This window comes from Vicia villosa, linkage group LG3 (genome assembly GCF_029867415.1).
Source record: "Vicia villosa cultivar HV-30 ecotype Madison, WI linkage group LG3, Vvil1.0, whole genome shotgun sequence".
Classification (NCBI taxonomy): Eukaryota; Viridiplantae; Streptophyta; class Magnoliopsida; order Fabales; family Fabaceae; genus Vicia; species Vicia villosa.
The window spans coordinates 12,605,900-12,677,988 of NC_081182.1; the positions used below are offsets into that span (position 1 = coordinate 12,605,900).

A 72,089-nucleotide genomic window follows, 5' to 3' on the forward strand; every position below is an offset into this window, starting at 1 on the left:
ATTTTACTAATAATCTTTGACCAAAACATTTTAATGTCTCAATTCATCAAAGAGATGATTCCTTGGAGATAAAATGTTTGGAGAATACCAAAACATTTTACTAAATTCATTTTATGGTATCATTAGAGGGAAATTTGTATGCTATATCATTTTATATTATTGAATTTTAAATCTCTTATAAGCATTTTGGTCATTAACACACCACTCTTTTGTTTTATTTCTCTTTTATTATTATAAATCTGTTGGAAAAATAATAAATACAAAGAAAAAAGAGGAACATAATCCCAACACAAAAATAATGTGTAAAATTTAAAATCGGAGAAAAAACTATGGCTGTTGTTAATAGACAACCACATGATAAGTTTATGTGAAAATTGTTACAACACATAATATACTCTCAATTAGCTCAGACCCCTGTACACTAACATCCTTCAAAAATAAATATTTAATTATGTCTCACAACACTCTAATTATGGGTGGCAAACTGGCATGTCCGCCCCGTTCAGACCCCCTGCAAAAACCCGTGACAAAACGTAACCCGCAAAAAAAAAAACGGGGCAGTGGGGCATATTTGAGAATGCGGGTCTAAAACCTTGCCCCGTCCCGCAAAAAATGAGGGAGGGGCGGGGAAGGTCCAAGCCTGTAAAAAAATGGGGCGAGGTGGACACATTAAAAGAAACGGGCCTAAAACCTTGTACTGCTCCACGAAAGTGCGGGCAAAACGGATATGCTTGACGGGTCGAGTCCGTTTTGTCACCCCTAACTCTATTACAAGAGTATAAGAGAACAAACAAAGTCAGATACAAGCTTAAAGTGTTTTTAATTGGTGCGTCTTGTAAAGAAAAACTTGAATCATATGTATAGTCTTGGACTCTCTCTCTTCCTTCACAAAACTTAGCAATGTGAGGCTTCTTCAACATATATATTTTCAACTAAATCCAACAATCTCCACCTTGATTGAAAATAATATGTAAGCTTTCATAGTCTTCACCGATAATTACTCTACTATAAAAAATATCAACATGTATATTTTCAATCAATCTCATCAAAATTTTCATTTTCATCTAAATATAAACTCGATCGACCTTCTTTAAGTCTACCACATCTAAATTTGACACAATATCAATTACCTTAACTCCAAGAAAAACTAAATTGATTAATTCCTTGACTTATCTTACACCATAACCTTTGTTTTGACTTAATTATATATATACATATATATATATATATATATATATATATATATATATATATATATATATATATATATATATAGACTAAACTTGTTTATTAAAAAAGGAACTTTAATTAAAGTTAACTTATTACGGTAGAGAAACAATTATTCTGATTTATTATATATGGAGAGTCATAAATAAATAAATAAATAAAGAAAAGAAAAGAGTAACCCTAAAACAACAAAATTTTATTCCACCCATAAATTTATTCATTTTAATAAATTGAAATGTTTCAAAAACAAACAATACAAGTCCATAATAATATTTATTAACCATCAATATGTAAATCACTAATCTACAAAACTAGAAACAATGAAGTTTGGGTGGTGATTTAGTGCACTAGCATCTCAGATCATTTGAGATAATTGGAGTTGAAACTCATATTGTTTATCATTTGAGATATAGATTTTCCAGCATTGAGCGAGCCAGTATCACTTTTAATCACATTTCTGGGCTCATGTTCTATCAGATTATTGGTCACCAAAGAAAATTTTTCAGATGCAATGTTTGCAAAAGAAGCAGCCATCAAAGAAATTGAACTTGATGCCATTAGAGGAGGCATGACAGTCCCCCCAATCACCTGCCCTGACGTTCCCATTAAATGAATTACCAATTCTCCTGCACTTGATGGTGTTCCCGAAGGAAAAATTGTCCCTGATATCGAAAGTATCTCAAAATTTCCTTGAAGCATTACAACATTTCCCGTGGGCTGAAGAAGTCTAACATTAGCCACTATTCCATTTCCACAGAGGATATTGATGCCCCTCCCTTGACGACAAGCGTAATCAAAGAGACTCTGTGAGATGTCAGATCCGCAAGTGATCTCTAGGACATGAGAATTTAGTGCATTAGGATTGTCATGTTTTTCTATGATAGGCATCTTAGGTTTGTTTTTGGAGCCAAGTGGACGCCCTGGAGGACGACGGCCGGGAGTGGAGGATGATGCTTGGTGGTTGTTGTATGACATGGTATCACTATCTAGTGTTTGGAGTTGTAATTTTAGTATCTTGTTTTGCCAAACCTTTCCACCTTTTAAAATAGTGTTGAATGACCTAAATTATTATTTTATTAATATTTTAATTTTAATGTTTTAAAACTAAAAATTATGTAAAGTTTTGGGAAAACTATGGAAAAAAAGAACATTGACCAAAAGAAAATATGTTATTTATATTAGTTTCTTTTATAAATTTACAACCGTCCACATAATTCACTCACTTACCCCCAAACAATACTTGTTACCTTATTCGATAATATTTATTACTCTCTTTGACCAATGTATCTCACTTCCTAAAAATACAACTAAATCAGTTAATCCATTTATTGCATATATAAATTAGTTTAATTTTGTTAATTATTGTATTTATTTATTTAATAAAAGATGAAAATTTTGTATAAAAAATAAAATTGTTAGTATCGTGAATAATATTTTTTATTTTTTACTAAATATTTAATATATCAATTGTTGAATTATAAAATATTAGTATTTCATAACATAACACAGTCATTAACTTATTTGATAATTTGTTAAAACCCTTGCATGAAAGTAATAAGAATTTATTTATAAAAATTTAATATAATATTATAAAAAAATTGACTTGTGTTTAATATTGTGAGGGACTAAGCCCATTTTGTACAATATTTTGTGTTAAAAAAATTAAAATAAAATAATCATCTTTATAAGTTTTTTTATAATAAAAGTAATACAATATAATTTGTTTTAAAAATAATTTTTAACACAAGTTATATACAATGGGATTTATATGTCATTATATTAAACACAGATCAATTTTTTTTGTAATATTGTATTACTTTTTTTAGAAAGAAAATTCTTACTACTTTCATACAATTGCTTAAAAATACATTCTATGTAAAACAGGTTTTAACAAGTTATATTAAATAATTCAACAATTGTATTACCTTATCAAATACTAATAGTTTATAATTTAGCAATTGATATATTTAATATTTAATAAAAATTAATTAATTAATTTTTAAGCCTACAATAAATGGATGAAATGGTTTAGTTTAATATTATAGGGAATGAAATATATTGGTCAAAAAGAGTGATTAAATATAATGGAATAAGATGACAAGTATTGTTTGAGAGTAATTGAGTAAATCTTCTGGACGGTGTAAAGATATTAAAGAAAGTAATATGCATAACACTTTTTTTTTTTTGTCAATGTTCTATTTTTCCCATAATCTTTTCCTAAAATATTACATAATTTTTAAATTGAAACATAAATATTAAGATATCAATATAATAATAATTTAGATAATTCAACACTATTTTAAATGGTTAAATATACAACACCCCCTTTAATATTAACGAGATTTGAATTTAGTCTCCGGTAAAGTTTTTTTTTAAAAACCTCCATACAATTTCTAGATTCCGTCTATAACACACCTGAACGCCAGATTCCTCCAAACATGGCATTTTTATATTGACAGCATGACTTTTATTTTTATTTTTGAAGTCCACGTAGACTTTTTTTAACCTTTTTAACTATATTTGACTTTTTTATTTTTAATTATTTATGTTTTTTTTTTAATTTTCAGTAACTATTAAATATTAGCTAAGGCAACTATATGACAAAAACGAAGCTGCAACCTAGTGGTAAGGATGTTTTCTGGGCCTAAATTCCACTTTTTCGAGATAGCTAGCCCAATCTATTGCAAACCATGTAATCCATTTCAATTTAACAATTCTTGGGTCTGTTAGCTATATCTATAACTATATATAAAGAGAATACAAGATTTTGGGCTGGCTCTTTTTCCATTTCTAAAATATCCTTTATCATTTAATTAATTACAATAAATAAACAATTATTTAATTTATTTTTATTAAAAAAATAAAAAATTAATAACTAGCACAAAAACCTGCTTCATAGTGGATATTTTTTTTTCATCACATAAGTAGTTATAATTTTTATGTGTAAAATTGCAACCATAATTCATTTATTAACGGCATCGATTCAAATTTTTGTATCATTTCACTTTGAACTTTATATAAAAATAAGAGTGCTGTTTGTGGCAGTTAATTTCTTTTACTCTTAATTAAAACATCCCGTTTGTGTTTAATTCGAGAATACTACATATGATACTCAAAATTAAATATTCATTAGAATACATACAACATGTTTCCTCATACAAATAGTTTATATTAAAATCAAACTTACTTTAAAAAAACATGTTAATATTTTTACACGTTAGTGCATAAAAAAATGAACTGATAAATACATGAATGTTCGTTTAAGCGTTAGTTTATATTAAATCAAACTTACACGAAGACACCGTTATTATTTTCACACGTTAGCGAAATAAAAAAAGCGGACAGAAGAGATGGAAAAGGTGAAATTTGTAAGGAACAAACTACCAGAAGTTTATTTATCAGTTCACTCAAAGCGGAAAGTGAGTTTAGACGAGAGAGAGAGGGGGGGAAAGAGAGGGGGGAGATGTTGGTGATTTTAGTATCATCAATGCATTTTGGTAGTAATGTGATTTACTATAGGCCAATGCAATTATGCGTTAAGTTTGAAACGAGTTAGGGTTGTGCGGAGTGCACGCTCGTTGAGCCAAACACGTAATTGAATATGAATAATAGAAAGGGCATAACGTTTCGTTTGAATAGTTGCACCCGTTCCCAACAGACATAACGATTCGTTTGAATAGTTGCACCCGTTCCAACAGACATAACTGTTTTCCGAAAAGGTGTGTCTGTTCGTTTCTATTATTGGTCTCCTATATAAGGAGTCTTTTGGTCTCGATTTGATATACGAAATTACAGACTTCCTCTCTACATTTTGATCTGTTCTCCATTGTCAGAAACAGATTGTTCTTCAAGAATTATCCCCGCAAAGATTTCGTGAACCCAGACAAGAATAGGGTCGAAATACTTTGTTCGGAAAGTGAACGAACACGATTCTTGAAGATATCCAGGATTATCATACCGATTTATCTAACAAACGAACAAAGTATTCTTTCTGATAATCATGGCTGGAGGAGGAAGCACCGTCAAGAAGATGACTAAAAGTTTCGAAAAATTGGACAAGTTTCAAGGACAATTTACATACGATGAACACAAGAAAAATTTATATCATGAATTCGAGTTTTGAATTTGCAAACTAGTGAAAAGTTAGCAGAATTTGGAACTTTATCACATGTTATGATCCTCAAGAAGCACATACGGCGAGAACCAGTTCCACCAAACCAGTGTACCGTTTCATACATAATTTGAACGAAAAGGTATGTGTTATTTTGAAAAGTTATACGAAAAGGTATGTTGCTTCTACTTGATTTGATTTGTGTCTATAGTAAAAGGAGGACACATCACATTTAGTATTATATCATAATTGGTGCCTTTGTGTTTCACAAAACATTAAGATGCTAGATAATGAAATATTCAAATAATTCTTTTGAGTGCAAAACATAAATGACATTAAGAAAAATAGGAACATTAAACAAACATATAATGGTATGGATATTGTTTATTTTTCATGTTCTTTTATTTTAAATGATTATTGTTATTTGTTAGGAGATACACCTGCTGGTGAAATTTCAAGTGGTTTAATAGAAGTTAACCAGTTTATTATACTTTGTAAATTGATTCACTAGAAAAAAAAAGTAAGTAAATGTATAGTAAATTGAAGTTTAGAACTTCAATATATTATTTAATTTTGAAGTGAAAAGTATGTGATTTAATTTAAAGTTAATTTCTTAAAAATTTGTTAATCATGGTCAAATTATTTAAAATTTATAATTTAAATTATTCAATTGAAATTTGATCAATATGCTATGTGAATGTTTGAATTCAATGAAATTTATTATTATAAGACATATAAAGATCATTCAAAGGTGAATCATAACAAGATGTATATATTTGAGAACCTTATCGCGGAGGATAAGGATATTGAGATTTTGATGAGGTTGTTTTGTCTAATGGTTTCATTCTAAACCAAGCTGACAAATGTGTATATAGCAAATTTGATACATCCGGTAAAGGAGTTTTCATTTGTCTATATGTTGATGACATGTTGATCTTTGGCACCGACCAAAATCAAGTTGATAAAACAAAGAATTTCTTGTCATCAAAGTTCTCCATGAAAGATATGGGAGAAGAGGACGTTATTCTTGGTATTAAGATTAAACGGGAGAATAAGGGGATTGTAATTACGCAATCTCATTACATTGAGAAAATACTCAAGAAGTTCAATTATGAAAATTGTTCTCCAGTAAGTACTCCCATGGATCCAGGAGAAAAGCTTATGCCAAATACAGGTAAACCTGTGGATCAACTCGAATACTCAAGAGCTATAGGCTCTTTGATGTATGCTATGATTAGCACTAGACCGGATATTGCTTATGCGGTTGGAAAGTTGAGCAGATTTACTAGTAATCCTAATAGACATCATTGGCATGTGATAACTAGGGTATTCAAGTACTTGAAGGGTACTATGAATTATGGATTGTCATATATGGGATTTCCTTCGGTGTTAGAGGGTTATTCGGATGCTAGTTGGATAAATAATGTTGAAGATTCATCCTCTACAAGTGGATGGATGTTCTTGCTTGGGGGAGGTGCCATCTCATGGGCTTCCAAGAAGCAAACATGTATAACTAGTTCCACAATGGAATCTGAGTTTGTAGCATTAGCTGCTGCTGGTAAAGAAGCAGAATGGCTAAGGAACTTGGTATATGAGATTCCGATATGGCCTAAACCGATATCACCAATTTCTATCCGTTGTGATAGTAGTGCCACACTGGCTAAAGCATATAGTCAAATATACAATGGAAAGTCTAGACATTTGGGTATTAGACATAGTATGATTAGGGAATTAATCATGAATGGGGTGATATCTATTGAGTTTGTTCGGTCGCAACAAAACTTAGCTGACCACTTGACGAAGGGGTTAGCAAGAGACTTAGTGAAGAAGTCGGTAATTGGGATGGGATTAAAGTCCATTTAAATCTATTAGTTATGGTATACCCAATTCCCTTCTAATACAATGTTAGAAGCAGAATTCAATGTGGAAAGATCATAGTTAAAGATTGGAGCAATTGTATTTATCTTCCCAAGGTATATGCTCAGACCTGCAAGTGATGGCTAGGTTGAAGTATATCTTCTTAATGGTTCTTTTGAAAAATTGCTAATGCAGGTGCAAGATTAAAAGGATCACCTATGTGAGCATGAAGTTTTGCCGCTTCAAGAAGCTTGGACTTGGCTTCCTATATGCTTATTAATGGATAAGGACACATGGCTTGTAAAGTGTCAAGTATGAATAGTAGAGTATTGTAAGAAACATATGTGTACTATATCTTTAGATATTCAAATGGATTGACGGGTTCAATCATTATGACACCCCGATTTTCGAATATTTAGAATGTGTATTTGTACTAAGATGAAAATTCAATCGTAAGACATTTTCTTCTATGCATTTGTTTGATCGTTATACCTGTAAAGTAAATCAAGGATTATACTAAAATGGGGGGAGTTTGTTGGTGATTTTAGTATCATCAATGCATTTTGGTAGTAATGTGATTTACTATAGGCCAATGCAATTATGCGTTAAGTTTGAAACGAGTTAGGGTAGTGCGGAGTTCACGCTCGTTGAGCCAAACACGTAATTGAATATGAATAATAGAAAGGGCATAACGTTTCGTTTGAATAGTTGCACCCGTTCCCAACGGACATAACGATTCGTTTGAATAGTTGCACCCGTTCCAACAGACATAACTGTTTTCCGAAAAGGTGTGTCTGTTCGTTTCTATTATTGGTCTCCTATATAAGGAGTCTTTTGGTCTCGATTTGATATACGAAATTACAGACTTCCTCTCTACATTCTGATTTGTTCTCCATTGTCAGAAACAGATTGTTCTTCAAGAATTATCCCCGCAAAGATTTCGTGAACCCAGACAAGAATAGGGTCGAAATACTTTGTTCGGAAAGTGAACGAACACGATTCTTGAAGATATCCAGGATTATCATACCGATTTATCTAACAGGAGAGAGGGAAAGGGAAATGGATTAGAAGTTAAGATATGTTGAAAGTAAACATTATATTTTATTTTTATTTTTTAATAACTATGTTCAAATAATATTTTTTTTAAGAGACGTGTGGGAAAAACATAAGAAAATACATATACGAATTTGTGAAATAAAAAAACAGAACATACAGACAAACGAGTTAAGTGAGTTTGGACTAATATATCTTAGTTTAAATATATTTGGTAATTAAAAATAAATACATGTAATTAATTTCTATTTAATACCTATTTATTTAGTTCATTTTCAGGTGGTCCATCCACATGAGAATGGTGGCATTCCAACTGAAGGAATGCTCTCTGCAAAGAGGAAAAAATAGAGTAATGAATTTCAACACTTTCTCTATAAAGAGTTTGAAACCAAAGAGAGTGAAGTAAAAGTAACTAAATAGGCGCAATTATTAAGTTTTTGTGTAAGGAGGATCCAGATTCCCTAAAGCGTAAAATTGTTAACAAATTGCTAATGTTCAGCGATGTACAATTTAGTATAAAGTCTTATCATCCAACAAGAAACTAAATATTGCAATAGTTACGAAACTACCTCTGGCTAGTGCTCTAACAATTTAAAGATTGAGAGTAGTTACCTGAAATTAGAATAAAATGGAATGCTAAGCATGCTATTACACTTAGATACCAAAATATAAGGATTGAGAGTGATGAAAATAAAATAGAACATTTTGACAAAGTGAACACTAGACTTGGCAATGATTACTTATAGATATTCATGTAGCAACAAAGCCGCCTTTTACAAGAGGTTTATCCAGTTGTCCCTTGTGAACACTAGACTAGCTAGCTTGAAAATTCCCAGAAGAATTGGCTAGACTTCGTTTGGAATTTAGAATCCCGCGTCGAAAATGTATCAACACCTAAAGGTGTTTATATAACTCTTTTACTCGCTACATTTCAAAACAGTAGTTAGTGGCCTTTTTAAATAGTTGATGGACTAAACCCTTTGAAAAAACTCTTAATAATGTAAGTGCGCGTTCAGGGTGCTATAATATTATTATTATTATTATATATATAAAATATTTGTTATAGAAATTATAAGGCGGTTGACCCATAATATTATTATTATTATTATTATATATATAAAATATTTTAAATTTCAAAATTTTAGATTATTGATTTGTATGTGGAATTATTTTAAATGATTATATTTAAGTAATTATTATATGTAGTTTTATAAACAGATATTTGAGAGAAAATTAAATTTTAAGAATAATATAGAGGATCATTTTATTATGTTTATAGGATTTTTTTTCTAATGAGTTTATTCAAATATTATTTGATATATGAGTTTATTATAATATTCAAATATTATTATAGAGAGTTTCATTGATTGATAATTTCATTAGTATAGTAAAATGGAGTTTTTATTTTTTTAGAGTTACAATTTGAAATGATAAATAATCATAAATAGTGAGAAAAATATTTTAATATTTTAAATAAGTCATTAGTGGTTTAATAGGAATGTAGATTAGTATTACAATTAGAAAGAAATAAGAAACAAAGCTTCATAAAAATCAAAATAATAATAAAATATTGTTAATATGTACTAATTATAGTGTAAGAATCATGATATTTAGAAATAGTTTGTCATAAGAGAAAATAATTTGTTTATAAAGAAAAATAACATCAACCATTCGATGTTGCTATACCACAAACACATTTTGAAATTAAGATTAAGGAAATTAATCCAAAGAAAAATGATAAGTGGAAGAAGTCATAATCTATTTGGTATGGTTATATTCGAAAGAAATAATAAGTGGAAGACAAAAATTAAACAAAAATAATAATTTAATTGGTATGGTTATATGCGGACGAAATCATGTGTATTCATTAAAAAATTGTTATTCATAGAAGGCTACAGATTTTTAAATTGGAAGGCTGATATGTTTATGTGCATCTTTATTATAAGAATATTAAACAACATATATTTATATTCTAAAGAAAATATAAGTAATACTACCATTCTAGAATTTTGAAGAAAGATGAAGGAAATTAAATTAAAAAATAATTAAAAATTAATACAAAAAATAAAAACATCTTAATATATGCATATATATATATATATATATATATATATATATATATATATATATATATATATATATATATATATATATATATATATATATATATACGTCTCTTACAATTATCTAGAGAATCTTAATTCTAGAAACAAGATTCTAGAATTATTATTGTTTCTAGAATTAAGATTCTCTAGATAATTGTAAGAGACGTATATATATATATATATATATATATATATATATATATATATATATATATATATATATATATATATATATATATATATATATATATATATATATATATATATATATATATATATATATATATATATATATATTATTGTTTCTAGAATTAAGATTCTCTATATAATTGTAAGAGACGTATATTTTAATATTGATTCTAAGATTGTTGTTTGTATGAGCTTGTGCCGATTAGGCTCTCATTCAAATTGTAAAACCTGCAAAATTATAATTAGAAATTATATTAATATAAGCGTATGTATTATTGTTTCTAGAATTTAAATAAAAATAAACGAAAGAAATTAAATTTAAAAAATAAAAAATCAATACAAAAAATAAAAACATCTTAACATAAGCATATATATTATTGTTTCTAGAATTTAGATTCTCTAGATGATTGCAAGAGACGTATATTTTAAAATTGATGCTAAGATTGTTGTTTGTAGGAGCTTGTACCGATTAGACTTTCATTCAAATTGCAAAACCTGCAAAAATATAATTTTAAATTATATTACAAAATATGAATGAGTATAAATTAATTTGAATATGATCAAAGTAATATATATGAAATAAATTTAAATATGATCAAAATGATAAAGTAAAATTTATTCGAAAAAACATGGACACGAAATAGATTTGAGTAGTTGTAAAAAAAATGAAACCATCCAAGAGATTTTGGATTAGAATATTAGATAACGATACCAAAATCAATTCTTTTTTTAATCGGTGTAGAACAGTAGATGATGGCAAGAGACGTATATTCCATGTTTTGTCAGGTTATGCATGGAATTCTAAAATATAAGTGTGAGGAAGAAAATGACAAAAGTTTATCTATTTAAGGTAGAAAGTAAGACAAATTTATCGGTTTCAGAATAATAAAATGATATTATTATTGGCCGTTTTATAAAACTATTCATTTTATAAATATTAATTTTTGCAATAATTATAATGATTGTAACTGATTTTTGTTCCCAAAATAAATTGTAATTAAAATACAATGTTGATAACATTAAAAACTAAAAAGAAAAAAAATTATATAAGTTAGTAATTATTATTGGAATACATTTTTCAATAAAATAAATCAATAAGAATATAATGATTTGTTAATTTATATAAATTTTGAATTACTACATTTTTCTAAAAATATGTGTAAATTGGTTATTAAAAAATTTATTGATATTAACAAAAAAAAATTATTTGTAGATTTTAAAAATAATATTAGATCAAAATATACCTTTAAACATTTTTTTTATCACTTCAAAATTCGGTATCTCTAAATTAATTTACTAATAAAACTTATATTTAAATACAATGATTAAAAAAAATTTATATCATATTATAAAGTATTAAAATAAAATATTAATAAATTTTAAACTATTATATCAGTTAATCTTTAGTTATTTTTTAAATTATTACTTTTATAATATTTTTTCTACTTCAATTCTTTAATATATATATATATATATATATATATATATATATATATATATATATATATATATATATATATATATATATATATTTGTTATATTGTTATATAATTGTTTCATTTATTCTTCATAAGCTTCTAATAATTAAAATGATTTGTTACTTTATATAAATTCTAAATTACTACTTTTTTCTAAAAATATGTGTAAAATAGTTATTAAAAACTTTATTGATATTAACCATATATGTAAATTTTAAAAATAAAATTAGATCAAAATATTCCTTTTAAGATTTATAGTTATTATTATTATTATTATTTATTTTTAATGTAGGGACAAAATAGTAAAAATACAATTAGGATTTGTGTTTAGAGTTGATACCAAGGTGACATGTGGCTAAAATTTGTGTTTAAAGTTACTACCAAGGTGACATGTGGTTAGGGTTGCCATCATGACAACCTTGAATTTATATATATTAAGATTAAGATTTTAAGAGGTCAAAAGATTTGGTAATATAAGACACTAAAACTATAACTCAAAACACTAGAAAGTGATACCATGTCATACAACAACCACCAAGCATCATCATCTACTCCTTGTCGTCGTCCTCCAGGGCGTCCATCTCGTACATATTTAGAATTTCATGTTAATTGATAATCTTGTATTTCATCTTAATTTCATGTTTACTAAAATTTGTCAATATCACCACCATCATCGCCAACACTCGGGAAAAAATCTTTACAGATCAATTGGTTTAAACAAGTTAAATAGAAAATGCAGAAATAATAATTTTTTTGTTAATAAAATATATTGGGTGTGTTTGTTTCAAGGATAGGAATTGTATTCCTAAGAATCTGACATTGGAAATACAACAATTCCACGTTGTTTCAAATTTTTTTAAAATTATTTTTTGTCATAATTATTTTCATGCTTAAAAAGTGGGAATCCAACATTCTCATGAGAATAAAATTTAACTAACTTCAACTTCTCACTCCTACTCATATATATTTTATTTTTAATTTTTATAATTTTTAAATTAAATAAATATTATAAACATTCCTGAAAATAATAATTTTGAAATAAGGTTCCAAAAAATAATATTTTATAACTTACCACAAATGCCGCATTTGATTTTTGACAATGCCCAATAAATAATCATTAGAAAGAGAAGTAACTTTTCCCAAAAGATACGTGTCTCAAATTAATAGAAAATAATATTTGAATATGCTACGTCCCTTCCATTTTAGGGCTATTATATTTCGAGAAAATTCTCACCCCATCGCATAACATTTAATCGCATCACCGAAATGATAATTTTATTCTCATGCTTACGTAGATGGATCTCCGAAAACATCTCTTTTTTGTTCAAGTTTACTTTGTTCCGTAGATGCACTTACGGAAGCATTTCGTGGATCCATCTACGAAAGAGTTTGATCTTATACTTCGCACCAGGCCCTTCCCCTCCATCTACGGAAGCACCACTTTTTTTGTTATACTTAGGGCACTTATGTAGATGCATCTACGAAAACACCCAAAGTTTTTGAAAGAAATGTGCTTCCGTAGATTCATCTACGAAAACACCCAGAATTTTTGGAAGAATGGTGCTTTGTTGATGGATCTACGGAGGAGTATTTTTATGTTTTTATTTTTATGTTTATCTATAAATACGCACTCTCTAACCCGATCATTATTTATATATGGTATTTTTATTGGTCGACGCATTGTTGTCTTTATATCTAATTCTTAATTCAAAAAATAGTTGTTTCGGAACACTCACTATCTTCCGTAGATGCATCTACAGAATTATTTTTAAATTGAAAAAAACGGGTGTTTGAACATGATTTCTTTGATTTAGTACGCTTCCGTAGATGAATCTACGGAAGAAATCAATTTTTTTTTTCCAAAATATAGGGTGTTTTCGGAGATCCATCTACAAAAGCTGGGGACAAAAATGGAAATTCATGTGATGTGTAAAAAATCCATGGGTTTGGATGATAAATTTTCTATTTTGAAACCTATAAAAATATATAAAATAAAATAAACAACAGATGAAAGTTAGAAACAAATATATACACGGGCATATTTAGGGGTGGCAAAACGGGCCGAGGCCCGCCGGGCCGCCCGCGCACCCGCCAAAAAATGGCGGGTTGGGTTGGGATTTTAGGCTCGCCGCTCGTCAAAGCCCGCCCCGCCAAAACCCGCCGCCCGCCATACCCGCCCCGCCAAAGCCCGCCGCTCGCCAAAGCCCGCTCCTCCTCCAAAACTCACTCTTTTTTTTAGTTAATTCTAGTAATTGCAATTCCTGATGGTTTATTTTATACATTTATTTATAAATATATGTAATATTTTTTAAGTAAATTTGTTAAAAAATTACTTTTATAAAAAATTGTTTTAAAAAATAAGTGAAAAGTTTAATTAAAAGGTAAAAAAAGTCTATTAATCTATTAAAAAAAATATAAATAAAAATAGGCGGGTAAGCCCGCCGCCCGCCAACCCGCCATCTTGGCGGGGCGGGCATGAATTTTATGCCCATTTTACTTGGCGGGCAAGCCCGCCCCGCTCGTTTTTTGGCGGGCATAAGGCGGGGCGGGCGGCGGGCGGGGCGGGCGGCCCGTTTTGCCACCCCTAGGCATATTGTATAAAAAAATTGGTGTTAAAATAACACAACTCCAGAATAATTGATTCAATTGATAAATTTACACATTAAAAAATATTTTTGTCAAAATAATATTTGTTTCAATGTATTTAACTTTAGAATAAATCTAAAATGTAAGATATTGAATAAAAAGTTAAGCAAATAATATCAATTAGATGAGTTAATTGAAAAATATAATAATTTTAAATAAATTTATTTTTAAATGAGACATTTATTTTTAGAATAGGAGTTATAAATAGAATTCTAAATTACTTTTTGTTGTAGTTTATTTTTCACTTTTCATTTTAAAATATAATAGCCTATTCTAAATCTAATTAATTTAGAAAATTTCTTCACCCACCTCCTAACCTTCTTGGCCACCTCCGGTGAATTTACCACAATACCCCTATTTTCGGAAGTTCATTTCCGAAAACGTACTTTTTTTGAAAAAAAAGGTATTTTCGGAAATGTATCTCCGAAAAAGTGTTTTTTTAATATAAAATATTGATTTCGGAGATGCATCTCCGAAATAAAGTTATTTTTCAGAAAATGTGGTGTTTTCGGAAGTTCATCTCCGAATTCACCCCCTTGGAGGAATTCGGAAATGTACTTCCGAAATATTGTCTGGACAGAAGAAAGATGAAAAACAAGAACGATTCGCTTTATTTAATCGGGTGAAGATTACATCGATCACATTACATAAGATTAAAGTTACATATTATTAAACACGGGTAGGTGGGGATGAGTCAACATTTTGATAACGTCGTCCGCCGATCTTTGAAGTTTCGCGTCCAACTCGATCGGGCCCTTCGAAGAAAATCGGTCGAACGTTGTCCACATAACCGCTAAATCTTCGTCGTTCTTGATCTCAAAAGGTGTGAATTCAATGGCTCCCTCGTCGTTAAGCGATGGCGAGCGGTACTCAAGCTTGACAACCTTTCGATTCTCGGATAGCGCAAAAGCGTGTTGAGCGACGTTATCAACTCCGCAAACTGCGTGTCGCGCGAGAAGCGAAATTGGAACGGCATCGGGTAGCCGGTGGTGAAGTAGACGAATGCTAGGTGGGGGTAGGTTTGTGTCATTTGTGTTTCTAGGTGTGAAGAGGATGAAGAAGAGTGTGTTGTATTTATAGACTTATTGGAGCAATGATGGCCCAACAAAACTTATCCTGCCTCAGGGGACTTTTCGGAAATGAACTTCCGAAAATAGGAGGCAGACAAGCATATTTCGGAATTTCATTTCCGAATTATGCAGAAACAGACATAAATTTTGCATTTTGTTGATTGCTTAGTGTGTTGTGTAAATTGGACAAATGGAATTCAAAATAGACTTAAATTATACAATGATGACATAAAACATACTTATATTATATATGTATTGAATCGGTCCGATTTTACATGATAAACAACAATACATACAAAAATGATCATTACAAACAAAAACGATCCGGAATAAACTAAAATTCACCGAACCAATCGGTGGATCCTAAGTCCAAAATAGGTACGTTCTTCGACCGCTCTCTATTTTGCTCGCGCTCTTTGCTCATCATTTCTTCAAACTCCGCCATTCTCGAAATGAACGGATCTGGTCAAGTCTCCGCCTCATTTGAACGATGTGCCGTCCATTGACAAGAAGTAGCCGGTATAGGACAACCCGGTTTCAAAAACACTTGAACGAAGTGCCGCGATCGTAGATACCCGATGCATATGATGCGGCCCGACGCGTCCAACGGCGGTCGACTATGAAGTGGAAAGAAAGTCACACTTAGTCCAAACCTCGTCAAATTGACGCACACCATATCATATGCACTTGCTATTAGATGACCCATCTCGGGGAATGACATCCACTTCGAAACCGGAGCGATACCGGTAAGTGATGGAACAAGTGCATCATGAATTTTCGCAAACTTTTCTTGATTTTCATATAGTCGGCCGTAGATGTCCTGATACGAAGTCAACTCCGCAATGAGTTCCCGTCGGACTAAAGTGTGATTATTTTCCCCTTTACCGAGCAAACCCGCAACGGCCCGATATCCACAATTGTCGTCGCCTCCAACATCAACGATGTTATCGATATATTTGTGCATAAAAAGTGGCATCTCATCAATGTAGACAATCGGTGATTTTTTGATCGGCGGTGTGCGAGGTGGCTTCGAAATACGGGCTCCTTTGTTACCACTACACTTGAACTTCGGTGTCGGTGAATCCGGAAATGATGCATCAACATGTTCAAAGTAGGATAGAGATCGTTTTGTTGATGTGTCTTCTTGTGTAACTTTGGACTTTTTCGGTGCACCTTTCGTTTTAACCGGTTGAGATGGCGGTTTCAAATCGGTGGTCTCCGGAAATGCAATTTTCCGCAATTGTTCTTTTATGTGCATTTTGGTGGTGTCATCCGCTTTAGCAAACTTCTCCATTATCACTTCCAACTCGTCGGAGATGGTGATTTTGGAGTCATTTTCCTTCGGCGGGTCAAAATCATCAAAACGAAGTTTCTTCCAATGGTCGGCTACCTCATCCATGCGTATTGGTGAATTCAACTTCTTCTTTTTTGAAAGTATACAAGCACATGGAAGGCCGTATGTAGTTCTAATGGTACACCCACATAAAAAACTATTCGGGCCCATGGTCTCCGACCGTTTCGCTTCATGAAACAAAAAATTCAAACCCGTCCGGGATATGTTGTAAATCAATTAGGAGAATAGAATTTGGCCCTTATACCGGTGTTCCATAACCGTCTTGCTCCGACCGAACGATGTTTGAATTTCATTGTGTTGATTTTGGAGCATTTGGTTGACGGTGTCCCATCCCCGACACAAATCTCCCTTGCTATCACCCAACCACCTCTTGAAGACCGCATGTGCGGATTCAACTCGGTTAGTCGTGGTGCAACCAAGATGTCTAACTCGATTTGTCCAAGCGCACACGACTTTTTCTCTAACTTTGTCAAGAATGGTGGATTCGACGTAATGACAAAATGTCTTAATGGAACCACACAAAGACCTAAAGTGTACCAATTTCTCGGTATACACCTCTTCGGAGTGTGCATCCAAAATTTCCCTCCATGCCGCCATTATCCTCTCAACCACAACACCAGCTTTGATAACTTTACCGTTTTCATCCGGCCTATCTTTTGTCCCAACCGCGGATTTCAACTTACTTCTCACGTTGCAAGTTATGTGATACCGACAAAGTAACGCGGTCGATGTCGGGAATACGGTATCAACCGCATTCATCAAAGTATTGTCCCGGTCGGTGACAATGACGTTTGGCATAACCTCTTGATCAACTAACAAAGACTTGCAAATTCCCAAGGCCCATGTAAAGTTGTCTTCTTTTTCACACTCCAAAAAAGCAAACCGACCGAATAAGTCTTGTCCGTCGAGGTCACACCGACTATCTCTAGAAGAGGAAGCCTATATTTGTTTGTCTTGTACGTCGAATCCATGACTAGAACGGTTGGAAATGTGTTGAATAATTTGATACTTTCGGGATGAGTCCAAAAAATATCACGCATCGTAACTTTGTCCTCGGAGGTTCGGAAGCTTGAAACATATTTGTTATCGGCTAGTAGTTTCAAAAGTTGTTGCATTTCCGACCGAGGGCCCATATTCAAAACTTTGAGATTGTGTCGTTCATTGTAAACTTGTTTGATATTTGAAACGCTATCCGGTTTCTTACGCTTCAAATCGGCAAGTATGTTGCGAGGCGCCACTTTCACTATCGTTAAGTCCGATATCACATTCCTCTCTTCGCGGGACAAACGACACGCCATTGGATGTCCGTGTAACTTGACATCCAAGGCATGATTATGAATTCCACAAATTACGGTTAACCGCCACAAATCATCAACCCTCCGATTAGCACGCAACTTAAAAGGACACCCGCACTTTCTCGATCCTGTGTCTTCGTGTTTTAGAACCCGGTTTGATTGTGCATAACTCCCACCCCGTTCGCAATTCAAAACAACGAAAGCTTTCCGCCTACTATTTCCGTTGTCCGACCTTAAAATAACAATTCCAAATCCAAGTTTACTAGCTTCGTTCCGAACCCACTCAATCAATTGTTCGCGACTACCGAAGCTCCAATCATTTGTAAATTCTTGCCGAACATCAACCGCATTGATCATAGGATTAACGTCGATAACCGGATCGTTATTAACGTTGACAATTGCCGGAACTACTGCGTCATTGTCTTGCACATTGTTGTCCGGATGCACCATACCTAACAAATGAAAAAATTAGCAAAAGTTGGCCAAAACTGTTTTTTTAACTGCCAGGGCATATTTCGGAAGTTCATTTTCGAAATTTGTTAGGTAATATATTTCGGAAATGAACTTCCGAACCATCGCAGGTTTCATTAGAATTTTGTTGAATCAATGTAGTGAAATAGAGGATGAAATGGGAGATGTTTACCTCAAATTGTAGCTTTCTATGCTCCCTTTAACGTAATCAACGGTTTGAAACTTGATTTTGAGACGAAAAATGGATGGAGATTGATTGAGTTTTGGAGAGGGTTTGGAGAAGTTTTGGAGAAAAAAATGATGAAATAGTGAAGGAGGGAAAATTGTATATGCAGGAATACTTTCGGAAATGAACTTCCGAAATATTCACGGTTTTGAATTTTTTTTACTTCGGAAATGCATCTCCGAAAACACACTTTTTTGATGTTTTCGGAGATTCATTTCCGAAAAGTATGAAAATTCAAAAACAAATTAACTTCGGAGATGCATCTCCGAAGCAGGAGTAATTTTGGGATTTCGCTGGGGGTGACCCCCATAGGGAGGTGGGTAAAGAAAAATTCTAATTGATAATCTTGTATTTCATCTTAATTTCATGTTTACTAAAATTTGTCAGTATCACCACCATCATCGCCAACACTCGGAAAAATATCTTTACAGATCAATTGGTTTAAACAAGTTTAAAAAAAAATGCAGAAATAATAATTTTTTTGTTAATAAAATATATTGGGTGTCTTTGTTTCAAAGATAGGAATTATATTCCTAAGAATCCGACATTGGAAATACAACAATTTCACGTTTATTTTTTAAAATTATCATTTTTGTCATAATTATTTTCATGCTTAAAAAGTGGGAATCCAACATTTTCATGAGAATAAAATTTAATTAAGTTCAACTTCTCACTCCTACTCACATAGTATATTTTATTTTTATTTTTTATAATTTTTAAATTAAATAAATATTATAAACATTCCTTAAAATAATAATTTTGAAAATAAGGTTCCAAAAAATAATATTTTATAACTTACAACAAATGCAGCATTTGATTTTTGACAATGCCCAATAAATAATCATTAGAAAGAGAAGTAACTTTTCCCAAAAGATACCGTCTCAAATTATTAGAAAATAATATTTGAATATGCTACGTCCCTTCCATTTTATGGCTATTATATTTTGAGAAAATTCTCACCCCATCCCATAACATTTAATCCCACCACTGAAATAACAATTTTATTCTCATGCTTATGTAGATGGATCTCCGAAAGAGTATTTTTATATTTTTATTTTTATGTTTATTTATAAATACGCACTTTCTAACCCGATCATTATTTATATATGATATTTTTATTGGTCGACGCATTGTTGTCTTTATATGTAATTCTTTTTTTTTTTTTTTGTGTTTTGAAAAATGAAGTTTTTAAATGAAAATGAAAAGCATTCAAAAAATAGTTGTTCCGGAACACTCACCATCTTCCGTAGATGCATCTACGGAAGTATTTTTAAATTGGAAAAAAAGGGTGTTTGAACATGATTTCTTTGATTTAGTACGCTTTCGTAGATGCATCTACGAAAGAAATCAAATTTTTTTCCAAAATATGGGATGTTTCTGGTGATCCATCTACGGAAGCTGGGGACAAAAATGGAAATCTATGTGATGTGTAAAAAATCCATGGGTTTGGATGATAAATTTTCTATTTAGAAACCTATAAAAATATATAAAATAAAATAAACAACAGATGAAAGTTAGAAACAAATATATACACGGGCACGGGCATATTGTATAAAAAAATTGGTGTTAAAATAACACAACTCCAGAATAATTGATTCAATTGATAAATTTACCCATTAAAAAAATATTTTTGTCAAAATAATATTTGTTTCAATGTACTTAACTTTAGAATTAATCTAAAATGTAAGATATTGAATAAAAAGTTAAGCAAATAATATCAATTAGATGAGTTAATTGAAAAATATAATCATTTTAAATAAATTTATTTTTAAATGAGACATTTATTTTTAGAATAGGAGTTTTAAATAGAATTCTAAATTACTTTTTGTTGTAGTTTATTTTTCACTTTTCATTTTAAAATATAATAGCTTATTCTAAATATAATGAATTTATGTCTAGCAAGATTTGAAGAAAAGATAAACCAAGTGAAGTTCTACAAAAATGCTGGCTGTTCTCTATCCTCTTTGGTCTTTATTGCTTTAGTGTTGCTCTTATTCAAAAGTGAAAGGGAAATACCAACTACCAAGGATAATTTAAACAAAAACCTAAGAGCAATTATCTTTAGGATCATACTAACAAGTGCACTAGTGGCATTGTTTAAGAAACTCGGAAGAAAAAAAAATTGTCTAGGAAATACAAGTAAAACACTAGAAAATCATAAATACATCAATTTCTATATAGATATTTCCTTTTTTGATTTCTTAAATAATCCCCCGATAACACATGTTAGCATTTTCCTTTACTTTATGTCAGAGCTTTGACTGTCACTCAATGCCACTCAAGCTCCAGCCCCGGTCGAGTTGCAAAATCAATGTTACGAAGAAAACCAAACACTACAATCAACAAGTGAAAACCTTCATTTGGTTGAAACGATAACAAACATGTTATACGGGCCTGGAAGAAGTTTAAAGGCTAAATAAACACTAAGTAACGTCACTGTAATAAGAAGATCCACGAGAATGAATGTCGACTGCTATAATAAGTTTATCTTTACTAGGGCTATGCCAATAAGTTTAACTAGAACAATAATATGTAACATTTAAAACACTGCCAAGCTGATACGAAATCTGTACTCAAAATCATGGACACAAATGGAACTTAACCTAGAATCTAATACCTGTAAAATTTAATCTCTTTCCATATTGGAAGATGGTTGCAGCGGTGGGCTGCGCGCACCATATCAATGTGCTTCAATACTCTGAGAAGCTAGGTATTCTAGTGCAACAACAATATCACCGATGAGTGGACGAAATTTTGGTTGCTCCTGGAGACACATAGCAGTAATAGCAATTGCTTGATGCAAACATCGGACGGGGAATTGTCCTTGCAGAAGAGGGTCAGCCATATGTACAAACTTTCTCCTGTCACTAAAATATGGGCGAGACTGAAAATAAAAAACAAGTGTAAGAAATTAGTTTAGGCGTGAAGATAAATATAGATAGTCATTTATTTTTTTGAAGAAACTATATAAACTAAATATTTACCCATGAAACTAAGTTTTGCTCTCCTGGTTTTTTAGTAGAATCTATTGCTCTGCGTCCAGTGATCAACTCCAACAAAACCACGCCAAAGCTGTAGATATCAGATTTGAGAGTTAATTTGCCACTCATCGCATATTCTGGCGCACAGTAGCCATATGTACCCATTACTCTGGTTGAAACATGAGTATTGTCTCCAACAGGTCCTAGTTTAGCAAGCCCGAAATCTGACAGTTTTGGGCTGAAGTCATTGTCTAATAAGATGTTTGCAGATTTCAAGTCTCGATAGATAACAGGAGGATCTGCTTTGCAATGGAGATACTCAAGGCCCCGAGCTGCTCCAACAGCAATCTTCATTCGAGAACTCCAACTTAGAGGTTCTTTGTCTTGTGGAACATCTGAAATGAGAAATAAGTTATGATCTAATTGATGTGTCTGATTTAGGGATTTAATTTAAGAGGTAATACTAATAAAGCAATCTAATCATTGTTCTTCTCGTAGATTTGATGTACGGGCCGAGATATTTATTAATTGACTTTAATTTTATTAAATCTCAACCTACACAAAACGGTGATCTCTTTCAGTTAGCATAGAATAACCCGAGTTCAAAACCATTCTCACTAGGAAACAAGAAGCTGCTTAGGGCCCCTACTACAGAAAATAGTACTAAAATCCCAAAGAAAGAAAACAAATACCAACAGGAAAGGCGCTTTTCTAAAAAGTAAATTGTCTCTTTCTTTCGGGATACAGAAATCTTTGAATCCTATTCCCATTAATATAAAGCATTCATATATTGGCAGATCAGATCAAGGTCATCGTTGTCATTGACAAAACTAGGAAAGCAAAGGAGTCAAGCATTTCACTCCACAGTGTGCTACTGTCACAACACTCCTTTACACAGTTAACCCATAAACCAAGTTTAAGTAGCTCTATAATATTCCAATTTAAATTCAATCACAAAGAATCTTCCATTGAAAACGAAAGTGGGCAATAGATTTTCCTTGCATACAAATATATTCTCTTTATTATGCATGTGGGAGAATAAGGTATCAACAAGTGATATTTAGCTAAAATTAAAAAATACTATTACTTTACATGGCCAGGACAAAATGAACTAACTTCTTCATAATAAGAAAAGAAAGTGAACATACAATGCACACCGGTATATGAACTATAGATAAATTTATTGTCAAAATCAAAGGTGAAACCGATATTGAAAAGCCTTCTTCTGCATCATAAGTATAACTACTACTAATAAACTATTGTTAAGTGTTAAGTGGCAGCACATGAGAAATAAATAAACAATAAGAATTTTACCAAAAAGATGATCTTCAAGACACCCCATAGGCATGTATTCATAAACCAAAAGCCTTTGATCTCCATCCGTGCAATAGCCAATCAACTTAACAAGATTAGAATGATGCAGCAGACTTAGCATAAGAACTTCAGTCACAAACTCCTGAAAGCCTTGACGACCATCATGACTTAATTGTTTAACCGCAACAAGCTGCACATTTCAAAACATAATTCAATCACTCATTCAATCATAAACATCACAAACAAACCAAAACATAAAAATCAAGTCCCTTCAAATTCAAAAAACTTGCCTCGCCAGTTGAAAGCCGACCCTTGAAAACTTTTCCAAAACCTCCTTCCCCAATCAAATTCGCTTCATTAAAACCCCTAGTCGCTGTCGCAAGCTCTCGAAAACCAAAACTAGCCGCAGCAGTTCTACTTTTGCTACTCATCACACTCTTCCCCTTTCCCTCCGAACATTCTCTCTTCCATTCACCCTCTGTTCATCCAATAACTAAAATCATCATTCTAATCAAACAAAAATAAAAAATAAAAAAAACAAAAAACAGTATTTAAAAACCTATGAAACACAAAACACAGCCACCAGAAACACGACACCAACAAATAGACACCGTAATAATTCAAAAAATAATAAATTAAACATAATCACAAGTGTCAGTGTGAAGTGTGAACCCGACACTAACACACAGACACACTTACCGACACTGATACACATTTTTCAGAAGTGTCGATCATCAGTGTTAATAACTAACCTAACAACCGAACAGTAGTTCTAGATTTCAATATAATTTAGTAAACAGTAATAAAAATAAAAAATAACACAATGTGTATAATAATAATTAATTTGAATAAGAAAACCCTAATCTATCAGTACCTGATGAACTCGTTCCTCCATTCCCTGTAAAATCCACACAGTACCATCAATAAAGAAAACAAAACAAAACACAAAAATTAAAAATAAATAAATAAAAGACGAAGATGAACCTGGAGTAGTAGCAGATCGAGAACCATTATCAACTTCAACTCTGCTACCATCTTTTTTCCGACGAGAAACAAAGCAAGAAAAACAACTCATCTCTCACAAAAACCGCAACTCAAACTAAAAATTTTTAAAAAAATTTTAAAAAATTAAAACAAAAAAATAATTAAAATAAATTAAGATCTGTGTTTTGGTCACACGGAGAGAGGATCTAGCTAGCATTTATCCTCTCACAATCTAAGAGACGATGATGAAGAGATCAATGAACACTGATTTTTTTTTTTTTTCGTTTCGAAAATAATAAGCAAAATTAATAAAAATTATGATAAATTAGGTTGAAATATTATATAAGGGAAGGAATTAAATTAAGGAGAAAAGAAAAGTCAGAAAACGGAAGATAAAAATCACGAGACGCGTTGAAAATAAAAGCAAGCCGAATTTGTTTTATTTTTGTAAGTTATTAATAGGAATTGAATGAAAATGAAAACACTAGATTCACTTTTGTAAAGTGGGTTTTTTTGGAGTAATTTTCGTAAAGTGGATTTATCATTTATATTTATATTTACTTTTTATAAATCAAAAATTCTCACGTACAACTCTTTAAACTAACTTTGAAGTCGGAGGGACTGTAATACTCCCTCTGGTCCTATTTATAAAAAAATATTATTTTTTTAGATACATTAATAAATAATGTATCTAGACAGTATGTTGTCCAGATACATTATTTATTCAATGTATGTAAAAAGAGAATTTTTTATTATAAATAGGACAGGAGTTAGTATAATACTCTATCCGTTTTTTTATTAGAAGTGGTTTTAAATTTTTCACACGTTTGAGAAAAAATAATAATTATTGTATGAAAATGATAAATTATGAAGGTTTTTACAAAATTATCTTCATTAATGATATGTAGAAGATAAATTTATATAATTGAAATGAAAGAGAGTAATAAATATTTAAGAATATAATAGAAAAAATAGCATTAATTATTCATTGGAATTGTAAAGCGACTTATATTAAAATACAAAATATTTTTCCAAAACGACTTATAATAAAAAAACGGAGGGAGTATCCTTTTAAAGAATTTAACATATTATTGTATCTTTAAATAATTTTTTGATAATGCTAATACATGTCCTAAAGACATATGCTAAGATTTAAATGTAGAAATTTTTTATTAAAAATTTATAACTAATATTTTCATTACTTTATATTAAGATAAATTTTTTATTAATGTATTTTTTAACCTGTACCTTAAGAGCACATGTTAGTTTTACCCCTCAAGTATTTAATTGTTAAAATTGATTAATTAAGCTTATAATTTGGTGTTAATCACGACCGCATCAATTATTTAAAATAGATTTTTTTGTTCTTTAGTATATTTGGATTTTAATTTAATTATTAATTATCATCTATATATAGTTTTGATTTCCACTTTGGTAGCATTTATTATGATGAAGCGTGATTGCAGCGAGTCGCTCTCTCCTATCCTTCTCGATCGGTCTTGTGTGTGGGCATTTATAAACGTTCCGGTCCCAGCTATCATTAATATCTTTTTGTGTTTTTACTGTTTTGCCCTTGTATTTTTATTGGAATTTTATATTTTCATGGTTTGATTTAGGAATTTGACCGTTTGATGAAGTTTTAATCATTCGGTGGTCCTTTGTCTTTCTTTATAAACAATTGGCCTAGAAAGTTAGATCTCTTTTTTTCTGAAAAAGTAAAAAGAAAGAACGTTAGCTAGATGCCCTTAAATAATATTTTTTTGAATTATTTATAAGAGAATTAATATTTAAAATGTAAAAGAGATTTTCGTTTTTTATGATAACAACAATGAACTTTGGATTTGGATTTGTTAGTTCATTTCAACTTTTGAACATTAAATTTTTTTGGATGGATGAAATTGGATGACATGGAGCAAAATAAGATGAAATCTATTCTATTATTCGGATGATTTAAATTGGAATCGATAATAAAATAGAATTTAAAAAGTAAAAATTAAAGTTATGAGACACAAAGCCGAATATTTTATTAGAAAAATATTATGTGAATAGTAAGATAAAAAAGAAATCTTACGTGAAAAGATAAAACAAAGAATTTTTTTAATTGTATTATATAGAGATCAAATTTTACAGAGGTTCTATTTGGCATGTCATTTTTTGAACTTATAACTTAAAAGCTCATGTAATAATAAAATACTTGTTTGATAACGGTTTTTTCTGTTGGGATTGATTGTATGTCTAATATTGCCCAAATTCTTAAATAAATAAGGAAGTTAAAAAGTAGCTATTTGAGATATCTCACATTTCTTAGTGTGGTGAAGCAAGAGGGAGATCAAGGCTATATATTGGATCTAAGTTCTTTGTTTTTAGATACACTAGTCAAAAAGCACTTTAAGCTTATATTTGGTTTTCTTTGTTCTCTTATGCTCTTGTATTAGAGTGTTGTGAGATTTAATTTAAGTATTTGTTGTAGTCTATGTGTTGTAAAATTTTCACATAGTAATAATTCTCTGGTTGTCTATTTAGACAACGATCGTGGTTTTTCTCCGGTTTTGGAGTTTCCACGTTTTATTCTTGTGTTATTGGTTGTGTTCTGTTTATTTTTTTTCTCCAGCTGTGTTATTTCCCAACAGTGGTATCAGAGCTTCGGCTCGATGAGATATCACAATTTTTAGTATTCTCTGTGGTTTGCAGCATTGTTTGATCTTCCACATAAGAAAAGAATTGTGATATTGTGAAGGTGTTGAAGAAAGGGTGGTATTGTGAAAGTGTTGTTTAGGGAGGTTCTGGCTAAGGAAAGACTTGGTATTTAAGCGTGTCCGTTGTGACCCACCTCTCTTTTTTGGGAATCTACCTGATGCACGATTTGCAGTCTGCGCGCAACTACTATGTCTTATTCAAGTGCTGTGAAGTTTGACATAGAGAAGTTTGATGAAAGAATCAACTTTGGCCTGTGGGAAGTACAAGTCAAAGATGTGATGATACAATCAGGATTACATAAGGCGCTAAAAGGAAACACTTTCAACATGGAGGCTAACAAGTGGGAGGAATTAGATTTGAGAGTTGCAAGTGCAATTCGTTTGTGTTTGGAAAAGAATGTTCTCGCGAATGTACATAATCTGTCATCAACCAAGGAAATCTGGGAAAGGCTCGAAGGGTTATATCAGGCAAAGGACATCTCAAATCGTTTGTTACTAAAGGAGCAATTCCACACTTTGCGCATGGATGAGGGTACAAAAATCTCTGATCATCTTAGTACTTTGAATAATATTGTTTCTGAGCTTGAATCTATTAAAGTTGAGATTGATGATGAAGATAAAGCGTTAAGGCTTATTTTGTCCCTTCCACCTTCTTATATTCATCTCAAACCTGTTTTGATGTATCGGAAAGAAAAGTTGAGTTTTGAAGAAGTTGCAACTAAAATTATTTCTGAAGAAAGGAGGAAGTTAAATAGTAGCTATTTGAGAAGTCTCACATTGCTTAGTGTGGTGAAGCAAGAGGGAGATCAAGACTATATATTGGACCTAAGTTCTTTGTTTTTAGATACACTAGTCAAAAAGCACTTTAAGCTTATATTTGGTTTTCTTTGTTCTCTTATGCTCTTGTATTAGAGTATTGTGAAATTTAGTTTAAATATTTACTTTGTAAGAGTGTGGGTGTACCAGGGAATTGGGGTGAGAGTAGAGAAGTCTATGTGTTGTAAAATTTTCACATAGTAATAATTCTCTGGTTGTCTATTTAGACAACGGTCGTGGTTTTTCTCCGATTTTGGAGTTTCCACGTTATATTCTTGTGTTATTCGTTGTGTTCTGTTTATTTATTTTTTTTCTTCAGCTGTGTTATTTCACAACATTTTCATCACGAGCTTATAGCTTATTTTACTAGCTTATAGCTTATTTTTCTGACGCAATTTCAAATAGCGTTTTAGCTTATAGCTTATCATTATTTCTTCCATTTTTATCCTTATTATTTTAACTAAAATCCACTTTTACCCTCTATAAAATAATTACGTATTATATGTCTTTATGTCATTTTAATTAATCAGCTAGCTCAACCGCTAATTTTATCAAACACTTCAATTATCTTATTAGCTATAAGTCATCAATCATTAGCTATAAGCTATAAGCTATAAGCTATTAGTCATCAGTCATAAGCTATCAACTAACTTATCAGTCAACCGCTATTTTTACCAATCAGAGCATAATTTACTTTCAAATGATCAATTTATTTAAGTTTTTCCATCTATGTTAAGCTAAACATTCCATCAATACCCACCTTACTCTTCCAACTCCCATTTTAATACTAAGCTCAAATAGTCAATGTTAAATAATTTTGCAAACTAACTATTACTCAAAAGGGCTTGCCTTATTTTTGTATAAAAACTACTTCCATTAAAACCAATGCAAAAACGACTTAAATTTATATTTTTTTTCAAATGCAAAATAAACCGCATAAGCAATTGTGATGTAAAACAAAAAATTAGAAAAAAATTGTAAGGTAACGTAGCTTCCTATACATGTATATATAATATAGATAGACGTATCAATTACATAAAAAAAATTATTTTTATCATTATAATAAAATCAAGTGAATCACAAATCACTTGTACGCAATAAAATATTAATAAATGAGACATTTTTATTCCTAAATTCTTCTCACATTGTCATTTTTGTTTATTGAAAATATATAATAATTAAATAAATAAATTTAAATCAATTACACATTTCTCTCAAAGATTACTGTTAGAATTATACTTACATGAGCTACAATTTTTCGCAAGATTTTTAAGTAGGAAGGATACAAAAGTAGAAACAATAATAATTTTCTTTATCCTCTTTTTCCATTCACATAACAAAAATAGTTATATTTAAATAAACAATTAAAAGAAGAGGAAATTATAAAAATAAATAACGAAATATTATATTAATTCTCAAAACAAATTATTACATAACACTATATTGATAAAATATATATATGTTTTTTATTAAACCAAAAGAAATGATATCAATAAAAAAGAATAACAGAGTACACAAGGAGGGGACCAAACCAAGACCCCTTAATGACAAAGCCTAAGCCTAGGTGTACCCATCTTGTCTAATAAGTATTCTTTGTTGATATCCTGATGAACAAAATCATACTAAATAGTGGAATTGCCTTTTAAGCCAATACTAGCCAGAAAATCGGCACAAAAATTGGCTTCTCTAAAAATATGTGTGATCATAAAATCTATACCAATGGTGTAAGCCCAACACATAAGCCAACGAGAACGAATTTTCCAAGGCACAAGGTTAGAATCTTTGAAAGCATTGACAACAAGAATACAATCTGTCTCAAGCCAAAGTTTAGTGATGTTTAAAGCTTTGGCTTTTTTCATAGCCATGATGGCTGCCAGAAATTCAGCAATTTCAGGAGGTTCACATCCCACAAAAGCACTAAAGCTAAGAACATGCTTCGCTTCGTGATCCCGAAAAATCCCGCCACACGCCGAATTCCAAGGGGAACCCGAAGCAACACCATCAACGTTGCATTTGAGCCAGCCTCTAGACGAAGGAGACCAAACAACACTAACCAAGGATCGATCTGTCCTAGGATTTATAGTAATATCCAATCTTTTAAGCAAAGAGAAGCTGGTAATATCAGCATTAGAACACCTTTTTATGTTGTTACCAATGACCTTGATCATGCCAGCAAGCCGAGAGATGACAGTTTTCCAATGAGTGTGAACATCTTCAAATCTGGCCCAATTTCTAGTGTTCCATATATTATAAATAATACCAACAATGCAAGCATTCCCAACATCTTTAACCCGAGCCAACCAAGAGTGATGAAGAGCCCTTTTACAATCCTCAATGCCATTGATAGAAAAACTCAAAAGCATAATACTATCAAGCCAATTCCATATATTACGCACATACGAGCAATCAAAGAAAATGTGCTTAGAACTTTCAATGCTTGAAAGGCAGAGGCTGCAAACAGATGGGAATGAAAATCCACGCAGCTGCAAACTATCATCAGTAGGAACTTTGTTGTGCATGAGACGCCAAACAAGTATGGAGTGAGACGGGGGAGAATCAATATCCCACGGGAAATTCGACCAAACAGCAGAAGGGCAAGGTTTAATGATCTCCTTATACGCTTCCTTAATCGAAAGCATACCATTGGTGGATTTCTTCCAAACCAAGGCATCCGGAACATCCATGTCGGGTATAGAAATGCAGGCAATTAGATTCCTAAGATCAGGTAAAGCTACATGAGTGTTGCTGCTAACATCCCAACTGTTGTTTGACCACCAATCACAAACCATAGAAGTTAAAGTTCTATGGAACCTGTCAGGAATTTTATATTTGCTAACAAGGGTTTCTCCAAGCCAATTATCCATCCAGAAGTTAACAGAATTGCCATTTCCAATGATCCAAATACAATTGTCTAGCATAGTCTGATGAACATCTTTAATTCCAATCCAAATAGAAGACTTAATGGAGTACTTAATGACCCTACCATTTCTCTTAACCCGAGCCTTAAGAAGAGTGCACCAGCTTTGGGTATTATTCAAGAAATTCCAGCAAAGGTTCATGTTACTAGCAGTGTTATAAGCCTTTAAAGAGGTAATGCCCAAACCACCTTCATTAATTTTCTTGCAACAGGATTTCCAAGCCACAGTCACCAGCTTTTTATTGTCAATGCTACCACTCCAAATAAAATTTCTCATCCAACCTTCTAATCTTTTAATTACGCTGCCAGGCCAAGAGTAAACTGAGAGGCAGTGAACCATCATGCTGAAGACAACAGCTTTCACCAATTGGACTCTTCCCGCCATAGACAACAACTTAGCCTTCCAAGCATCCATGTTTATCCTAATATTATCAGCAATCTTTTGAAAGTAACAAGCTTTAGGCTTCCCTACAAAGATAGGCACACCCAAATGAGTAAAAGGAGGATTTACAACAGTGAATCCAATAATGTTAGCAAGAGAACAGTGTCTGTTTAAAGTCATTCCACCAGCATATATCAAAGATTTAGAAAATTTACAATACTGGCCAGAAGTGTTACCATAATATCTTAAAAGATTAGCAATAGCATTAAGAGATTTCGAGTCTCCTCTACAAAATATCATAATATCATCAGCAAACAAGGTGTGAGAAGGAACAAAACAATGTCTATTAGCCTTAATGAGATTCAACTGGTTGGTCATGGCAAGGTTAGAAATGGCCCTGCTAAGAACATCTTCAGCAATGCAGAAGAGCAGAGGGGAGAGAGGATCCCCTTACCTCACACATAGATTAAGTTGAGTCAGGGACCTACAACATAAATCAGAGTTATTAGCCTGCAACATAAATTAAAAGACAGTTAAAATATAAGTGAGAAAAAATTATCAACACAAAAGAAAAAGAAAATCTCATTTTCATATAGACTGTGATGGTAGATAAGACCTATTTATATCATATCGAATATTTTTGTAATAATTAAAGAAATTAAAAAGGTTAACAAAATCAAATGGGTTACCGTTAAATTAAAAAACTAAACACAAAAACGAAGATGAACTTGGAGTAGTAGCAGATCGAGAACCATTATCAACTTCAACTCTACTACCATCTTTTTTTCGACGAGAAACAAAGCAAGAAAAACAACTCATCTCTCACAAAAACCGCACACACAAACTCAAACTAAAAATTTAAAAATTAAAAAATAAAATAAAATAATTTAAAAAAATTAATTAAAATAAAATTAAGATCTGTGCTCAGTCACACAGAGAGAGGATCTAGCTAGCATTTATAATTATCCTCTCACAATCTAAGAGACGATGATGAAGAGATCAATGAACACTGATTTTTTTTTTGTCATGAAAATAATAAACAAAATTAATAAAAAAATATGATAAATTAGGTTGAAATATTATATAAAGGAAGGAATTAAATTAAGGAGAAAAGAAAAGTTAGAAAACGGAAGATAAAAATCACGAGACGCGTTGAAAATAAAAGCAAGCGGAATTTGTTTTATTTTTGTTAGTTATTAATGGGAATTGAATGAAAATGAAAACACTAGATTTACTTTCGTAAAGTGGATTTTTTTGAGTAATTTTCGTAAAGTAGATTTATCATTTATATATATTTTTTTATAAATTAGATATTTTTTATGTGCCTGAGAGACTATAATAAAATTTTAACACTGTTGTATGTTCAAAATAAGTTTTTTTTTGGGTGCCAATAATCTTCTAGATTACTAGAGTTCTTTTTTTCTTAAAAATTAGAGTGCAAAATTCAAAAATAAATAATTTTTTATTTTTAAATTTCAAGTATTTGATTATTAGATCGTCTAATTTAGTTTAGAATTTCATTTTAATATTCAATGTTTATTTTTGGCTTAAATGCACTTTTAGTCCTCCTATATTGAATTTTTTAACATTTTAGTCCCCTATAAAAAAAACCAGCTTTTAGGTCCCCCAATATCAAATAATGAGAATATTTTATGGTCCCTAGTCATTTGACATATTTTTTAATGACATGGCACCTCATTATGTCTCCAGTCACTTACCTCAGAAACATTTTATTTGTATTTTTTATTTTAATAATATATAAAAAAATTAAATACCAAAAATTAAATTTTGATAACTAAAAAAATCTTCATATATTCATCTTCATAAATTAATTCGTCAAATCTTCCTCCTTTATTTTTTCAGATTGAAAAACATATACTTATCTTCTTATTCTTCTTTGTTTTAACTTCGCTTTCAACTTCTTTGAATATAGCTTTGCAAGAATGTTTATTCAGGAGTGAAATTTCAGATCTATGAAGAAAACTTGTTTTCGAAAGTTAACAATTAAGCTTGCATTATCTTCCTATGTTTGTACTAATGGATAGGGGTGGAAATAGGCTAGGCTAGGCTAGGCTTTAGAAGGCCTGAGCCTGGCCTACGATAAACTTAAAAGGCCTAAGCCTGGCCTAAGGCCTATCATAGGCTCAGTTTTTTGGCCTGGCCTGGCCTTTTTAAAAACCTGGCCTGGCCTGAAAGCCTATTTAAAAAGCCTGTATCCCATTAAAATTTTTAATTAATCTATATAACTTAAGAAGTCTTATAGGTCGGCCTATATATACATATATAAGTGAACCTATTTAACATTTGTTATATATATATATATATATATATATATATATATATATATATATATATATATATATATATATATATATATATATATATATAAGGTAGCCTATTTAGCTTTTTTTCTAATATATATGCATACATGAACCAACTTATTTAACATATCTCTAATATATATGAAAATATAGGCCGGCCTATAAGGCTTCATAGGCCTTTTTGATAGCCTAAGCCTGACCTATTTAATAAAATAGGCTTTTAAAAAAGCCTAAGCCTGAACTATTTATTAAATAGGCCTGGCCTAGGCCTATGTAGGCTGGATCGTAGGCCCCTGTAGGCCGGCTTGGCCTATTCCCACCCCTACTAACGGATGTCATGATTTCTGTGCTATTTTTCTCTTTATTAAGAAAGTGAATCTGGTCCACTACGATACCTTTTTGTAAATTCATGATTCTTTGAGGCCGCTTCCGAAATTTCCCAGAAACGTCGGAGCTCGGCATCTCAGATCTGGTACAGCTGATATAATGATGATTTTTTAAGTTAATTTTGATGATGATTTTTTAAACCCATATCTGAAAAAGTTGATGATGAGGTTGAATCTACTGTTAAAGAAGAAAAGGTAGGAGATTATTCATTATCCGTTATAGAATCTCAACAAAAATTCATATTATTCAAAATACACAATGTTCAAATTCAATAAAATTAGGGTTTTAAATTCTTAATTCAAAGCAATTAGTGATGAATAAGGAAAATTAAAATTGAAATTGAAACATTATACAACAACAACAGTAAAATCAAATTTCTGCTCATGGTTGTTAACTCAATTCTGGGTTCGAATTTCTATGGCCAGAATTTCTAACACTCCTCCCTACGCTTCAGATCGAATAACACCCTCATAATGGCGGTGCGCGGTAGTACGGTTTCGTGGTGGTGTTGTGCGGCTGCGCAGTGGTCCGATTCGCGGTGGTGGTGTGTGAGATAAATCAACTATTGTCGAAAGATTCTTGAAACCCAACAAAGGATATTTGTTCTTGTTTTTTTGATGAAATGTTTCTTCAGATTTGGTTGTTGTATGTTGTTTGAGTTTGAGAAGAAATCACTGGTATTTTTTCTCATACTTCTTCTGGTCTTTGTTTAAGATGGTACGTTGATGATTTGAGATTTTTCATTTTCATAAAAATCAAGATTTGATTTATGAAGAATTGGAAAAAAATCTGGAGGAGGAAGATATGAAGAATTGATTTATAAAGATGAAGATATGGAATTTTATTTATTTGTGAATATTTAAATTATATCTCTATTGATAGGAAAATCAAATTTTGATTTTTCAAGATTTGAAAAAAAAATTATCTATGAATATTAATATTTTGTATTTAATATTTTTATATATTATTTAAATAAAAAATATAAATAAAATGTTTTTGAGATGACAGGTGACTGGACACATAATGAGGTGTCATGTCATTAAAAAATCTGCTAAATGACTAGGGACCATTAAAAATTCACATTATTTAATATTGGGGGACCTAAAAGCTGGTTTTTTTAATAGGGGGACTAAAATGTTAAAAAATTCAATATAGGGGGACCAAAAGTGCATTTAAGCCTAGATTTTTTTATTCTATAGTTACTATGTCGGATAAAGTATTATTCATTTATGAATACTATTTTCATAATATCATCAAAAAATAAAGTATTATTCATTTATGAATACTATTTTCACAAAATATATTTTATTATCTTCTTTGTATAATATTTATTTAAGAATATAATTTCAATTTCATGTATATCATTCTTTGAATTTAAGATAAAATTATTAGACGCAATTTTATGTATCAAATTATAATCTTATTTCGACAATTATAAATTTTTTATGGTAATGTATAAACGATTAAACACAAAATTATATTTTCTTTAAACGTGTATGTATGGCTCAATAATTTTGTTGTAAAAAACTGAACCAACCGAACCAATCCAAACCGAATTTGTTTGGTTTGGTTTGGTTCGGTGATACGATGTTATGGGGCAGTGTTGGATTAAAGATATAATGATAATTATTTAGAATGTAAATAATTTAGTAGAGATTATTTATATTTAATAATAATTATTTAGAATTATTCTAATAATTAAATAGGATAATATGTGCAGAGATAATAAGGATAGAGTGGTAATATTGTGAGGATAAGTGAGGAGTTAAATGGAATGACATAATAGAGGTCCAAGGGGGTAAGTTTGACAAATGGAAAAATTTGGGGTTTTATGCTTTCATTTGTTACGATCGTGAAAGTTAAGAGAAAGGGTGGAGGAGGCTAGGGCTTACAGGAGAACAAAGGAGAAGACCATCCAGAGAGCTTGAAGAAAATCAATTGCTAGGAATTTAGGTAAGATGAGAATGGGTTCTTTAATGGTGATCAAAGCATGAGAGGGTAGTGAAGGTTCCTTTCCTTCTTAAGTTTACATGAATTTTCTTCTTCTTGTATTGTTCGATTATGTATTTGTGCAATTGCTATGAAATTCATGTTTGTGTGATGATTGTTATATGAACTTCATAGAGATTATGAATTGTTGTGATTTACCATAAAAAAGATCAGGAAAATATGGATGGGTCTTGAGGGATGACAAAATTGTGGTTTAATTTGTGAAAAACCTTGATAGAATAATAGATTAATAAAGTAGAATAGATCCCTTAGACTTATACTAGTATAAAGACTATTTTTTGGCAAATTTGGGAGCTTAAAAGTGCCCCAATGGGTGAAAATCATTTTGATGCAAAAAAGGAGTTTTTTTGGTCGCAGACTGTCGTTACGACGCGTGTTTTTGAATTTAGTCCCTGACGTCAAAGTTTCGTTTTCATTTTCCATTTATTTTAATATCCACTCATTCCCAGTCACCTAAAGTTTTGTCTCCATCAAGGTTTTTTCATTTTCCATTTATTTTAATATCCACTCATTCCCAGTCACCTAAAGTTTTGTCTCCATCAAGGTTTTTTCATTTTCCATTTATTTTATTATCCACTCATTCCCAGTCACCTAAAGTTTTGTCTCCATCAAGGTTTGAACCTTGTACGTCCTAGGTACCACAACCTTGTATATCCACTAGGCCACTTGTATTTCTTTGTATTTCTTGTTTTATAATTGCAATGCATAAGTATATATTACATACTTGTGTTAATTTTGTTTAAATGAATTTTTTTTAAATGAAATGTGTTAAATTTTGTTTAAATTGTTGAATAGTTTAAATAGTCTAAATATTTAAAAAATAGTCTATATATTAAATAGTACAAATATTTATTCAAACATTATTTTTACTTTATAAATAAACTTCAATAAGTACGATATATTTTAAGTACTTTATAAATTCATTCAATGTACAACACATTTTTAAACTCAATAATAAATTGGAGACCATATATTTAATTTATACGTTAATTCAAAAGATACTTTTTTTGAAATAAATTTTGTTTTGAAATAAATTGGAGACCATATATTTAATTTATACTTCATTTGTATACATTACATAATGAGATAATTATTTTGAAATAGACTTTATTTTATTTTGAGTTTTGGTATTAATTTTACATAACTGCAAATATTTTCATATTATATCCAATATGCAATGTTGCAAATATTTTGAGTTTTGGTATTATTTCTACTATGCAATGTTTCAAATATTTAGTATTTACTAGTCTTCAATTTAAAAAATTAATAAATAAAATATTTAATAAATTAAAAAATTGATAACTATTAATGATAAATATGTCAACTATTAAATATTTCAATAATTATATATTTAATAATTATTTCATAATTATCTCATAAAATAAAATCTTTTATTTCAAATAATTATTTCATAATATTTCAACTATTAAATTAGTATATTAAATTTGAAATATTAAATATTTTAATTTGTAATAATAATATAATATAGTTAAATAATAATTAAAATGTTTCAAACTATTTAATATATTTAAATTACTGTATATTACTATTTATTTAGAACAAAATAAAAATTAATACCAGCGCTTATAAATAAATATATCGTTGTTTATAAATAAAAAATTTGCTGCTTACAAAACAAAAACTAGAACAAAATAAAAACAAATATATTGCTGTAATTAGTATATTTAATTGTAATTAGTATAAAACAATATTAAACATTAACATATTATTTATTGTAATTAGTATATTTAATTGTTAATTATTTTTTAGATAAATTAAACAACATTTAATGAATATAAATATGATACATTTTAATGCATTTAAAAATAACATAAAAAATGCATTTAAAAATAGCTTACATTAGTGTATCAAAAAAAGAGAGGATACATTGCATTTAAAAAACAAACAACATTTAATGCATTTAAAAATCAAATATCATTTATAACCAAATAGCATGCATTGCAAATAAATATCAACCATCACAAGTGGCTTAGTGGAAATGAATGAAAGAAATGATTTAAAGGGAGTGGGTTCGAAACCCATTACCCACATTTTTGAAAATGTTATAATTTGACCCTACAAGGACCAAAATCAAAAAACAGAAGAAGTTGGCTTACATGGAATTATTAAATTACAGGGACCGAGTATATGATTCACGTCTGATCAGTGAGGATCGTCTTATGAAATATGTATTATGAAAAGGTGCGGAGATGAGCCTAGATGGGAATCCATGTTGGGTGCCTAGCCTCGTTCAGACTCTTAATGGGAGTCGAGTGGAGATAAGTCATAGTTGAGGGGAACACGAATGACTTATCCATATTCTGATGAGAATTGGGTTCGTAAATAATGAATCATATTGGTTGTGTTGGTATCACATGCATGGTGTAGTGTCAGTTGAGTTGCATTGCATACATGTATGATTACATGTGAATTGAGGATGATGATTATTGTGGCGGAATTGTATGTGCATTATAATTGTTTGATTTGTGTGCCTTATGTGATTACTACTCCTTAGCATGTGATTTTCATCGTATAATTATTGAATATAATTCTCATCCCTTTTCTGTTGTTGTGTTTGTGCTCCTCGGGGAGTACAGATAATTAGGTACCTGAGTAGTGCTTGGAGCATGTGTTGTTATTTATCGAGTCTTAGGAGTCACTCTGATACGTAACACCGGGAGTTGGGGATTTAATTTTTTTGTTCTTGTTTTTAATTAATTGTTACGTATCCTATTTTCCAAAACTATGATAAACCAAGAATGTTGTGGAAGTTATTGTTATTGAAGCCTTAATGTTATTGAAGTGAATCAATTTGAATATTCCGATGTTTAATTCAATTTGATGAGATGTAATAAAGACGCAGTTACTTGATACTAGCATAAGATTTATTATTTTTTTGGGATGTGACATCATACTTGTGTGTACTCTGATTATTCAGCAAATTATTCTTTTTATTATTTATAATTAATTATTGAGGAAGTAGGGTGTTACAATTTGTATCAGAGCAGGTCGGTCCGTCCGGCCAAGTTGTTGAGTAGGTGTGGTATGACAGTTGAATATTGTCGATGTGTTGTTCCTTAGTACACGACATGTGTGGGAACATTGTCGGTTCTTTCTTGCTCCTTCACATAAATCTTCCCTTCTTCTCTTCCGTCTCTTTCTTTCGCTTCTCTTTCTACGATCAATTGGAATATGATCTCTAATCCTCTTCTAAACCCTTTTAGACCCTTATTCCTCAATACCAACACTGCCCTTTATTTTCTCTTAATTAGAATAAATAATTATAATAATCACTTAAATAACTATTTATTCCAATAATATAATACTCATCATATTATTTTACTAATAATAAAATAATAATTTCCAACATTCTCATGGCACCTCAAGCTTCTACTCATTCAGTCATATATCCCACATCCTTATATTTTTGGTCATGCACCTCCAAAGTCTTATTCCACATAACACATCATCTCTTACGAATTCTAAGGCAGTTATTCCCTTCATCAAGGTATATAATAACACATCACAATAATCATCAAAACATCGCATAGCTCATCATCACAAATCGTCACAAAGTTCCAACATAGCATCTCACATTCTAATAATTAATCAAATCACACTAATTACTTAAATAAATAATTAGTCTAGAATTTGGGGAGTTACAAGAGTTGTAACATCCCGATTTTTACTAGCTATTTTTATTAATTATTTTATTTGGTATTTTATTAATTACTTATTTATTTAATTATTATGTGGTATGATAATTATTTAATTATTTAATTATGTGTGTATTTGTGCTATTTGGGTTAATTGAGAGATATAACCAATTGAGCCTAAATAGTGGTGGTATGAGTAATAAGTGAGGTGTTAAGTTAGTAAGCCCAATAAGAGATAAGTCATAGTAAAGGTTGAGAGAAAAGAAGAGATATTATTTTCATTTGGAGAAAAGAAGAGAAAACAAGAGAAAAGGATAAAGGGAGAAAGAGCAAGAAAAGCAAAACCTAGATTCATCAAGGTAAGGGTTTGATTTCACATGATTATGATTGTATGTTATGCAATAGGTAGTATGTATGAATAGGAATGGGTGTTCTATTTTTCCCCTAATTTGAATAGTTAGGTTTTGTTTGAAACTTGGAATTGACGATGAAATGGAATGATTAGATGTTGTAGGTTAGTACCCATAATGAGTAATGCATTAGATTGATATTGTATGATGAAAATCTAGTGTTTGATTTGAGTATTTTGACCTATAATGTGTAAAATTCGTGTTTGGTTTGGCTTGGAAGACTGGTGATTTCGTAGCAGGTTTTTTCTTTTCTGAAGTCACTCGTAGGGCTAACGGGTTTAGTCGTCGGACGAACGTTCGCTCAGGGGCAATCGCCGAGCGAAATAAGAGGCGAACAAGAGATTTTTGTGACCAAGCTACTGCTGATAATCGTCGGGCGAATGAAGGAAGATTATGAAACTTTAAAGGGGCGTAACTTTTGATCCGTAAGTCCTTTTTAGGTGTCGTTCGAACCATTAGGAAGCTAATGAGTTTCTCTTTATGAAAGGATTGGAATGGGTGGAAATTGATGACTTATTTATGACGTGGTTGTATAATTACATGTGTTTATGTATATGTGTGTTATACCTTGATGAAATGTGAATACATGTGTTGGTATGGTATGCTATATGTTATTTGTGATATGTGAAATTTATTAAATACTATATTAATGCATTATTGGTGATGATGACATGATATATGTATGCTTGTGCAAAATAGTGAAATCATTCATAAGTGATGAATTATGTGCCTTGGTACTTATGTATGGTGAATAACATGTGTTGGTATGATTTACTATATGTTATGATGAATTGTTGAATTGGTGAATACTATGAGTATGATTCATACGTGAGTTATAATATGTTACTTGAATTGTATTTGTGTAATATGTGAATTGATGTTAGGTGATAATAACATTATTGACATTGTTTGCTACATGTTATTTGTGATGTGTTGAATTGGTAAATGTTATGAATGTACTTCATATATGGATGAATACATGATACTTGATTTTAGTATATGTATGTTGTGAATTGGTGAAATTGATGAATAACATGAATTGGCTTGTTTTCTATATGTTATTATGTTGTGATGAGATAATAAATGATATGTGATGCATTGTTTGGAGTTGAAGTCATGTTATGTGTTAGTTGTGCAGTTGTTGAGGTGATGTGCTCTTGTATGATTAAGGGGTTGCGGTCGTCTTAATTGCATGAGTCTTGTTGTTGTTGCACATTACACTAGTATGAGTCTTTGAAATAGGCAATGTTGGGTAATCTCGTGGAGATTATTTGCTTGTCCCAAACCTAACGCCAAATGGGGTTTGAAAGCGTAACACCGAATGGAGCTTTGGAGATGGTTATCTAGTTTTGGAGTTGGACAATCGGCTTGCCAGAAATGATAACAATTTGGATCCACATGCATATCGCATTGAGTCACACTTGAGTCGCATGTGACAGTGTGAATTGGTGATGATGTGTGATTTATGTGATATGATTATGTGAATATGATTTGGTGGATATGCATATATGTGGATTTTGGTGATAATATGTGAATATGTGCTTAATGATGATATATGTGCATATTTGTTATAATGGTGTTGGATTCTTTTGATGATTTAATCCATTGAGCTTTGTTGCATATTTGATTATGTGAAATATAATTGATAAATTCTATTTACATGATTATGCATGGTATGATGAATTCTTATTATATATATGTTATGCATTGCTTATTATTACATATTTTTATGATGATGTGAATTCTCACCCTTCTGTTGGAATGATGTTCTATGCGACATAGCTCAGGTACCAAAGATAACGGTAGTGGTGCTTTGCACGAGGATAACGGAGAAGCCTAGTTGGTCTTTTCCTTTTTTTTTAGTAGTGAGTCAATACTCTGTTCATGTAACACTTGGGAGGGTTTTATTTGTGTTAAAATCATGTTTTGGTTATTTGAGACATATTGTTATGTTCTCCTATTCGATGATGTATGTTGAGATATCGTTGTTGGTTGGCTTTAATGCCTAATGTTGACTTGTATGTCATATTTTGACTTTGGTTATATTTGATGGAGACATGATTATAGTATGAGATATAATCATTTTGAAATACATGAGTACTTGTTATCCGTTGTGTAATGCATATTTCTTAATGAATTTTGATATTTGAGTTGTGTTATCATTATTTCTTACTTGTATTTTTTATTTATCATATCAAAATAATATATATATATATATATATATATATAATTTTAAAAATAACTAAAAAGAGAAATTATTAAATATCATTAACTTAAATAGATTTTATATTATACCAACAAATGAGAGAAAAATTTTATCTTCAAATTTATCCCCAAAATTAAAACAATTATTCTAATAAATTTATTATTTTTATTAAATGAGTAGATAAAATGATTTAATTTTTTCTGAGATGAAAAACAATACGCTGAAATTTTCTGGGTTAAAAAGAAATACGTTGAGATGAATTATGATAGTGATGGAAGTTGGATACCAACTTGTATTATAAATATACATAGAAATTAATTATTAATGTTTGTATAATTGATGCGCGCGCACACGCACGCACGCGCACACACACACCCACACACACACAAATATATATATATATATATATATATATATATATATATATATATATATATATATATATATATATATATATATTTAAACGTGTTTATAAAAATATATGTTATTTTAGTTAATTTTCTAAGTTTTTTTTTATTTATAAAATGATCTTATCGATTTAAATGTTTTCATGGGTAAGAGACATTTTTCTATACATTCAATTATTATTTTTTCACTGGTACCAGACATTTTTCTATACATTCAATTATTATTTTTTCACTTTTCTATACATTCAATTATTATTTTTTCACGGGTACCAGACATTTTTCTTTACATTCAATTATTATTTTTTCATGGGTACCAGACATTTTTCTATACATTCAATTATTACTTTTTCACGGGTACCAGACATTTTTCTATATATTCAAATATTTTTTTTTATAGGTACCAGGCATTTTTCTACTAAAAAATATACATTTAGAACAAATGCGCGATTTAAAACAAATGTGCGTCCCGTACCAGAACCCGTGCGAATGCACGAGTTTGTTACTAGTTTAATATAAAAATTGAGTAGTATAGTGTTGTTGCAGTATCCATAAAATTGATAGAATGCCAGAAAAGTAATAAATATAGATCTATGAATTGATAAAGTATACTGTGTCCTATTTTTCTATTTCTACAAAACCAACCCATTGTTTTTCTATACCAGTTGGGAAAAAAAGTTAGAATGAATTATTTAGTACGTAGGAATCTTTTCCAACCCACACTCTTTCAAATATATATGTACACTCTTTTCCATCTTTGCCAAGACAAACTCTTTCAAATTTGTTGAACCAGGAGTGTTTTTCAGGGAGAAATCTTTGAAAAGAGGGACAGTAATGTCAATCCCTGACATTACTGACAAACTCCCTCCGAGAGAGTTTTTGCCACGCAGCATCTTCCGCAAGGAATCTGAAACATCGGAGGTACAACAAATTTTTAATGTTTTTAAAAATTATCCAAAAATGAAAATGATGATGAATACGTCTATGAAGGACTGTGAAAGCCCACCTAGTGTAGGTGAGGTGAAAAAATGTGTTGTGACGGTAGAGGGTATGATTGATTTTGTTAAATCGGTTTTGGGTGAGTTTATCAGTGTCAAAACAACTACTAATGCTAATGGTTCTGGTAAAGATATCATGTTGGGCAGGGTTGAATTAATTACTCGGGTATCCGTTGTTTCATGTCATCAGTCACTATTTCCTTCCACTATGTATCAGTGTCATCATGTTCCCTCGGTTAGACTCTATAAGTCTCAATTTTTGGATTTAACATCCAAAACTGTTATCAACACTGCAATTGCTATATGCCACCTTAACACAACGGCTTGGGCCCCAGCACACACTGCTTTCCACTTACTCGGGCCTGGACCCGGCAAGATAGAGGTGTGCCACTGGATATACGAGAATGACATGGCATGGATTGTTGGTTGACTGTGTGAACCAGTAGTGTGAGAATAAATAATTACCGATGTGTTAACTCGGTTTTGTGTGTGGTTATGTGTGAACTAGTGTGAGAATAAATAATTACCGATGTGTTAACTCGGTTTTGTGTGTGGTTATGTGTGAAGTGAAGTTAAGTTAATGATGCGTGTTTAGTAATGTGGGTGAAGTTATGCTGAAGTGTCTGAGTGAAGTATCTTGTTGGTGTGATTTTGAAGCTTTCAACTCCTCTGAAGTATCTTGTTAGTGTGATTTTGAATATGTATTATGAAGAAGTTCTTATTTTGAATATGTATTATGAAGAAGTTCTTATTAAGTTCCCAACCTGTTTAATTTTAATATGTATTATGAAGAAGTTCTTATTGTAATCTGTTTAAATATGAATTATATTAAGTATGAGTTGTTGTGTAATGGAGTAATTATAAATCAAAGTCATAAGAATGCCACTAACAAGATACAAATATGTCTCCAACAAAAACAAGAATGCCACTAACAAGATACAAATATGTCTCCAATAGAAACAAAGAAAGCTAGAAGGACATCCACACTGCTAACAGAATTAATGAATTAATACCAATTATATTCATTACGTAAATCTCATAAAAAAATATCTCATTAGACTCTACAGTCATGAGTTTATAAATTGTTTATTGATAATGGTACTATAAATTATGATGAAGAATAATTTTATGTTTATTTAGAAATTAAAACTTTAATTAACTCTACAGTCATGAGTTTATAAATTGTTTATTGATAATGGTACTATAAATTATGATTAAGAATAATTTTATGTTTATTTAGAAATTAAAACTTTAATTAACTCTACAGTCATGAGTTTATAAATTGTTTATTGATAATGGTACTATAAATTATGATTAAGAATAATTTTATGTTTATTTAGAAATTAAAACTTTAATTAACTCTACAGTCATGAGTATATAAATTGTTTATTGATAATGGTACTATAAATTATGATTAAGAATAATTTTATGTTTATTTAGAAATTAAAACTTTAATTAACTCTACAGTCATGAGTTTATAAATTGTTTATTGATAATGGTACTATAAATTATGATTAAGAATAATTTTATGTTTATTTAGAAATTAAAACTTTAATTAACTCTACAGTCATGAGTTTATAAATTGTTTATTGATAATGGTACTATAAATTATGATTAAGAATAATTTTATGTTTATTTAGAAATTAAAACTTTAATTAACTCTACAGTCATGAGTTTATAAATTGTTTATTGATAATGGTACTATAAATTATGATTAAGAATAATTTTATGTTTATTTAGAAATTAAAACTTTAATTAACTCTACAGTCATGAGTTTATAAATTGTTTATTGATAATGGTACTATGAATTATGATTAAGAATAATTTTATGTTTATTTAGAAATTAAAACTTTAATTAACTCTACAGTCATGAGTTTATAAATTGTTTATTGATAATGGTACTATAAATTATGATTAAGAATAATTTTATGTTTATTTAGAAATTAAAACTTTAATTAACTCTACAGTCATGAGTTTATAAATTGTTTATTGATAATGGTACTATAAATTATGATTAAGAATAATTTTATGTTTATTTAGAAATTAAAACTTTAATTAACTCTACAGTCATGAGTTTATAAATTGTTTATTGATAATGGTACTATAAATTATGTTTAATAATAATTTTATGTTTATTTAGAAATTAAAACTTTAATTAACTCTACAGTCATGAGTATATAAATTGTTTATTGATAATGGTACTATAAATTATGATTAAGAATAATTTTATGTTTATTTAGAAATTAAAACTTTAATTAACTCTACAGTCATGAGTTTATAAATTGTTTATTGATAATGGTACTATAAATTATGATTAAGAATAATTTTATGTTTATTTAGAAATTAAAACTTTAATTAACTCTACAGTCATGAGTTTATAAATTGTTTATTGATAATGGTACTATAAATTATGATTAAGAATAATTTTATGTTTATTTAGAAATTAAAACTTTAATTAACTCTACAGTCATGAGTTTATAAATTGTTTATTGATAATGGTACTATAAATTATGATTAAGAATAATTTTATGTTTATTTAGAAATTAAAACTTTAATTAACTCTACAGTCATGAGTTTATAAATTGTTTATTGATAATGGTACTATAAATTATGATTAAGAATAATTTTATGTTTATTTAGAAATTAAAACTTTAATTAACTCTACAGTCATGAGTTTATAAATTGTTTATTGATAATGGTACTATAAATTATGATTAATAATAATTTTATGTTTATTTAGAAATTAAAACTTTAATTAACTCTACAGTCATGAGTTTATAAATTGTTTATTGATAATGGTACTATAAATTATGATTAAGAATAATTTTATGTTTATTTAGAAATTAAAACTTTAATTAACTCTACAGTCATGAGTTTATAAATTGTTTATTGATAATGGCACTATAAATTATGATTAAGAATAATTTTATGTTTATTTAGAAATTAAAACTTTAATTAACTTTTCATATAAATTATTTCAAGTTTTCTTTTCTTACAACTATTTTTTTGAGAGATCTAAATGCAACCTTTCAAATTATTAAGCAAATTTTTTACAATATTGTAGACAAAATCTTTACATGGTCACAAAGTTTAGACACACTCACATCAACTTTTGTTATAGAAATCAAGTGTAAAATAAAAATCATATTCTAGTTTTGTCATCTTATATTAAATTGTTTTGAAATTCAATTGTTTATTTACTTTTTTCAATTTGTATTTGGACTAAAACGGGTCATCAAAGAAAGAGTAATATAACATGAAATTCAAATTAACTTCCACTTCTCTTGTTCACTTGATCATCTTATTTTTCAATCCCGTTTGAATTGGATACACAAACCATCTGCTGATGATTATATGAAAAAAACTTTGAAATGAAATTCAATTTTACTTGTTTTTTTTTTTTTGAATTTTATTTGGATGATAGTGAGGTAAAGAAACAAAACCGTGGCATGCTCTTTCTTGTATGAGAAAAATTAAATTAAGTTCAAATATTAAATTTCAATTGGTCGCTTTTTAATCTCAAGTTGAAAAAAATGTTAACTTGTGAGAAAGTTTAGTGAATGTAAACGGAGGTGGAATTCAAATTCATTTCAAGTCCTATTTTGTTCATCTTGTAAATTTGGTTTTAAATTCAAATTTGAATTGACTTGTGAAATCAACCGTGTTAATGAATTTTGTGTCAATTTCATCTAAACAATTCAAAATTATGCTTGGATTACTAATTTGAAATGCTTGATATAGGTCAAAACCAAGTGATGGCCTAAATTCACTTAAATCAAATTTGTTTAGGTCATCATTCTTTCTAACTTGAAAATAACGATGTGATGATATATCACAAGCAATTTCAAAAAAATTAGAGTAATCTTATACTCCATCCATTTCAAAATGAAGGTCGTTTTAGAGGAAAAAAATTATTTCATAATGAATGTCATTTTCATTTTTCAATGTAACAATGATTGCTATTTTTCCAATTATGTCTTTTAATTATTACTTTTTGCACTTCTTCTAATACATAAATAATGTTAGTTTGGTAAAAATAAAATACTTTATGACAACATCATTGCATTTCTTAATCAGTATGCAAAAACCTAGAACTTTCTCCATTCTTCATATGATATCCTTCGCTTATACCTTCCTAAACTTGAAACTTAGAACCTCCTCCATTGTTCATATGATATCCTTGTTTTTCTTCTCCCCTCCATTTACACCTGTATCTTTCCTTTTTCTTAGTCTTTTCGGTTTTTGCACTACCACCCATGGACTATCTGTCGTATTCTTATCGAGCTCGATCCCTTCTTGCACTATCACCTTTCTTGTGTTTAATCTTCTCATTGTCCAAATTTGTATTCTCGACTTGCTTCTTTTGTTTTTCTTGACACATATCCACGTAATGCCCGAATTTTCCACATGTAAGACATAACATGTGAAGTCCTTCATATTCAACCATGTATATATTATTATTCAATTCAAATATAGCCACCATCAGTTTAGTTAGATCAATCTCCACACAAAGCCTTGCATACTCCCCCTCTCTTAAAATAATGTATTCTTATCCACCTTTACCGTTCTTCCAATATGATTACCAATAAAGTGGAGCAATTTGCCATCATAGTATTCAATTGGGAGATCTAAAATTTGTATTCACACCTCTGCAGATTCAATGGTCGCGCTACTGGGATAAAAATTTAGGCATCATTCTTTAACAATAAATGAATTATCATAAATCATCCATAGTCCATCCTCTAGAACTTTATCATAATATTTTTCATTCGAGAAGTATACCTAGAAATACTCCATTCACAAGCCAATGATGTTTATCACCCCTTTTTGAACCTACGTTTGTTTGAGTATATTCTCCAAAGCTTTGTATCTGATGTGTCTTCTCATTAGTTTAACTATCACTCCTTGACTTCAATGCCTATCGATCCTCTTCTCCTCCTACTCTAAAATAACAATGGTAGGATATTCATGTTGCCCTTGCATTTTTCCACCATTGTCATTCATGTAAATTCACTATTCTCCTCCTTCGTATACTGATCATCTTTCTCCTTGTTCCTCCAGCCAGGGTTCTCTTCTCCATCTTCCTTGCCAAATAGTGATGGCTTGTATGATACTTTTGTGTTCTTACCACTAGCGTTGACCTACAAGTAGGTATGTATATGATACAAGCCTTATTTTTCTCCCGGAAATTCCTGATTGTTTCTTCTAATTTCTCCTCACTCCTCATCCATTGATTGAATAAATGTTAACTCTCATGTGATTCTTATTCAATTAGAAGTGATTGAAAGATGCGATTGAAAAAATTATACTCCCTAAATGGATTTAAATCAAATTAGACATGACATGAAACCCCTTCACAAAGCCACATTTATTATGATAAGGTGAGGCAGGAAAACTATTAGTTGATAATGATTATTTCTAGTGTGGTACAACACAATTATATGATATTTATGCATGGAAAATGTTAATTCGTGATCTTATACTTCACCTAACTAATTATATGATATTTAGATTCAGGCTAAAGAGATTGAACAAGTCAGTAGGGGTAAGAAGCCTGAAATTAGCAACATTTCCACACAAAAAAAAGGATTTTGCTAAGAAGACCGCGGCTAAAGAAAACCTACTTCTCAGTATAGGTCGTGCCTTCAGACATGTTTAGGAATAACAAATATTTCGGATGGTGGTACTCGTCTTATACCTATGGAGGAACGTATTTTTGGTTTTGAATATTTGGAAACAATTGGTAGAGAGGATATGAAGCAAGTTTTTAAACATTTGGAAATAGGCCTCGGTGTTATCGATACATACATCACGTATACTCCGATCAACTTTGTTTAATTAATTGAACAATTTATTTACTCATTTAAAATGAATAGTCTAATGTTAATGATGTTTTTATTTACGGTTTCTGTATAACAAATTGATGCGCCCGCGTGGATTGGAACAAAAATTCGCTTTCTTATCTCCCATGAATATCAACGCGTGGTTAATCATACAAAAACTATATGAAGTCATGGCGTATGTACTCCGTTTATTTATGGCCAACAAAGATACATAAAAGTTGTTCTTTTTACCATATAATACTGGCAACGGGTTAGATTTTCATTCTAACTTCATCTATTATAATTTTTTGTTTTTTGAAATTGTGTAGAAAGTTTCCATCTAACCTTTGTTTAATCTTACAGTGGACATTGGATGTTGGTCGCAATTAATCTGATAAGATAAATTGTATATGTCGCGGGGAAAAATCGTTGTCCTTTTTCGGGATGAGACACCTGATGCCTTCTTTGGGCTCGAGTGCTCAAAAAATGATTTTTCTTTTGTACGGACCAAACTTTTTATTGTTTCCAAAAGAGGAAAAGGAAAAAAGTTGCAATAACCTTAAAAGTGGGGAGAGATCTTGGGTAAGAGGGTTGGTTATACGAAGGGAAGGTATTAGCACCCAACGTATCTATAGTACTCTATAGGTTTCTTTGTTTTGTTTATTCCATTCTTGTTATTGAGAGGTTCTTGTGAGAAAGAGGTGGGACCTAAAGTGTTTGTTTGATTATGCTCGCAAAGATCATCGCGATCCTCTGCATACATATCCCTTAGAGGGAATCAGAGCATCTGTAGCTCGGGTCTACGGGTGCTAAGGTTTGAATGTTTTTTGAGAGAGAAGTTTTTGCTCGCCAAGGATACGACCTTGTGCCTACGTATTCTCAAAGGGATGTTGAGAAAGTCAGAGCAATCGTAGTTCCCACTTATGCTAGTGGAAGCAAAGGAAAAGAGACAAATGTCATCTAAATGTTCGATGTATCTAATCTATATCATCACATACATCTGTTTGATTTTTGTTTGAAAATCTTTTCATTATAAGCCTGGGGCCATGCCACTTAGGGTGCTTAGAATGAGAAAGATGTTTTTTTGTTGTTTAACCAGCCTTGTGGCAAAAGTTTCAATGAAGTCAGCCTTGTGACAAAAACTTTGATTAATCAGCCAGCCTTGTGGCAAAAGTTTCAATGAAGTCAGCCTTGTGACAAAAACTTTGATTAATCATCCAGTATGGTGGCAAAACAGTTTGATTGATTAGCCAGCCTTGTGGCAAAAAGAAGTTTGATTGATTAGCCAGCCTTGTGGCAAAAAAGTTTGATTGATTGATTGTTTGTGATGATATAGAAGAGATACTCCTATCATAGAGATGATAAATGTCTAATCTCCTAGGGTATTTGATTTGGATATTTGGGATGCTTATAAGAAGCCCGTGGGTCCTTGTACGAAGCCCAAGAGGAGGCTATCCGAGGGTCCTTGCATTGTAAGCCCAAGAGGAGGCTATGGGAGGGACAATCCAGGGTCCTTGCATTGTAAGCCCAAGAGGAGGCTATGGGAGGGACAATCCAGGGTCCTTGCATTGTAAGCCCAAGAGGAGGCTATGGGAGGGTCACTCGTTTGTACAAAGCCCAAGGGGAGGCATGGTATAGTTGGTTTGAGCTCTTAGAGCGATTTCACCGGGAAACCATACTCTATGTCCTAACCTAAACTAGGGAGATTCTTTGCACGAAGCCCAATAGGAGGCTATGGGGAACCTAGTGTTGTACTAAGTTGAACAAGCACACATATCACACATATGAACAAACATGAACAAGTATGAACAAACATGAACAGGTATGAACAATTATATATATGACAAAGTGTGTGTATATAATGGAGTTTATGAAGGAAATATACCTGTAAGCATGATCCATTTGTATACACGGGGGCTCGGGACTTATACTCGAGGAGAAGTCCACTTGAGTTTATTCAAAGCTATGTAAACAGGTATTTACAAAGGGGCTTGGGACTTATACCTACATGGAGGCCCATGGTATTTTTGGGAAGATTTAAAGAAAACCTTCATTTTTGATTTGTTGTTCAAAGTTAAAAATCAAACTGATCGAGATATGTACAAAAAGGTGTACAATGAAATACCTAATTTCATGTACTGGAATGGGTATGTACAAAAGGGGCTTGGGACTTATACCTACATGGAGGCCCATGGTATTTTGAAAAGTTTTGTTTCTTTGAAGTTTTGTTGTTTTGAAAATGATTTGAAAATTGTTTGAAAAAGTTTTGTTTTGAAGAAGTTTTAAAAAACTGTACAAAAAGGAAAAGAAATGGGACTTACACTCTCTAATATTCGAGAGGCCCCACTGTTTTGAAAAACAATGGATGATTTGAAAGTGAATTGATTACTGTTGTGAAAACAGTTGCTTGAGTTTTAGGCTTACCTCGAAGAATGAGAAATTGGATTTCTGAGTTTGAGGTGTTACCTTGATCCTCAAGTGGTATGCTTGGAGTAAATTAGGATCTCAACAGATATTAAGCATCCACATCAGCAGAATAGAACGTCGGATAAGCTCACAGCTTACAGCATTCTTTGATCATCCAGTAATTGTTTATGGAATTCTACAGCAAATGGTAGACCAAACAAAACAGACAAAACAGAGAACAACAGAGAAATAATCTCGAAGTCTCGGATGAAGTTAGAAAATTCAAGTAAAATGTGCAAAATAACCAAAGATAAATTAGACAATTTAAATGATTAATTACACTAAAATTATATGAGAATATCAAATTCAAAAGAAAATTAATTCTAAAAGAAGATATTTTTTTGTGATTTTTCATGAAGAGATAAAATAATTAGAAACACAAAATTCAAATATGCGTCTAATATATTTTTTTTGGATTTTTTTAATAAGGATTAGAAAAGAAAAACTAAAATCCTATATTAAATTAAAATACTAAGTTTTTTTTTTATGCAAACTATTTTTCTAAAGAAAATTAAAAGAAATAGTTTAAAAAACTTAGTGATTGGGCCAGAGGGAGGTGAAACCCGGATTGGGAGGTGAAGGCCCAACTGACTTAAGCTGAAAAATAAAAATATAAAAGAAACTGGGCCGGACCGGGTCGGGTCAGGATGACCCGGATCCATCCATGTTTCGGTTCACAATTAGAATTGGGTTTGAAACCCTAAACAAAACACACAGAGGCAGCGCCTCTTTTCCCTTTTTCTCTTTCACGATTTTTCTGGGAAAAAACAGAAGAAAAACTCTCCTCCTTCTCTCTCAATTGCTCTTGCTCTCTCTTACCGAAAACAGCAAGCAATCAAACCCCTCACTCTCGATTGTTTTCTCTGCTCACAGTTCTCTCTCAACATGAACAATAACAATGATTCTCGGCGGCCTCCCTCTCGCGGTTATGTCTCGTTGAAGAACAACAACAATTTTTCGTTTCTACCAACCTCATCAAGACTCAATCGATTTTGGAAAAAAGGAGGTATGATTCCTAATGATTTTTTTTCAATGAAATCTGGATTTGAAACTCATCACTGTTAATGATTTATTTCGTTTTCTTCTTTTTGCAACACAGCAACAACTTGTTTATTTTCTCTGTTTTCGGTCCTGAGCGACTTACAGGTATAACAAAAGTTAACAGCAAGGTTGAGACTGAAGATGAAATTGAATTACCTGCGGCGAGGAGGATTTCGCCGGTTTATGGTTGAAGGTATGTTCTTTGGTTACTACTGCTTCTGGAATACTTATTGCAAACTGTTGTTGCTGAATTTTTGTCCAAGTCAGAACACTTACTTTGTGAATTGTTGTTGTGTTGATTCTTGCAACTTTGAATTAATTGTTAACTTTTGCTGTTGCTTCTGTGTTTTTGTTTTGTTCACTTACAGCAACAAAAATTCAACCTCTATGTTTTCAATTTTTCAGCTATGCACAAGAATAACATATTTGCAGCAACGATTAAACAATAATATTGAGCATGAGGATGAATACAACTTACCTACGGCGAGGAGGTGTTCGCCGGTTTATTGTTGAGGTACACCTTGAATTTCTTATTGTTACTAACAACTTTGAGTTGTTACTAACAATTTCTCTAACACCTTGCTTGTTGTAGGCTTTTTGATGAAGGTGATGCCACAACACCTCTTTGGATATTAGGGAGACTTGAAGATGGACTTCAAGTTGGAACTCTCCACCAAGGTATGAAGAATTTCTTCTTCACTCTCTTCAAACCATGGAACTTTGTAACTAGGAATTCTCACTTCTCAAGTGGTTTTCTTTGGTTTGAAGAATTGCTTCTTCTTGCCAAGAAACTTGAAAACTATGAGAGAAAAGAGAGAAATGAGAAAGCTAGTAGTATAGTAGCTTTGGTGTGATTTTCTTCAATGAGAGAACTTCCTATTTATAGGCAAAGTTAAGGGAGTGTTTGGCATTTGGTAAACTTGATTGTAATCATTGCAAGAATCTCATAAGAATAAGAATATTCTTTATGACATTATTTCTTATGCAAGTGGGAAAAATCTCTCTTTGATCCCTTTTTCTCTTGAATTATTTTGTTAACTTTTTGCTAATCTCACCCCTTTTGTTTCTTTTTTCATGTGACATGATCATTCTTGAGGAAAGCATGAAGAAAATTGAATTTGAAGAATGGAGACTTTGAAGATTTCAAGAGTGAATTCAAGAATATCTTTGAAGTTTTTTTTTCTTGTAATTCCAATTCATTTCACCTTAGAATTGTATGAAACTTGTATTCTTTAAAATGAATGGAATTTTGTAATTCTTGAACTTTAGATAAAGTTCCTTTGTAATTCATTTGTTCCATGTAAAAAAAAACATCATTTGTAAATGCTTGAATTTCTTTTTAGAACTTGAATGAAATTGTTATTCAAGCATGAAGCTTTGAATTATTCTTGAATGATCTTGAATCGAATTTGAATTCCTTTTGAATAGAAAATGATAGGAAATCCTTTGAATTTTAGGCCTTGAAACATGTTCTTGCCATCATGGATCTTTGAAATAATATTGAACTTGAAATTCTTGAATTCATGAACTTAGAACCATACTTGAAGCAATTCTTTCAAAATGAGCTCAAAAATGGATAATGTCTTCTGTTTTTTTTGCAAACCTTGAAGAAATCCTTATATATGATTTTGAACTTGTTCTAAATTCCAAGCAATCCACGTGAAACACTTTCTTTCATGAATGACAAATCCATATGCCGATTCCTTGAACAAATTCCAAACTAATCTCTTGAATCGCACAAATTGAAAATGACACACTTCAAATGAACACAAATTGATGACTATGGATCTTGAATTGAGACACAATTTCCATTGGATGTTGTCATAGGGATTATTTGAAGATGATTGAAACCTTTGATTGACTTCCTGGGGATTTTTAGGGTTTCCCAAATGTGATCCCTGATTTCAGTCCCTGATAGTTCAAAATCCTACTCTGATGATTTGAAATTTCACTGTTGATCAATCCTTGTGTAGGAGATGTTCTGAGCTAATGGATTAGGTCAAAATGATGCACTTGGGGTCTTGAGGTCATGTCCCAAGTCATTAGGTCAAATCCTGAGCAAAAATCAGGAGTATGCTAACTTCAGTCAAAACCCTAATCTTGGTTGATTCAGAGCCTTTGAGCTTGTTGAAATGAATCTCTGAGGACCAAATATTGATTGTAGATGAAGATGATTCATTTGAGATGAAGGGGAAACAAAACCCTAATTGATTGTTACTTGTACTGATGAGTGATTTCTTGTTTAAACCCTGCTGAGCACAAGTAACAAACACAAGCTATGCAATTTTGTTAGAGATGCAAATGATGCATATGCAAATGATATGAGGTGGTATCTTAGGTCAAAAATTGGGGTATGACAGATGCCCCTATTTAAGTTTCTTCAACCTGAGACATGAAGATTGAAAATCTTCGTTTTGATAGGGTGGAAGAGACTTAAATATCAGAAGACGCGAATTTTGGACCTAAGATACCAAAATTGCGAGTGATGCAAGGATGTCTTTACCGAGGGAATATCAAGAACTGACTCCACTGGGGAAAAGAGATCGGGAAGGATACCTCAATCCGTTTTAGGAAGAGAATCCGTTTTCTTTCTTTTCGGGGAAGCAAGTGTATGCTTCACCGGGGAATGATAGCTTTGTAAGAAAAGCTTACCTATCGACATTACCGACTATCAGCACAGGGATAGACTTGTTAATAATGCGAAGGTGAAAGGTATGAAACTGTGTTACCGACTATCAGCATGGTGATAGACTTGACAAGGTAAAAAAGTTGCAAAGGTTCGGTTAATATTACCGACTATCAGCATGGTGATAGACATGTTAAATAATATAACCAGAACAAAAGGTTACCGACTACCAGCCTCGTGATAGCGATTTTGAAGACGTGATCAATTATCAGCCGAGTGATAAAATGATCCTGGAGACTTTGCTAGGGAAATTACTGGTTATTCAGCCTTGTGAACAGTAATAAGGCCCTGATTGTCAAATGGTCTTCATGATTGATTTCCTTGAGAGGAAAAAGCTTTTGAAAGAGACATAAGCTGCTCAGATGACGAGGCTATTGCTTATTGTCTATTTTTCACGACTCTGTTTGGGGAATTGGAATTTGAATTTCTGGTAAAGACAGAGGTTCTATCCAAGAATGAATTGGAAAGAAACAGTCAAACAAGACTTTGTACCCAATGAGGAATGAACTCAAACGGGGATTTTCTCCTTTGTTTTGAGAGGAGAAACTAAAGCAACCTTCTTCCACGAGGAATGATCTCAGTGGGGAAACTGGAGAAAGAAAATGTTCTTTCTGCTTATGGGTGACAACCTACTGGAGAGATGACACGCCCATATCTGTTTCTTTTTTCTTTCTTTTTTTTTTTTTTTTGCTTTTTCTCTTTTTTTTTTGGGATAGATATATCCTAAACAAGTGATTTCGAAGCAAACATTGAAAAATGCAATGATGCATAAATGATGCAAATATGTATGAATGATGAATGTCATGAATGTAGCATGCATACTGACAATACTGACAGACAGAGGAGTATATACTGGAGAAGGACCGACGTCGCAATACAACCAGATACTTGGCAAATGTTCTTCAACACGGTGTAGATAGCAATGGTGATGAATGGTGCTGCATGTTTTAAACTTCTCTGGGGAAGATGAGCAATTTTTCTCACTGAGATGGAAGAATCTTCTTTACTGGAGATGGAAAATCTTCGACACTGGGGATAGAAGACCTTCTTCACTGGGGATAGAAGAGCTTTTCCTATCATAATCCTTGATTCGTCCTATGGAGATAGCTGTTGATGTTCCTTCTGTTGTTCACAACTCAAAGGAAAATTTCGCTTTTATTTTGAAAAAGTAAAGTAAATTCATTTAAAACTTTTTTTTTTCAAAAACGAATAACACAGTTAAAGTGTCATTTTGCAAGCTAAAAGAAATTAGAGATTGCAAACAAATGGGCACAAGGCTCAAATTTATTTAATAGGATGGTAATCAGCTAAAGGCGTGATTCCATGGAGTATTTACAAAAGTTGGAAATGGTAATTATGCGGAAAAGGCTACATTGAAAGCAATAACCACTATTCCCCCCAACAACTTTGAGTTCCAACTGTGCTTGTTGCTTCAGATTGGTAATGATTTGTTTGAAGATCCTTTGATGAAAAAGACTCCTCAGATGACGAAGTACGGACTGATGCAGTTACTTTGTCATGAATCCCTAATTTTTGCCTAGATTGCCCTTTCAGGTTTTCAATCTACCAGGATGAATTTTCTGTTTATTGTCTCTAATTTTTGCCTGGACCGCCCTTTCGGGTTTTCAGTCCACCGAGACGCTCATTTTTGCCTAAGTCGCCCTTTGCGGGTTTTCGACTTACCGAGCTGTTCTTTTGTATTTTTTAGACAAAGTATTTCTTGACTGCATCAGCATTCACAGGATGTGGGAGTTCATCACCATCCATGGTTGCAAGAGTCATGGCGCCGCCAGAAAATGTTCTTTTGACAACATACGGGCCTTCGTAATTAGGAGACCATTTGCCCCTAGAATCTGGTTGAAAAGACAAGATCTTTTTAAGCACGAGGTCACCTTCTCGAAATTCACGAGGTCGAACCTTTTTGTTGAAGGCTTGTTTCATCCTTGCTTGGTATAACTGTCCATGGCATAGAGCAGTCATACGTTTTTCTTCGATTAAATTCAACTGATCGTATCTGCTTTGACACCATTCAGCCTCTGATAACTTAGTCTCCATGAGGACTCTCATTGATGGGATTTCCACTTCTACGGGGAGTACAGCTTCCATGCCGTATACTAGAGAAAAGGGAGTTGCCCCTGTTGAAGTACGCACTGAAGTACGGTACCCATGTAAAGCAAATGGCAGCATTTCATGCCAGTCTTTGTAAGTGACGACCATTTTCTGGACAATCTTCTTAATGTTCTTGTTGGCAGCTTCAACGGCGCCGTTCATTTTTGGTCTGTAAGGAGAAGAGTTATGATGCTCAATCTTGAATTCCTCACACAATTCTTTCATCATCTTGTTGTTCAAGTTTGAACCATTGTCAGTAATGATCTTGCTGGGAACACCATATTGGCAAATGATGTTATTCTTGATAAACCTCACAACCACTTGTCTTGTAACATTGGCGTAAGATGCTGCTTCGACCCATTTGGTGAAGTAATCAATAGCTACCAAGATGAAACGATGACCGTTTGAAGCTTTCGGTTCGATCATCCCAACCATGTCGATACCCCACATGGAAAAAGGCCATGGAGATGAGAGAACGTTGAGTAGAGTCGGTGGCACATGGATCTTATCTGCGTAGATCTGGCACTTGTGACATCTCTTCACGTGTTTGTAACAGTCAGATTCCATTGTCAACCAATAGTATCCTGCTCTTAAGATCTTTTTGGTCATTGCATGCCCATTTGAATGAGTTCCAAAGGACCCTTCATGCACTTCATGCATTAACATGTCTGCTTCGTGTCTGTCCACGCATCTGAGCAAAACCATGTCGAAGTTTCTTTTGTATAGCACATCTCTGTTCAGGAAGAAACTGCCAGAAAGTCTCCTTAGAGTTTTCTTATCTTTGTTTGATGCCCCAAGCGGGTACTCTTGAGTTTGAAGGAAGCGTTTGATGTCGTGAAACCACGGTTTATCATCGATGACCGCTTCAGTTGCAAACACATAGGCGGGCCTTTCAAGGCGCGTGATTCTGACTGTAGGCATATCATTCCAGTGATTGACTTTGAACATGGAAGATAGAGTAGCCAAGGCGTCTGCCATTCGATTTTGATCTCGAGGTATATGATGCAATTCAACCTTGTTGAAGAAAGTCAATAGACGTCTTGCATAATCTCTGTAAGGAATCAAGCCAGGGTGGTAAGTTTCCCATTTGTCTTTGATTTGGTTGATCACGAGGGCTGAATCTCCATATATGTCGAGGATCTTGATCCTTAAGTCAATGGCTTCTTCGAGACCCATGATACAAGCTTCATATTCTGCGATGTTGTTGGTGCAATCAAATTGCAATCTGGCGAAGAATGGGATATGAGTACCCTTTGGAGTGATGATGATTGCCCCAATTCCATTGCCAAAAGCGTTTACTGCTCCATCAAAAATTAGGCCCCATCTTGATCCAGGATCAGGACCTTCTTCAGGTAATGGTTCGTCACAATCTTTCATCTTCAAGTACAAGACATCTTCATCAGGAAAGTCAAACTTGAGAGATTGATATTCATTAATTGGTTGATGCGCCAAGTGATCGGCGAGAATGCTTCCTTTAACCGCTTTTTGAGCACGGTACTCAATGTCATATTCAGATAACAGCATTTGCCATCGGGCAATCCTTCCTGTTAATGCAGGCTTTTCAAAGACATACTTGATCGGATCCATTTTGGAGATTAACCAAGTAGTATTGTTGATCATGTACTGGCGGAGACGTTTTGAAGCCCAAGCCAAAGCACAACATGTTTTTTCGAGCATGGAGTAACGAGACTCACAGTCTGTGAATTTCTTACTCAAGTAATAAATGGCATGCTCCTTCTTACCGGTTTCATCCTGCTGTCCAAGCATACAACCCATGGATTCTTCCAACACAGTAAGGTACATGATTAATGGTCTTCCTTCAACTGGAGGAATCAATATCGGTGGTTCTAACAGGTATTCCTTGATACTGTCGAACGCTTTCTGGCAATCTTCAGTCCATACAACCCCTTGATCTTTACGGAGAAGCTTGAAAATTGGCCCACATGTAGCAGTCATTTGAGAGATAAATCTGGAGATGTAGTTCAATCGTCCGAGAAATCCTCTTACTTGCTTTTCAGTTTTTGGTGCAGGCATCTCTTGAATAGCTCTGACTTTGTCGGGATCTACTTCAATACCTCTTTGGCTGACAATGAAACCCAAGAGTTTGCCAGATCTAACCCCAAAAGTACATTTGTTAGGATTCAAGCGAAGCTGATATTTCCTTAGTCGTTGAAACAACTTCAAAATGTATTCAATATGTTCTTCTTCTGTGCTGGACTTGGCTATCATGTCGTCCACATAAACTTCAATTTCTTTATGCATCATGTCATGAAAGAGAGTAGTCATTGCCCTTTGGTAAGTTGCGCCTGCATTCTTTAATCCAAACGGCATCACTTTGTAGCAAAAGGTACCCCATGGGGTGATGAAAGATGTCTTCTCCATGTCTTCAGGAGCCATCTTGATCTGATTATAACCGGAGAACCCGTCCATGAAGGAAAAGACGTTGAACTTAGCGGTGTTATCAACCAGCATGTCGATATGCGGTAATGGAAAGTCATCTTTTGGACTGGCCTTGTTCAAGTCACGGTAGTTAACACACATTCTGACTTTGCCATCTTTCTTCGGAACCGGCACTATGTTGGCCAACCATTGAGGATATTCTGAGGTGATTAGAAAACCTGCGTCGAGTTGCTTTTGAACTTCTACTTTGATCTTGTTAGCCATATCAGGGTGAGTCCTTCGCAATTTCTGCTTAACCGGCGGACATTCTGGCTTCAATGGCAAGTAATGCTGAACAATATTGGTATCCAACCCAGGCATGTCTTGGTAGGAGCAAGCAAACACGTCAACATATTCTTTGAGAAGGTCTGTCAACTTACTCTTGATATCAGCATCAAGCAGCGATCCAATGGTCACTTCTTTTTTGTCTTCTTCAGAACCCAAGTTGATCTTTTCTAAAGGCTCTTTGTGAGGCAGAATGGCTCTTTCCTCGTGCTTAAGTAATCGAGAGATCTCGTCCGGGATCTCCTCTTCTTCCTCTTCTTCGGCTTCGAACACAGGAAACTCAAAGTTGGGAGAGGGCATAGGGTTATTGCATTCAATGGGTTTATCAATAGTAAATCTGCACATGTGATTTATATCTATTTGAGAAAATTTATGAATGCAGGAGTGTATGCAGATTTTTTTGAAAAGTTTTTATTTTATTTTATTTTGGTTTTTTAGGATTACCATTTCCAAAAAAAGCAAACATAAAACATATAATGTAGGGAATTCAAAATGACACTTTATTTATGATTCATTTTTGAAACAAAGCCCTAAACACAAACTCATTTGTCTTGGGCAGGACAAAGAGGGAAACTTTTAAAACAAAGCCCTATACACAAAGTTATTCGGGCGGAACATTTAAAAGCAAAGCCCTATAAAACATCTCTCTGCTTTGGGCAAGGCAGGAGGTCAAAATAACAACGAGGTGATTACTTTGAGCGGCGAACAACATTCGGAACGTCGACAGCTTTCCAGTAGCAACGAACTCCTCTGTGTATTATGTATTCAGGAAAATTCTCCTCAGAATTATCTTCAGTATTGACATTGACCGCTGGTCGAGCAGGATTTGAAGGTCTTGGTTTGTTAACCTTGTTCTTTGTAGAGTTGAAACGGTCTTCTCCTACTTCTTGAAGAGCATAAGACGAGTCACAATCTTCAGAATTTTCAGGATGTTCTTCCCAGTCTTCAGGATGAAGAGACTCATTGTCAGCGACACTTTCCGAGTCAGTTGCGGGACCATCTTCCCCTTCATCTTCAAAAATGGCATTTATGTGATAATAACCATCTTCAGGATTGTTAATCTTGGTAGATGCGTTGAAGCTGAAATCTTCAGTAATTTCAGGCTGCTGAGAAAATTGACAGGGCTGATAAGCCTCTTCTGGTTGACTATTATATTCAAAGGAATCTCCCCATCCAGTTGGTTGGATATTTTCAATCGCAATCTTTGAACTTTCAGGTGCAGTGTATTTCACCATATAATCAAATTTTCCACTGGGTTGTCCCAAGGTGTCCCAGATCTCTGCAGGAACAGGCTCAGTTTCTTTGCCTTTGGGTGTCTCCGAAGGAGGATATGGTTCTTCCTGAGATATATATCCCGAGTCATTGAGATAACATTTCCATTCTTCTTCATCATCAGAGAGACCTTCTTCGATGCATTCTTCAATAAGGACATTAACCTCTTGAGGAATTGGGTTAAGGAACCCTCCACTATGGAACGTTTCTTTGATCGGACGAAGGGTTTCATCCTTCTTGGTGCAGTTTGAGAATGTTGGTGAACATCCGAGACCTGCTCTGGTTTCATTCTTGGTCGGGATCACAACTTGCCCCCAGCCAGTGGTAGTTCCATCTTTCACTACTTTTACTGCCTCTTTGTAAGAAGAGATTGATGCTTTCTTCTTGGAAGATTCGTCTTCTAAAGAGAGACCTTGGAACTGCGTTCCTTCCTCATTATCGGCACTTATGAAAGATAAATTGGATAAATGACTCACCATCAAGGCTTGTTCTCCACTTATCGTTACCAATTTTCCATTTGTTACAAATTTTAACTTTTGATGGAGCGTAGAAGTTACTGCCCCTGCTTCATGGATCCATGGTCGTCCTAACAGACAGCTATAAGCAGCTTGAATATCCATGACCTGGAAGGTGATTTGAAATGTATGTGGACCAATTGTCATGGGAAGGTTGACTTCGCCGATAACAGATTTTCGCGATCCATCAAATGCTTTGACTACTACACCACTGAATTTCATAGGCATTCCTTGGTAAGACAAGCGAGCAAGAGTCGTCTTTGGCATAACATTCAAGGAAGATCCGGTGTCTACCAACACATTGGACAAAGAGTCTGACTGACAGTTCATAGAAATGTGCAAAGCAAGATTGTGATTTTTACCCTCCTCGGGGAGTTCTTCATCACAGAAGCTTAAATTGTTGCAAGCAGTTATGTTGGCTATTATCCCATCAAAGTGGTCAACAGTCACATCATGATCTACAAAAGCTTGATCCAAGACCTCTCATCAGGGCTTCCCTGTGGGCTTCTGAATTCAACAGCAATGAAAGTATTGAGATTTTTTGAAGGAGTCTGCATAAGCTGATCCACAATCTTATATTCACTTCTTTTGATAAGCTTCAAAATTTCGTCAAAGTCAGGATTGACATTGGTTCCACTGGATTGACCAACATCAGTGTTTGGATTACTGACAGGAGTTTCCACAAGATTCTCTACTGGTGTATTGACAGGATTTTGCCCGGTAACAGGAGCAACAGGCTGCTTTGGAGGTAGCGGAGTATACACACGTCCACTTCTTGTTACACGACTTACATCAGCAATGTTTACAACAGATGAGAGAGTAGGTAAAGGAACTTCTTGTCCATCCTTTATCATTGTAGCATTATAGTTGTATGGAACTGCCTTGTCAGAGTCATACGTAACAGGTCCAGGTAGACAAATGATCAAAGGAGCAATAGGAACCTTTGGCTTGTTGTAGGTAACTTCCATGCGCTCGGGCATGTTGAAATGAGGAACGATGACGTTAACTGTAGGCATTTCCGAGTTGATATCTGAGACTAAAAGCTCATGCGGATAACATCCTATCATGTTAACTTCATTTTCATCCCTATTTCTGTAGATCTGAATAGTACCATTATCCAACAGTACTTGGAGATCTCTTCTCACAATCGAACATCCGTGAGGATCTACACAACATATGCTACAGGAACCATAGTGATGCTGGCGAAAACTCGGCCCTCGACAGAGAGTGGCGTGCATTTGTACCAAATCTGCTCTTGAGAAATTGATATTATAGACTCGGTATGGACCAGGACATCCATACACCATGTTTACAACATGCCCTCCATGATTGGGCAGCGGATTTGCTTGCACATTTGGGTTCAAATTTCTGAAAGAGAGGAGATTAGATCTAACCAACCTCTGAACTTCATATTTCAAGGCTATGCAATGCTCAAGATCATGGCCAGGTGCTCCTTGATGATAAGGGCATGAGACCTCAGCTTTGTACCACCATGGGAGTTTCTCAGGTACTGGTGGTGGTGCTTTAGTTTGAACAAGACCTCTTTCAATCAAAGCAGGGTACAATTCTGTGTAGGTCATTGGAATCGGATCAAACTGTGGAGCTCTTTGTACACGATTCTGATTATTGTTAAACTGCTGAGCCTGTGGTCGAGGCTGTTGTTGAAACTGCGGAGTAAACCCCGGATTCGGTGTTGTATTAACGGCTGGTGCAACAGCAGCTACCTGTCGTTGATGATTGACATTTCCTCTTGGCCTCCCTTGGGATACCATGTCAACACTTTGTTCCTTCTTCTTTTGGAAACCACTTCCGAACTTTTTGGTTCCACTTGAAGATCCACCTTCTTTAGTTAGACGTCCGGTTCGGACTCCTTCTTCTAAACGCATACCCATGTTTACCATTTCGGTGAAATCACTTGGAGCACTAGCAATCATGCGTTCATAATAAAACGGACTGAGAGTATTCAAGAAGATCTTTGTCATCTCTTTCTCTTTTAACGGTGGATTAATCTGAGCAGCAGTTTCTCTCCATCGTTGGGCATACTCTTTGAAAGCTTCATGGTCTTTCTGAGCCATGGATCGAAGCTGATCTCTGTCCGGAGCCATATCCGAGTTATACTTGTATTGTCGGACAAAGGCCTCACCTAGGTCATTGAATGTTCGAATATTAGTGCTATCCAAGCCTGTGTACCACTTCAGTGCGGCACCAGTCAAACTGTCTTGAAAGTAATGGATAAGCAACTGATGATTATCTGCATAAGTAGACATCTTCCTGGCATACATCACAAGATGGCTTTGTGGACAAGAACTACCTTTGTACTTCTCAAAGTCAGGGACCTTGAATTTAGCAGGTATTTGTACACTGGGAACCAAACATAGCTCCTGGGCATTCTTTCCAAACAAATCTTTTCCACGGATAGCCTTAACTTCCAACTGCATCTTGTTAAACTGTTCTTGGAGATCTTCCACAAGGTTACGCGGATTTGTGCTATCACCCTGATCATGATAAATCTCATTGTCTCCGTAAGGAACAGTGTGAACCATAGGAGTCGGAACCGTCATAGTGGGTTGAGAAAGTGCCATAGTGACTTGAGAAAAAGTTACCCCTGAATGTGGAATAAACGCCGAACCCTGTGTGGCAGGCGCTTCAATTGTAGTTGTTTGAACCCCAGAGAAATTATGGCGGAAACCTGCACCAAAGCTGAAAGGCGGACCCCAACCTTCTGGCATGGAGAAAGATGGAATACCGAACGCAACTGTAGAAACTGGAGTTGTGACTTCAGATGTTACTGTTGCTTGGCTGTTGGGTGGCGGCGGCTGATTCTGTGCGGCCATTAAGGAGTCAACCAGAGTAGTGAAACTTTCCAACTTTTCCTGAAGGGTGGTCACTGTACCACGAAGCTCAATATTCTCTTGTTCAGAGTGTTCCATTACTCTTCTTCTGCTTGAACGAGTATTGTATCTATGATCTGATTGCGAGCGCGGTCGAGAAACTTTGAGACGCGACAGCTTGACGATCTATTGGAGAAGGATCCAAAAGATGAGACTCTATACAACAGACTCGATATGCAGAATGATGTATGCAAAAAGAAATTTATGATTTTTTTCCAAATATTTTAAAGATTATTTCCTTGCAAACATTTGAACACAAACAAATCTTTTATTCATTTATTTTTTTTTATTTTATTTTTTTTATTACAATAATGGGAAATGTTACAACATTGGAGCGTAGCTCCTTACAAAAGCAAATGATAAATAAAAAGCTAAACAAATCCTAAACATCTTCATCAGACGAAGAACCAAATACATTGTGCAGCTTGAGCTTCATGATTTCTTTCCCATAGTGAGCTTTCAATTCGGCCTTTTCGGTCCTCAGCTTGTCAACAATATTCTTCCAATCATCAGGAGTCGGAGCGTTGCTTGTCGAGGCTTCAAGATTTTTCTTGCTTTCTTTGATGTACCTATTGATTGCAGCGTCTTTTTGACGAATCTTCTCATCTTTGCTCATGAGCCATCCATCTTGGTAATAGAGAGTTTCTTCGTGATCCTTCACTCTTTTCTTCAACTTTCTATTTTCCACCTCAGTGCTACGAAACTTTTCTTCCCAAGCATCTTTTTCTGTCCTCATCTTGGCTAAAGTGTCTTGGTATTCCTCCATAGTGGGAATGTTGGGCAATTAAGACACTGCAGGAAACATGGGTTTTTCATAAGCATAAGGCATTTGGAACTCTTTTGCTCTTTTCTTTACCCAGCAGGTGTAGGCGTCCATGGCAATGCAATTTCTTTCCTCACCTTTTTCTTTCCATCGGACGTCGTACCAAGCTCTCACCATTCTCGCTTTCAACCTTTTAGGATTATCCCCTTCTCGGTAGAAGTATCCTTCCACTGAGGGACCAACAGGTTTAACTGAATTTGCATACCCGAGTTGTCGTCGGGCTAGGACCGGATTATAGTTAATTCCTCCTTGTGTACCAATGAGGGGTACGTTGGCGAACTCTCCACAACTATCAATGGTTTCTGTACCACGGCGAGCCAAGGTATACCAATGAATATCATTATTAGTAAGAGACATAAGTCTTCGAGGCCAACGCAAACCTTCTCGGTTTTCCGTGAAAATAGGAGACTCAGGTAAGTGTGAAACAATCCATTTGAACAACAAAGGTGCACAACATACAATGATTCCACCGCCTTGGCGATTCCTATGATGGACAGAGAAATACATGTCACCAAGCAAAGTCGGAACAGGATTTCCAATCAGAAAGATCTTTATGGCATTGATATCAACAAAGTCGTTGACGTTGGGAAACAGAACCAACCCATAGATGAGCAAGGCTAGTACAGCTTCAAAGGCTATCATGCTACCAGTTTCGATGAAATCAAAGGCTTTCTTTACCAGGAAGTGTGAAGTTAAACCCGGGAGGTTTCCTTTGGTAGTCCAATTACTCTCTACTTCAGACTTTTTCATGTGGATATTTGATGCAATGACGTGTGACTTAGGAATGGCTTCCAAACCATTGAAGGGTATTTTGTCAGACACAGGAATACCCAAAAGATTGGCATATTCTTCCAAGGTTGGTACCAACTGGTAGTCTGGAAAGGTGAAACACCGGTAGACGGGATCATAGAACTGAACCAGAGTTTTGAGAAGTCCTTCATCAACATGAGTGTTCAAAATAGGCAAAAGCTTTCCATGACTTTTCCTAAAATTACAAGGATCTTGTACAGAAGATGCTAACTCTATCAGTCTTTCTACATCAGGCGCTTTGAAACCGTACTTTTTGGTATACCTTTTTTCCATGACTTAATCCTATAATGTTTGCAAAGAAAATTCTCTAAATTTTTTTGGAAAAATCATGTTTTTTATGGAAAAAGATGGGTTTTTTAATGAATGTATGAATGCATGGATGCATGAATGCCACATATTCAAACATGGTAAAGCAAACATGGTAGTTCAAACATGGTAACACTAACATGGTACTACAAACATGGTACACAAACATGGTAACGCAAACATGGTAACGCATAGGTTCAAAGGTCCAAAGTCACGAGCATGAGGTCAGAGAACCAAAAATGGGATAGTTCTAGTTAATCACCTGCACAACATGTTCTACTGATACGTCAGAGTCTACATTCTTCTTTCGGATATTACCGGCTTTCCACAATTAAACTCATGAGCCAGCAATATTCTCAAGAAAAACTCGTCTGAGTGTGGTTCTCCGCATGACAACTAATCCAAGTCTTCACCTGAATAGTTTCTGCACCACGTCCTAATAAGGCCAGGATGGGTTGGGGTTCTACAGCCAACTCAGCTTCTACAGTTCAATGAAAGCAATAATGTCTTCGCAATTAACTCGCTAAACATATATTACAAACAAGGAACCTCCACTGAGCGGAAGGATTCTCACGTGCGCCTGCACATGACTATACCCTCCACCTAATTCTTATGTGTACTTAATCCGGGTTAGGATTTGTCCATAATGTATCACTTGTAACAGAACCACACAAGTAACAGAACCAAAGAACCAAACAAGAACAAAATAAAACAAAACAAATAGAAATAACCTTTTCTTTGGAAACAATAAAAAGATGGTCCCCAGTGAAGTCGCCATTTTTCTGTCGCGGGGAAAAATCATTGTCCTTTTTCGGGATGAGACACCTGATGCCTTCTTTGGGCTCGAGTGCTCAAAAAATGATTTTTCTTTTGTACGGACCAAACTTTTTATTGTTTCCAAAAGAGGAAAAGGAAAAAAGTTGCAATAACCTTAAAAGTGGGGAGAGATCTTGGGTAAGAGGGTTGGTTATACGAAGGGAAGGTATTAGCACCCAACGTATCTATAGTACTCTATAGGTTTCTTTGTTTTGTTTATTCCATTCTTGTTATTGAGAGGTTCTTGTGAGAAAGAGGTGGGACCTAAAGTGTTTGTTTGATTATGCTCGCAAAGATCATCGCGATCCTCTGCATACATATCCCTTAGAGGGAATCAGAGCATCTGTAGCTCGGGTCTACGGGTGCTAAGGTTTGAATGTTTTTTGAGAGAGAAGTTTTTGCTCGCCAAGGATACGACCTTGTGCCTACGTATTCTCAAAGGGATGTTGAGAAAGTCAGAGCAATCGTAGTTCCCACTTATGCTAGTGGAAGCAAAGGAAAAGAGACAAATGTCATCTAAATGTTCGATGTATCTAATCTATATCATCACATACATCTGTTTGATTTTTGTTTGAAAATCTTTTCATTATAAGCCTGGGGCCATGCCACTTAGGGTGCTTAGAATGAGAAAGATGTTTTTTTGTTGTTTAACCAGCCTTGTGGCAAAAGTTTCAATGAAGTCAGCCTTGTGACAAAAACTTTGATTAATCAGCCAGCCTTGTGGCAAAAGTTTCAATGAAGTCAGCCTTGTGACAAAAACTTTGATTAATCATCCAGTATGGTGGCAAAACAGTTTGATTGATTAGCCAGCCTTGTGGCAAAAAGAAGTTTGATTGATTAGCCAGCCTTGTGGCAAAAAAGTTTGATTGATTGATTGTTTGTGATGATATAGAAGAGATACTCCTATCATAGAGATGATAAATGTCTAATCTCCTAGGGTATTTGATTTGGATATTTGGGATGCTTATAAGAAGCCCGTGGGTCCTTGTACGAAGCCCAAGAGGAGGCTATCCGAGGGTCCTTGCATTGTAAGCCCAAGAGGAGGCTATGGGAGGGACAATCCAGGGTCCTTGCATTGTAAGCCCAAGAGGAGGCTATGGGAGGGACAATCCAGGGTCCTTGCATTGTAAGCCCAAGAGGAGGCTATGGGAGGGTCACTCGTTTGTACAAAGCCCAAGGGGAGGCATGGTATAGTTGGTTTGAGCTCTTAGAGCGATTTCACCGGGAAACCATACTCTATGTCCTAACCTAAACTAGGGAGATTCTTTGCACGAAGCCCAATAGGAGGCTATGGGGAACCTAGTGTTGTACTAAGTTGAACAAGCACACATATCACACATATGAACAAACATGAACAAGTATGAACAAACATGAACAAGTATGAACAATTATATATATGACAAAGTGTGTGTATATAATGGAGTTTATGAAGGAAATATACCTGTAAGCATGATCCATTTGTATACACGGGGGCTCGGGACTTATACTCGAGGAGAAGTCCACTTGAGTTTATTCAAAGCTATGTAAACAGGTATTTACAAAGGGGCTTGGGACTTATACCTACATGGAGGCCCATGGTATTTTTGGGAAGATTTAAAGAAAACCTTCATTTTTGATTTGTTGTTCAAAGTTAAAAATCAAACTGATCGAGATATGTACAAAAAGGTGTACAATGAAATACCTAATTTCATGTACTGGAATGGGTATGTACAAAAGGGGCTTGGGACTTATACCTACATGGAGGCCCATGGTATTTTGAAAAGTTTTGTTTCTTTGAAGTTTTGTTGTTTTGAAAATGATTTGAAAATTGTTTGAAAAAGTTTTGTTTTGAAGAAGTTTTAAAAAACTGTACAAAAAGGAAAAGAAATGGGACTTACACTCTCTAATATTCGAGAGGCCCCACTGTTTTGAAAAACAATGGATGATTTGAAAGTGAATTGATTACTGTTGTGAAAACAGTTGCTTGAGTTTTAGGCTTACCTCGAAGAATGAGAAATTGGATTTCTGAGTTTGAGGTGTTACCTTGATCCTCAAGTGGTATGCTTGGAGTAAATTAGGATCTCAACAGATATTAAGCATCCACATCAGCAGAATAGAACGTCGGATAAGCTCACAGCTTACAGCATTCTTTGATCATCCAGTAATTGTTTATGGAATTCTACAGCAAATGGTAGACCAAACAAAACAGACAAAACAGAGAACAACAGAGAAATAATCTCGAAGTCTCGGATGAAGTTAGAAAATTCAAGTAAAATGTGCAAAATAACCAAAGATAAATTAGACAATTTAAATGATTAATTACACTAAAATTATATGAGAATATCAAATTCAAAAGAAAATTAATTCTAAAAGAAGATATTTTTTTGTGATTTTTCATGAAGAGATAAAATAATTAGAAACACAAAATTCAAATATGCGTCTAATATATTTTTTTTGGATTTTTTTAATAAGGATTAGAAAAGAAAAACTAAAATCCTATATTAAATTAAAATACTAAGTTTTTTTTTTATGCAAACTATTTTTCTAAAGAAAATTAAAAGAAATAGTTTAAAAAACTTAGTGATTGGGCCAGAGGGAGGTGAAACCCGGATTGGGAGGTGAAGGCCCAACTGACTTAAGCTGAAAAATAAAAATATAAAAGAAACTGGGCCGGACCGGGTCGGGTCAGGATGACCCGGATCCATCCATGTTTCGGTTCACAATTAGAATTGGGTTTGAAACCCTAAACAAAACACACAGAGGCAGCGCCTCTTTTCCCTTTTTCTCTTTCACGATTTTTCTGGGAAAAAACAGAAGAAAAACTCTCCTCCTTCTCTCTCAATTGCTCTTGCTCTCTCTTACCGAAAACAGCAAGCAATCAAACCCCTCACTCTCGATTGTTTTCTCTGCTCACAGTTCTCTCTCAACATGAACAATAACAATGATTCTCGGCGGCCTCCCTCTCGCGGTTATGTCTCGTTGAAGAACAACAATAATTTTTCGTTTCTACCAACCTCATCAAGACTCAATCGATTTTGGAAAAAAGGAGGTATGATTCCTAATGATTTTTTTTCAATGAAATCTGGATTTGAAACTCATCACTGTTAATGATTTATTTCGTTTTCTTCTTTTTGCAACACAGCAACAACTTGTTTATTTTCTCTGTTTTCGGTCCTGAGCGACTTACAGGTATAACAAAAGTTAACAGCAAGGTTGAGACTGAAGATGAAATTGAATTACCTGCGGCGAGGAGGATTTCGCCGGTTTATGGTTGAAGGTATGTTCTTTGGTTACTACTGCTTCTGGAAAACTTATTGCAAACTGTTGTTGCTGAATTTTTGTCCAAGTCAGAACACTTACTTTGTGAATTATTGTTGTGTTGATTCTTGCAACTTTGAATTAATTGTTAACTTTTGCTGTTGCTTCTGTGTTTTTGTTTTGTTCACTTACAGCAACAAAAATTCAACCTCTATGTTTTCAATTTTTCAGCTATGCACAAGAATAACATATTTGCAGCAACGATTAAACAATAATATTGAGCATGAGGATGAATACAACTTACCTACGGCGAGGAGGTGTTCGCCGGTTTATTGTTGAGGTACACCTTGAATTTCTTATTGTTACTAACAACTTTGAGTTGTTACTAACAATTTCTCTAACACCTTGCTTGTTGTAGGCTTTTTGATGAAGGTGATGCCACAACACCTCTTTGGATATTAGGGAGACTTGAAGATGGACTTCAAGTTGGAACTCTCCACCAAGGTATGAAGAATTTCTTCTTCACTCTCTTCAAACCATGGAACTTTGTAACTAGGAATTCTCACTTCTCAAGTGGTTTTCTTTGGTTTGAAGAATTGCTTCTTCTTGCCAAGAAACTTGAAAACTATGAGAGAAAAGAGAGAAATGAGAAAGCTAGTAGTATAGTAGCTTTGGTGTGATTTTTTTCAATGAGAGAACTTCCTATTTATAGGCAAAGTTAAGGGAGTGTTTGGCATTTGGTAAACTTGATTGTAATCATTGCAAGAATCTCATAAGAATAAGAATATTCTTTATGACATTATTTCTTATGCAAGTGGGAAAAATCTCTCTTTGATCCCTTTTTCTCTTGAATTATTTTGTTAACTTTTTGCTAATCTCACCCCTTTTGTTTCTTTTTTCATGTGACATGATCATTCTTGAGGAAAGCATGAAGAAAATTGAATTTGAAGAATGGAGACTTTGAAGATTTCAAGAGTGAATTCAAGAATGTCTTTGAAGTTTTTTTT

General features: G+C 33.0%; 2 protein-coding genes across 2 annotated transcripts; both read right to left on the bottom strand.

Annotated features, from left to right (window-relative positions):
* Positions 1-1,587: 1,587 nt before the first annotated feature.
* On the bottom strand, positions 1,588-2,202 carry LOC131657566 (AT-hook motif nuclear-localized protein 29-like). The gene has a single exon (XM_058926950.1). The coding sequence runs from the start codon at positions 2,200-2,202 to the stop codon at positions 1,588-1,590; it is 615 nt and encodes a 204-aa protein (XP_058782933.1).
* Positions 2,203-21,464: 19,262 nt separating this feature from the next.
* Positions 21,465-24,791, bottom strand: LOC131660333 (probable serine/threonine-protein kinase PBL21). Its single transcript, XM_058929555.1, has 6 exons — positions 24,362-24,791; positions 24,252-24,275; positions 23,668-23,855; positions 23,378-23,567; positions 22,067-22,458; positions 21,465-21,966 (listed from the first exon to the last, which is right to left on the bottom strand). Exons 1-6 carry the CDS (start codon positions 24,450-24,452, stop codon positions 21,763-21,765), a joined length of 1,089 nt encoding a protein of 362 aa, XP_058785538.1. The 5' UTR covers positions 24,453-24,791; the 3' UTR covers positions 21,465-21,762.
* Positions 24,792-72,089: the final 47,298 nt, after the last annotated feature.

Bases quoted from the DNA above. Each gene is read 5' to 3' on its own strand.
- LOC131657566 (XM_058926950.1), bottom strand. From the start codon at position 2,202: ATGTCATACAACAACCACCAAGCATCATCCTCCACTCCCGGCCGTCGT.
- LOC131660333 (XM_058929555.1), bottom strand. From the start codon at position 24,452: ATGAGTTGTTTTTCTTGCTTTGTTTCTCGTCGGAAAAAAGATGGTAGC. The intron at 24,276-24,361 runs GTTCATCTTCGT...TGGATTTTACAG, and splicing joins TCGATCTGCTACTACTCCAG to GGAATGGAGGAACGAGTTCA. The intron at 23,568-23,667 runs GCAAGTTTTTTG...TGAAATGTGCAG, and splicing joins GTCGGCTTTCAACTGGCGAG to CTTGTTGCGGTTAAACAATT.